Source organism: Trachemys scripta, chromosome 14 (assembly GCF_013100865.1).
Source record: "Trachemys scripta elegans isolate TJP31775 chromosome 14, CAS_Tse_1.0, whole genome shotgun sequence".
In the NCBI taxonomy this organism is placed as follows: Eukaryota; Metazoa; Chordata; order Testudines; family Emydidae; genus Trachemys; species Trachemys scripta.
In genome coordinates, this window is record NC_048311.1 from 37,969,157 (window position 1) to 38,040,074 (window position 70,918).

The 70,918-nt window shown below is 49.9% G+C and overlaps 2 protein-coding genes across 3 annotated transcripts in view; both read right to left on the reverse strand.

Moving 5' to 3' along the window:
• Window positions 1–11,814: 11,814 nt before the first annotated feature.
• LOC117886930 (butyrophilin subfamily 1 member A1-like) lies at window positions 11,815–44,067 on the reverse strand. 2 transcript variants are annotated; one of them, XM_034789088.1, is made up of 12 exons: window positions 43,909–44,066; window positions 43,403–43,644; window positions 41,375–41,491; window positions 35,817–36,164; window positions 32,118–32,399; window positions 24,908–25,024; window positions 21,865–21,897; window positions 21,738–21,770; window positions 18,928–18,948; window positions 18,149–18,169; window positions 18,019–18,045; window positions 11,815–14,272 (listed from the first exon to the last, which is right to left on the reverse strand). In XM_034789088.1, the coding sequence occupies exons 3-12, from the start codon at window positions 41,478–41,480 to the stop codon at window positions 13,713–13,715; spliced, it is 1,548 nt and encodes a 515-aa protein (XP_034644979.1). In that variant the 5' UTR covers window positions 41,481–41,491; window positions 43,403–43,644; window positions 43,909–44,066; the 3' UTR covers window positions 11,815–13,712. The 2 variants fall into 2 exon arrangements, with proteins under 2 accessions (XP_034644979.1, XP_034644980.1); XM_034789089.1 differs by lacking the exons at window positions 18,928–18,948; window positions 21,738–21,770; window positions 21,865–21,897 and having other exon boundaries at window positions 43,909–44,067.
• A 24,602-nt stretch (window positions 44,068–68,669) lies between these two features.
• Window positions 68,670–70,918, reverse strand: part of LOC117887011 (myelin-oligodendrocyte glycoprotein-like) — a 6,491-nt gene continuing 4,242 nt past the window's right edge. Inside the window, exon 3 of the mRNA XM_034789244.1 lies at window positions 68,670–69,086. Coding sequence (XP_034645135.1) covers window positions 68,731–69,086 — 356 coding nt within the window. The 3' untranslated portion in view covers window positions 68,670–68,730. The remainder of the gene's footprint in view (window positions 69,087–70,918) is intronic.

Below are 70,918 nucleotides of genomic sequence, written 5' to 3' on the forward strand. Positions count from 1 at the left end.
ATGCCTGAAAGAAACTGGAACAAAGGACAGTAACTACAAGGGTGTGAGGGATTGCTGGACCCAGACTAGGAAGGAGTCTAGTCTGTCAAAGAAGCTTATTGGAACATCTCTGAGGGTGAGATTTACCTTATTTAGTTCCCTACTTTATTAGGCTTAGACTTGCGTGTTTTTGTTTTATTTTGCTTGGTAATTTACTTTGTTCTGTCTGTTATTACTTGGAAACATTAAATCTTAATTTTTATATTTAATAAAATCACTTTTTACTTATTAATTAACCCAGAGCAAGTAATTAATACCTGGGAAAGCAAACAGCTGTGCATGTCTCTCTATCAGTGTTATAGAGGGTGAACAATTTATGAGTTTACCCTGTATAAGCTTTATACAGAGTAAAACGGATTTATTTGGGGTTTGGATCCCATTGGGAACTGGGTATCTGGGTGCTGGACACAGGAGCACTTCTTAAGGTGTTTTCAGATAGCCTGCAGTTTTGGGGGGACGTGGTTCAGACCTGGGCCTGTGTTTGTAGCAGGCTAGCTTGTCTGGCTCAACAAGGCAGGGTATTGAAGTCCCAAGCTGGCAGGGAGAATGGGCTCAGAGGTAGTCTCAGCACATCAGGTGGCAGTCTAAGGGGGTCTCTGTGATCCAACTCATCACATTCATCTTAATGAAAATGCCTATTTCTTGCTGGGAGCTCTAGCCATATGCACAGAAGGGAGGATTCTTAGTTGGTTTGGGGGGAAATATTTTTTCTTTCAAAAAAGTGTATTTAAAAAAAATAGCTGTTAAACACTCTCAAAATTTCCAAACATTTTTAAAAAGTATGTTTCGCTAAGGAGGAAAGGCCTGTCAAATTTAATCCCCCAAGGAGGTTGATTGGATTCTCCATCATTGAAAAGACCTTGGTACAAAAATTGGGAGTGTGCTAATAAAATTTGTGGAAGACACAAAACTGGGAGTTATTTCCAATATGGAGGATGACCAGAGTATCATACAAGAAGATCTGGCCAACATTGAAAGCTGGAGTAGTAGAAATTGGATGAAATTTAATAATGAAAAATGCAAGGTCATGCACTTAGGGACTAAAACAAGAATTTTTGCTATAAGATGGGAATGTATTAGTTGGAAGTGACAGAGGAGAAAGACCTGGGTTTATTGGTCGATTACAGGATAACTATGAGTGGCCAATGTGAGGCAGCTGTGAAAAAGGCCAATGCAATCCTAGGATATATCAAGTGAGGTATTTCCAATAGAGACAGAGAAGTCTTAGTCCTGTTATAGAAGTGAGACCTCGTCTGGAATACTGTGTGCAATTCTGGTCTCCCACATTTAAGAAAGATTAACTCAAACTGGAACAGGTGCAGAGAAGGGCTGATAGGATGATCAGAGAAATGGAAAACCTGTTTATGAAAGGAGACTCAAAGATCTTGGCTTGTTTAACCTAGCCAAAAGAAGGCTGAGGGGTGATATGATTGCTCTCTATAAATATATCAGAGGGATAAATACCAGGGAAAGAGAGGAGTTATTTAAGTTAAGTGCCCAGGTGGACACAAGAACAAATGGATATAAACTGTCCATCAATAAGTTTAGGCTTGAAATTAGAGGAAGGTTTCTAGCCATCAGAAGAGTGAAGTTCCGGAAGAGTCTTCCAAAGAGATCAGTGGGGGCAAAAAACCTAAATGGCTTCAAGACTGAGCTTGATAAGTGTGTGGATGGTATGATGTGATTGCCTAAAATGCCATGTATCCAATCTGCGAGTGCTAGCAGCAAGTATCTCCAATGGCTGGTGATGGGACACTAGATGAGGAGGGCTCTGAGTTACTACGGAGAATTTTTTCCCAGGTGTCTGGCTGGTGCATCTTGGTCAAGGTGTAAGCGATCGCCATATTTGGGTACAGGAAGGAATTTTTCCCTGGGTCAGATTGGCAGATTCCCTGGGAGTTTTTCCATCTACCTCTGCAGCTTGAGGCATGGATCCCTTTCAGGTTTAGACTAGTGCAGGCGTTCTCAAACTTCATTGCACTGGGACCCTCTTCTGACAACAAAAATTACTTCATGACCCCAGGACGGGGGAGTGAAGCCTGACCCAGCTCAAGCCCCACTGCCCCAGGTGTGGGGGCCAAAGCCCGACTCCCACTGCTCCGGGCAGGAGGGCCAAAGCTGAAGCTCAAGGGTCTGGGGCTTGCAATCTGAGTCCTGCTGCCCAGCACTGAAGCCCTTGGGCTTTGGATTTGCCCCTGGGCAGTGGGGCTTGGGCTTCAGCCCCAGGCCGCAGCAAGTCTAAGCCATCCCTGGTGACCCCACTCAAAGGGGGTTGTGACCCACTTGGGGTCCCGACCCACAGTTTGAGAACCACTGGACTAGTGTAACTCAGTAGTGTAGCTAGCGGGGTGCAGGGGAAGCAGCCGCTTCCTCTCAGCAAATTTGCCAAAAGCGGCACCTTTCCAAAGGTGGCCGCCGGCCGGAGGAGCGAGGGGGGGGTGCAGGCTGGCCGCTCGCAGCGCGGCCGGTAGCCATGGGGGGCAGAGGGTGAGCGGCCAAAGGAGTAGGGGTCGCAACATGCGGCTGGAGGAGCGGGGGCCGTAGGCTGGCCGCCCGCAGCACGGCCAGAGGAGCAAGGGGGGAGCACAGGCTGACCGTCCGCAGCACAGCCGGCAGCCACGGGGGGGCGGTGGGCACGCACACGCACACGGCCAGAGGAGCGAGGGGGGAGCGCAGGCTGGCCGCCCGCAGCATGGCCAGCAGCCATGGGGGGGCGGCGGGCGCGCGGCCAGAGGAGCGGGGGGGCACTGCAGCATGCAGCCTGGCCCCGCAGCAGCGGCCGGAGGAGCGAGGTGGGCGCAGGCTGGCCGCCCGCATCACGGCCGGAGGAGCAAGGGGGGGCACAGGTTGGCCGCCCACAGCGCGGCCAGCCGCCATGCGGGGGCGGCGGGCGCGCGGCCAGAGGAGCAGGGGGGCGCAGCATGGCGGCCGGAGGAGCGGGGGGAGGGGTGGTGAGGGGTGCTGCAGGAGGAGCCAGCCAAGGGAGGGGGGGCATGGAGCGGCCGGAGGAGGAGCCAAGGGGCGGTGCCTTTTTTATGTTTGCTCCCCCTCCTCTTAAAAGCTGGCTACGCCACTGGTGTAAATGGTGGATTCTCTATAAGTTGAAGTCTTTAAATCATAATTTGAGGACTTCAGTACCTCAGCAGAGGTGTGGGGGTATTATAGGAGTGAGTGGGTGCAGTTCTGTGACCTGCAATGTGCAGGAGATCAGACTAGATGATCATAATGGTCCCTTCTGGCTTTAAAGTCTATGAGTCTAAAGTGTTTAAATAAGGAGTGGAGTCTGTCTTAAAGATTTGCTGCAGCTCAACAAGAATGTATGGGCTCAATGAAGGAATTACGAGGGGAAATTCTCTAATCAGTTATGCAGAGGGGAGGGATAGCTCAGTGGTTTGAGCATTGGCCTGCTAAACCCAGGGTTATGAGTTCAATCCTTGAGGGGGCCACTTGGGGATCTGGGGCAAAATCAGTACATGGTCCTGCTAGTGAAGGCAGGGGGCTGGACTTGATGACCTTTCAAGGTCCCCTCCAGTTCTAGGAGATGGGATATCTCCATTAATTATTATTATTATTAGGTCAGACTAGATGGTCCGCATGGTCCCTTCTAGCTTTCATAGCCAATTAGTTCATCTAATTATCCATCTAGTGTTGTGCTGTGTGATGTTATGATTAACTCACATGCTATGTTACATATAAAGGACAGTTACCTGTTCCATAACTGGTGTTCTTCGAGATGTGTTCCTCAGGTGTATTCCACAGTAGGTGTGCGTGCTCGCCATGTGCACCGGTGCTGGAAGTTTTTCCTTTAGCAGTACCCGTAGAGGGGGAGCACCGCTGCGACCCCTGGAGTGGCGCCTCTATATCGTGCTATAAGGGGAGCTGCACACTCCCCCCACCCTCAGTTCCTTCTTGCCAGACAACTCCAACAGAGGGGAAGGAGGGTGGGATGTGGAATACACCTGAGCAACACAACTCGAAGAACGCCAGTTACGGAACAGGTAACTGTCCTTTCTTCTTCAAGTGATTGATCATGTGTGTTCCACATGTAGGTGACTCCAAGCTATATCTAACGGAGGTGGGTAGGAGTTTAAGGGTTACCAGGATGGAGTACCGCCCTACAAAACCCGGCGTCATCCCGTGTTTGGGAGACGATCCCGTAGTGCGAGGAAAATTTGTGGACAGAGGACCATGTAGCAGCTCTACATATGTCCTGGATAGGAATGTGAGCTACATAGGCAGCCGACGAGGCTTGAGCTCTCGTAGAATGAGCCTTCACGATAAGCGGTGGGGGAATCCCTGCCAGGTCGTAACACGTGCGTATGCACGAGGTGATCCAACAGGAAATTCGCTGGGTAGAAACTGGTTGCCCCTTCATGTATTTGGCCAATGCAACAAAGAGCTGCGGGGATTTTCGGAACAGCCTGGTCCAGTCTAAGTAAAAGGCCAGTGCCCTACGCACATCTAGCATGTGTAGGCACTGTTCCTCATTGGAGGAATGGGGCTTGGGACAGAGTATCGGTAGGAAAATGTCCTGATCCATATGGAAGGCAGAGACCACCTTCAGCAGAAACACAGGGTGTGGGCGAAGCTGGACCTTATCCTTGTGGAAGACCGTATACGGGAGTTCCGAGGTCAGGACCCTAAGCTCCGAGACATGACGGGCTGAGGTGATAGCCACCAAAAATGCCACTTTCCATGACCGGTGGGACCAGGAACACGTGGCCAAGGGTTCAAAGGGGGGGGCCCATGAGATGGCATAGCACTAGGTTCAGATCCCATAGCAGAACTGGAGGCCTGGCATACGGGAATGCCTGATCTAGGCTCTTCAACAAACGGGAGGTCATATGATGAGAAAACACCGAGTGACCTTGCACCGGAGGGTGGAAGGCCGAGATGGCCACTAAATGCACCCTGATGGAGGCAGGAGCTAACCCTTGGGTCCTAAGGGACAGGAGGTAATCGAGGATGAGCTGGAGTGATGCGGACGACATGGAGGTACCTCACTCCCCCACCCACCTAGAGAACCTAGACCACCTGGCCAGGTACGTCCGTTGTGTGGATGGCTTTCTGCTCTCTAGCAGAATTCATCTGACATCCTCTGAACACCTCCCCTCCTCCTCGTCTAACCATGGAGCAACCACGCTGTCAGGTGAAGCGCGGCCAAGGTGGGGTGGAGAAGGCATCCCCTCTCCTGGGAAAGGAGATCCGGATGAAGTGACAGCCTCCACAGGGGGGCTGCTAGAAGTTGCAGGAGGGTCCCGTACCAATGTTGGTGGGCCCAGTCCGGGGCTATGAGAATTACCCTTGACCTGTCTGCCTTTACTTTTTGCAGGACCTTGCCTATCAGGGGGAACGGTGGAAAGGCATAGAACAGTTGGCCTGACCACCGGAGGAGGAATGCATCTGAGATCACCCCCATTCTGCTCCTGCCCTGGAGCAGAACTGGGGACAGCGTTGGTTTTGGGCAGTAGCAAAGAGGTCAACCCGGGGAGCTCCCCACTCTTGGGTAGGTGGAAGGCTCTCAGGGAGATATCGTGGGCTATGCAGAACTCTCATAGGTCCAGGGCTGCCTGGCACAGGGCCAAGGAACACGTGACCCCCTGTCTGTTGATGTAATATACTGCAGCCGTATTGTCCGTGAGGACTCTGACCACCTTCCCATGAAAGTGCAGACTGAAAGCTACGCACGCCAGGCGCACTGCCCTGAGCTCCCTGACGTTTATGTGCAGGGACAATTCCGAGGTCGACCATCTGCCTTGGGTTTGGATGTTCCCTATATGGGCTCCCCAGCACAGGTCCGAGGCATCCGACACCAGGTCTAGTGAGGGAGGGAGTTCTCAGAAGGGGATCCCATGCATCATGTTGCTTGGGAGGGACCACCATTGTAGAGCGGCCACTATGCTGGGTGGTATCGAGACAACCTTGTCCAGGCCGTCCCTGGCCTGGGAATACTGGGAGGCCAATCAGAGTTGAAGGGGCCTCATTCGGAGCCTGGTATATCACACCACGGATGTGCATGCTGCCATGTGACCTAGGATTTGAAGGCACACCCTTGCCGTCGTCATGGGGAAAGTCGTGACTGAGGCTATGAGACCTTTGAGTGTCTCGAATCTGTCCCGGGGAAGAAAGGCTGTGGCCTCTAAGGAGTCCAGCAGAACCCCTATAAAGTGTATGCGCTGAACCAGTACTAATGTGGACTTGGCCTCGTTCACCACTAGGCCCAGAGCCTGTACCTGTGACCGAGAGTTGCCCTTGAGAAGCCAATCGTCCAGGTAAGGGAAAATTTGCAGCCCGTTCCTCCGGAGGTGGGCTGCCACCACTGTAATGCATTTGGTAAAAACCCTGGGGGCTGTGGAAAGGCCAAAGGGAAGGACTGTGAACTGGTAATAGTCCCATTCTACCAGGAAGCAGAGGAAGCACCTGTGACCCTTGAAAATATGGATGTGGAAATACGCGTCCTGGAGGTCCAGGGCCGCGAACCAATCCCCCAGGTCTAGGGATGGAATGATGGAGGTCAGGGATACCATACGGAACTTGTAACAGACCATAAACCTGTTGAGATTCCGCAGGTCCAGGATGGGCCTGGGCCCGCCCTTTGCCTTCGAGAAAGGAAATACTGGAAGTAAAAACCTTTGCCTTGGAATTCTACCGGTACCCTCTCCACCGCACCCAGGCTGAGGAGGTGCGTCACCTACTCGTCTAGAAGGGGGGCATGCTCTGGGTCCCCAGGGCCCTCCCGGGGTGGGAGTTGGTGGAGGGGGGGTGAAGCGAACTGCAACATGTAGTCCCTGGAAATAATGCTGAGGACACACTGGTCCAACGTTATACGGGACCATTCCACTCGGAAGGCAGACAAACGGTTGCAGAACACAAACTATTAACTGGGGGGCTTTCCTGGCAACAGGCCCGGTGGCCCCCGCAAAGAGTCAAAATCGCCTCTTCCCCTGCTTCTTGCACTTCGAGGGGCCTGGTCGCGTGGCCGAGCGGTACTGACGCTGGGACCTGCGTCTCTGCTCCCTCAGTCACTTAGGCTGAGGTTCATCTCTGCCCCTAGCAGGAGGAGCCAAGGACTGCGGCCTAGGTTTGTCCTTCGCTGGCGGGACATATAGGCCCAGGGTTTGCAGGATGGTGTGGGAGTCTTTCATCCCATGCAAGCGGACATCCGTTTGGTCCGCAAACAACACCTTCCCGTCGAAGGGGAGGTCCTGAATGAGGGACTGCGACTCTGCGGACAATCCGGACAATAAAAGCCATGATGCCCTGTGCATGGATATGACCGAGGCCATCGAATGGGCTGCTGTATCGGCCGCGTCCGGTGCCTCCTGGAGGGCTGCTTTCGCTGCTGCTGCTCCTTCCTCAACCAGAGCTCTGAACTCCTTCCTGTCCCGCTCCTGGAGAAGAGGTTCAAACTTTGGCAGGGACCCCCATAAGTTGAAGTCATACCGACTCAATGGGGCTTGGTGGTTGGCTACCCTGAGCTGAAAGCTCACTGAGGAATAAACCTTCCTGCCAAAGGTATCCAGTCTCCTGGCATCTTTGTCCTTGGGGATGGGCGCGGGCTGACCATGGTGTTCCCGTTGGTTCACTGATTCCACCACCAAGGAGTTGGGTGCCGGGTGGGAGTACAGATATTCGTGACCCTTAGCCGGCACAAAGTACTTCCTCTCCGCTTTCTTGGAGATGGGCGCTGTCATAAGGTTTTGCCCAGGGGAACATCCTCTGTGCTTGGAATCTGTGGTCTGTGATAGAAGCTTATATGCTCTCTCCCAGAGGTTTTCCTTTCACCTTTCTTTATTTAATTAAAAGCCTTCTTTTTAAGAACCTGATTGATTTTTCCTTGTTTTAAGATACAAGGGGGTTGGATCTGGACTCACCAGGAATTGGTGGGGGAAAGGAAGGGGGATGGTTAATTTCTCCTTGTTTTAAGATCCAAGGGTTTGGATCGGTGTTCACCAGGAACTTCGTGGAGAAGTCTCTCAAGGCTACCCAGGGAAGGGTTATAGTACTTGGGAGGGAGATATTTTTCGGGGGAAAACAGAGTTTCCCAAATGACTCATAAACAGCTGTTTTGAATGATTTGGGTGGTGGCAGCATACTGATCTAAGCTGGTAATTAAGCTTAGGCGTTCTCATGCAGGTCCCCACATCTGTACCCTAAAGTTCAGAGTGGGGAGGAAGCCGGGGTTTGCCATAGGGAAGTTGATATGTTGGCTACACCTTGGTGGAGAGGTAGGGCCAGACGGCCCGGTGTCGAGGAGGACAGCACATTAAAAAGAGTGTCCGATGACTCCTCCGTCTCCTTAGCCTGGAGCTGGAGATTTGAGGCCACCCATTTGAGGAGCTCTTGATGAGCCTTAAAGTCTTTCTGTAGGATGGGCGGTGGTGCCGCTATGGTCTCCTCCGGCACTGGCGAGTGGACCGGTCCGGCTCCCAAGGCGTAGGGCGGTACTGGTGGGTCGACCCCCAAGTCAGAGTCCAGGCGCAGTGCCGCCAGTTTGGTACCCGTCAACTTTTCCCTCTGTTGAGGAGGGGATGTTGAATGGGCCTGAGACACTCCGTCTACCGAGCGGGGTCTTGCCTGGGTGGGCATTTGCGGCCACGGTGCCCAGTGACACCATTGCCCTTGCCACAGTGTCCCCTGCCACTGACCAACTTGGGTGCCGAGCAGTGCAGTTTGCTCTTGAGGGGCAGTGTGGTCCGGAGACGGGCGGCTGGGTGCTGAAGCCAAGGTCGCCGTTGACCGCACGGTGCCGTAAGAGCGGCGGGAGCATCTATGGTCGTGTCGATGCCGACCCCGAGATCTGGACCTCAACAATGAGGAGCGGTACCCGTCCGAGGTGCTGCTCCTGTAGTCATCCTGGCGGCCATAGCTACGATGCTTCGGTGCTGGTGACGCTCGAGGAGAGCTCCGAGCATGGTGTTTGGTTGAGCGAGCACTCGAACCTGAGCTCTGTTACAATGGCGTCGGGATCTGCTCCGGTAGGTACGATGTGAGGAGGAGCATTGACGCTGCTTGTTTCAGTGCCTGTGCCCCTGGTGGGGTGTGGAGGACCCTCGAGATTCCCGTGCGGGCCAGTCTGAGCGGAGTGGAGGGCTGACGCGAGCTCTGGGAGGACCTTGCCAATCGGGCAGCGCACGGTCCTCTGAGTGGGGACTGTGTCATGCCAGAGAGGACTTATGTGCTCCCAACGGCGGCTTCCCTCGGGACCGGGGCCTGTCTCAGGCGGCGCTCCCGGCACTGGAAGGGAGAGGATGTCACATGCTGCTTGTGCAGCCTCCAGCATCAACGGCATTCTCACCACGGGAGAGGCACTCGCTGACGGGACCCGTCTACTCCGCTCAGCGCGAGTCGGCGGTCTGGGTTCCAAGGGGGATCTTAGGCTGCCCAACTCGGGTCCGGCCTCACCCCTGTCTTTCTCTCGGTGCTGCTGAGTCTTTCCCTGCTTCTTGGCGGTTGAGCGGTGCCGACTGGTGGAGGGAGCCTCACTCCGCACTGAGGATGCGGTGCCCGGCGCCGAGTCGGGTCGGCTCACCGGCGCCAGCACAGATTCCATTAGCAGGGCCCAGAGCCAGATATCGCTCTCACGTTTAGTCCGAGGCTTGAACGATCTACAGATCTTACAGCACTCACTTACGTGGGTCTCACCCAAGCAGCGGAGACACTGAGTGTGTGGGTCGCTTCTTGGCATAGAACTGCGACAAGAGTCGCACGACTTGAAGCCTGGGGCACGGGGATGCCCCAAGCCCAGCAACTAACTAAAGAAGCTATTCAACTATTGAAGAAGACATGTACTACTAAGGCTAACTAGAAGAGCTACAGCTAGGCTGGAGCACGAAGTTCCGACTACCTTCACTAGCGGCAAGAAGGAACTGAGGGTGGGGGAGTGCGCAGCTCCCCTTATAGCGTGATATAGAGGTGCCACTCCAGGGGTCGCTGCGGTGCTCCCCCCCCATGGGTACTGCTAAGAGAAAAAATTCCAGCACCAGTGCACGTGGCAAGCATGCACACCTACTGTGGAATACACCTGAGCAATCACTCGAAGAAGAACTAATGTATGCTAAATAGATTTCAGTTGTAGGATAATAGAAGTATAAGGTTCATAAGTATTTAGGAGTGATCAGTATGCATTAGGAATATAAGTAAAGCACAGCAGAAATGCAAGGCCTAGGCTGAGGCCTGTAATATTTCAGCTCAGCCATATGAGGCCATAGGCTTAAGAATGCCTGACATAAGTGAGTGACCAAAGAATGACCCTATGCCAGTAAGGGCACATCTTTCCAGTAGTCTTGTGACAACAGGTGATGTTGCAGAAAATGGAACGCAATATACTGTTCAAGATCATGAGATACCTTATTGTAACATTGTTTATAACACATATCCTGACTGCAGTGTACATGTTATGCATAGATGCTAATGAAAATAAGAGGAACCACAAATAACATAGGAAAAACAGGCCCCCCAATATTTATGGAGTATGGAAATACAGATAAGGAAAAGGCAGGGGGCACCTTCATACACATGCATAGACAGTTAGGTGAAGTCAAAATTACAATATAAAAGAGGGTTCCAAGCAATGTTCCCTCTAATATTTTCCACCCATGTGCAGAATAAATTTTGGTATGTGCAGCACCAATATCGAGGTAATGTGAGGCTGTGCGCCACCAGTACAAATTAAAAATCAAGAATATTAAAACAAAGGAAAATTAAGGTGTCCATCTTAAGATGTTTATTTAATATGAAATCAAATAACAAGAAAATTAACACTGCCCTTGTAGTACATTTATTTTCTCATCCTTTCTAACAACTCAAGCTAGTAAACACACCAAAATGTGGCATACTGAAAACAGCTGTATAAATAAAACAAAATCATGGCCATTAAATGAAAGACTAAAAAATATGCACCAGAGGCCCAATTTAATAACCTACTTGACAGTGTATTTATGCAAGTTTTCAGTTGCAGAAGTTTGGCCTGTATTTATTTACTTCTGAAAAACACCAAAAGTTAGATTCTGATTATATGGAGACATCAATTATTATAGAAACCACTGTGATGTTCTGTACCTCATGGGAACACCCTACACTCTCATGTTAATCCTTATAATATGATTATGGGGTATCTAATGAAAAGTTTGTCATGTTGGGTGTCTTTGTAAGGCTCATGGTATACTGAGAATTGTTGTTATGGTAATGTTATGTTATAGGTTGTAATTTCATGTATATATAATTATGAGGCTGAAAATGTGTCCTCATGTCTTAAAGCAAGACCAGGCAAAAACTCTCCAAGAGCAGAGGGGATTCACACCTCATCAGGGCATGTATGGGACAAACCCAGCCCAGCCTCACAGGAACAAAGGACACTGGCCTAGGCAATAACAAAGGATTTGTTGGACTCTGGATTGAGTCACCTCCCTTCATTTGGTCAGTTTGGGACTGCGATGAGGTAATGCTCACCTGAAGGATGGGGGACAAAGCCAAGAGGGAAGAAAGAACATGATAAAAGGGAGAGGCATTTACCATGCTCTTCCTCTCTCTCTTCCACCTCCATCTACAGACATCACCACCACGTGACTGAAGCGCTGATCAAAGGGGAGAGCCTGGCTGAAGGGCAACCAGCCAGTCTGTGGTGAAAAGCATCTAAGTTTGTAAGGGCACTGAAAGTGTTAAAATCAGCTTAGAATGCATTTTGCTTTTATTTCGTTTGACCAAATCCAACTTGTTATGCTTTGATTTACAATCACTTAAAATTTATCTTTGTAGTTAATACATCTGTTTGTTTGTTCTACCTGAAGCAGTGCATTTGGTTTGAAGCATGTCAGAGACTCCCCTTGGGATAACAAGCCTGGTACATATCAATTGCTTTGTTAAATTGACGAGCTCATATAAGCTTTCAGCATCTAGCGGGCATAACTGGACACTGCAAGACGGAGATTTCTAGGGTTGCATCTGGGATTGGAGATATTGGCTAGTGTCATTTGGTTGCACAATCCAAGGAGCAGTTTACATGCCAGAGGCTGTGCATGAACCGCCCAGGAGTGGGGGTTCTCACAGCAGAGCAGGGTAAGGCTGGCTCCCAGAGTCAAGGATTGGAGTGACCTAGTAGATCACTGGTCCAGATAACACCAGAGGGGAACATCACAACCACATTAAAACATTTACTTTGCTTACTATGTATGGGATTATAATAAAAATGTCACAGGAAAGATTAAAATGAGAACTCTAGCCTGTGTTCTTGCACATAGGTTGCCAAACTCTGGAAATTCCTGGGAGCAGATTGAATCGGGCTCTATCCAGTACCACAGAAGCAATACCAGGTTGTACTGACAGCTACAGATGATTTTTCAAAAGAGGTAGAAGAATTTCCACTTAGATCCATGACAGCGCATGAGGGGGAGAAGAACACATGTAAAATTATATATCAACATGGCTGTCCAGAGCAGATACTGGCAGATCTAGGTTCGGAATTGAATAATAAGGTAACAGTTTACATTTGGTGTTATTTTCACTATATTGCCAATTACACAACCATGGCCGTGTGACAGGGGGCATTTAACGACTACAAACTGAGCCCTTTGGAAGCCAGCACCCTGGTCACTGAGCACACCCAGGGCACCGGGAGCAGTTAGAGTAGGAAGGACTGAGCAGTTTGGGTTTGGAAGGGCAGAGGGGATCACTGGCACCTGTAGGGATGAGGTTACTAGCTCAGCGCTGAGAAGAAAGCAGCAGTATAAAAGTCTGAACCAGGGAGCAGGAAGGGGGCTCCTCGTAACTGCTGCTATGTTGTGAGGCACCATAAAAAGTCATAAAGAGACACGGTGGAAGTTCCCTGGCAGACTGCCTGCTGCTTAATTCACAAAGAGCTCTGCCAGCCCGGGGTTGCAGGAACTGATGGAGGAGCCCATTCATAGTTAGAAATTTAAAAATGAACATTGCCTGAAATCTCTTCATGATACTTCATGCTGTAAATTGGGAGTGACAACACATTTTTATCTCCTGTCAGGGAGTAAAAACCATGTGGTATGTTAACGTATTTGCCAACATATTTTCCCATATAATAACACAATAAGATTGGATAAGAAACCACAGTAATTACACATAAGTCAGTGAGAAATAGGGAAAGGAACACAGATATTTCTGAAAGAAAGTTTAGGGGAAAATTGTCTAGGAAAAATAGTTTCAACAGCCTATGCCACCTAGACACCAGCAGACTGGATAAAAACCACAAATGAATCCATCAAAAGATAATTGTAGAGTATTTATTTTCAAATAATCAAGGTAAGTTTAGGGCACATGCCATGGATGGCACAGTGTGAATAAATCTTCAAAACTGAATTATTACATTGAAAATGTTCATAACGCATCACGTTTAAAACAAAAAGTAGTCCTAGCAATGCCATGTGATGTGCCCCCTGATACTCTGCTCAGGGGTACAAAATTCTGACAAAAGTCCACCCCCATCTGCTACCCCTGGGGCAGGGGGCAGGGAGAGGTGAGGGTTAGAGGTTCCCAGGTGTCCGGTTTTCAACTGGAACCACCAGTTGAAAAGGGAAACTGGCAGCGCAAGGTCAGCACAAAAAGTCCAGTTGCTGCAGTAACTGGCCTCCCCCACTGGGGGAGGGGAGGGCGAGAAGAGCAGCGGTGCTGTGATAGGACAGATTGTGCTGCAGGTGTCGCTGTCAGGGACAGAGATTGCCTCCAGTCTGAGCTGGGACCGGGCAGATTATCAGGGGAGCCGCATTTGTACCTGAAGTGTTGACACCAGCATAGAAATAAGGGTGGAGAGTCCCGGAGAACGTGCCAGTGAAAGTGAAGAGATGGGACCTGTCAGTCACATTGTAAAACGAGACCTCGCCCGCCTCATAGTCCAGGAAAATCCCCACCCGCCTGGGCCTGACGCTCACGGGGAGGGAGGTCGAGGGGTAGGTGAGAGCCTTGTATTCCCCATCCCTCAGCCACACAGCCCAGAACCCATCCTCAGGTGTGGCTGTGACCCATCCCTTCCTACTCACAGATTCCCTACAAACCCCCAGATCCCATCTCGTCTTGTCTCCCACCTCCACCTCCCAGTAACACCTCCCGCCCGCGAACCCCTCAGCACCCAGGACAGAGGGACAAGGATCAAATCTCTTAGGGTTGTTGGGCAAATCCTGGCATGTGTCTCCACATCTCACACGTTTCTGATCCTCAGACAGGATGAGTTTGGGATTTGCCGTGTCTGGATCCAGAGTCACATCCACTGGGGAGAGAATCACAGAGTCAGGGCCAGGGGCAGGGGCTTGTCACTGGGATCAACAGTAAATTAATCTGTGTCCCCATTAATCACTGGGCGGGGGGGGGGGGGGGAGTATTGCCCTTTAAGGAGAGTCAGGGCCCTGTCTGCCCATGAGAGAAAAGTTCAGGGGATTGACAGGAAGGTGGAGAGCAGAGGGATGGAGAAGGGAAGGGCAGGTTCCAGGGGATGAGGGGAGGGGTGGGCATCAAGAAGAAGAGGACAGACCCCAGGGGGCACAGGGAAGCAAAGGAAGGGGATAGCAGGGGGAAGGGGGTGTAAGGGAATGTGGGGGGCTCCAAGGGACAGGGGAAATGAGGAGAGGGGTGGACTCCAGAGGGGCAGATCAGAGTCGAGGGGAGGGACAAGTGCCAGGGGTGGGAGGACGAGGAGTGGGGCAGGCATCAGGAGCATGGGGGAGAGAAGAGAATGGGCAGGCACTGGGGGAGAGAGTGAGGCAGGAACCTGGGGGAGAGGAGGTGGCTAGGGCAGGGGCAGTCACTGGAGGGCAGAGCCGGGAGAGGGGAGGGACTGGTGCCAGGAGACAGAGTAGGATGAGGAGAGGAACGGAGGAGGAGGGGCAGGCACCAGGGAGTAGAGGGTGGGGGGAGGAGCTGGTGCCTAGGGGGAGAGAGGGGAGATGTGGGCACCAGGAGGGCAAAGGTAGGCAGGAGAAGGGGTAGGCACTGGGGCACAGGGGAGGCAGAGTGAAGGGGGTTGCACCAGTGGACACAAGGGGTGAATGGAGGGGCAGGCACCAGGGAGGCAGAGGGGGTGAAAAAGGAGGGGTTGGCCCCAGGAGGCTAGAGGGGAGCGAGGGAAGAAGCATGAGATGGGCAAAGGAGGGGCCGGGGGAAGGCGCAGGTGACCGGGGACAAAGGCAGTGAGGGGTGAGGCAGGCACCAGAGAGGAATGGGGAGAGTGAGGGGAGGAGTGGGCATCAAGAGGGAGATGGTGGGAAGGGGCAGACCCCAGGAGGTTTGGGGGGGGTCAAGCAGAGGGGCAGATGCAAGGAGGGCAGGGGGGCAGAGTGGGGAGTGAGGGAGGTACTGGCTCCGAGGGTCACCACCGGGAGGGAGCGGGGTAGATTTAGTGCCATGTCCTACTTGGTGAAGTTGGTGTCTGGGGCAGCCAAATGAACAGGAGCCTGCAGGGGCTGGTGCCCTCTCCCGGGGGTGAGATGGGGACACAGTGCTCTGGGTGGTGGGACAGGTGCTGTATGTGGAGCAGAGGTGATGACCCTAACAGGATCCCTAACGGTGTTTGTGTAACTGTCTTGGGCTCCCCGCTCCCTCCCAGCTCTGTTTGGTAGGACACCCGGGCCAGTGGTGCTGTAACATGTGCACACAGCCGCTGGAGCTGCCCAGACTCCCAGCATGCACCAGGGCACACACACTGTCAGGCAGCAGGCTGGGAGCAAACACACACACATATAGGTACCGACCAGGGCTGGAGCACCCCCGGGAAAAAAATAGCATTCACTAGGATGCTGTTGGCATCCAGGGATCAAGTGTTTTGCGGGTGCCTCAGCAGATGAGCTGTTTCCTAGGGGCAGCCTGCACGCAGCTGCGATTAGCTATTTGGCAGGCAGGCTCAGATCAGCTGTTTCTCACCACCCTGCTCCAGGAGGGGCTGAGTGAGTCTCAGAAAGAAAAAAAAAGCCTTAGGGTTAGGCGTGGGCAGGATTGTGGGGCTATCAGCCCCTGCTCACCTGGGGCTGCCCCACACCTCTTGGGCTGATGGCCATGGCGTCCATGTGTATGGTTGCTCCCTGCCAGCCAGGCTCGACTCCGGCAACAGCAGGCATCAGGTGACCCAAGGGAGCCCAGCTAGGCTAGGGCTCGGTGTAGTGGTGGATTAGGGAGAGGAGAAGCCCCAGACCCTGGCAGGAGCTGCGCTGGTGGGAGAGGAGAAACCCCAGACCCCAGCAGGAACCGCGCTGCTGGGAGAGGAAGGAGGAGGGAGGAGAAGCCCCGGACCCCAGCAGGAGCCATGCTGGGGGTGGGGGGGGGGGAGAGGAGAAGCCCTGGACCCTGGCAGAAGATGTGGGGCTGAATTCCCCGGGTCGGGAGCCCCGGCCACTCTAGTGGCAGAAGCTGCAGGGCTGAAGCCCTGACCCCACTCTGTGCGGAGCTGCCCTGAGCCCCTCTCTCTCCCGTCCCCTACGCGGAGCTGGCTCTCATTCTCCTGCTGTGGAGAAATTCAGCCAAATCTATTCACTTTGGTATCTCCATTTCCCCATCACCACACAGCCATGAATGGATTTAGCCTAGGGGGCTAATGCTGACCCTGCCTCATTTGGCAGGTGGGATCTAGGGCACCAAGGGGTGAAGTGACTTTCCCAAGGCTAAGCAGGGAGTCTGTGGCAGAGCAGAGAACCAAACCCAGGACACCTGAGCCCAAGGCCTGTGCCTTAACCATTAAGCCACCCTTCCTACCCGAGGAGGGGGAACCTCCTCTGCCACTTTGAGTGTGTGGGTGGGAGTGGGCACTAGACAGAGCCACCAGGAGGTGGAGAGTAGAGAGAGATGGGAAATGGGACATGAGCGAAAAGCAAGAAGGGGGAAACATCAGGAAGGGGAGGGAGCAAGGACTTAGAGAAAAAACAAGAGGGAGGAGAAGGGGCAGGGAGAGGAGAAAGGGGCAGGGAGAGGGGAAAGACTCCCCACTGCTTGTGCCTCCCATCCACCTTCTTCCCACAGCCATCCATGGCCTCAGCTCCCAAACAGGCCCTAAGCCGGTGTGAAGCCCAGAGCAAACGTAATGACTTTACACTGGGGTGTTAGTAAAGACAGCTTGTAGCCGAGTGTAATGAGTTTAATACACTGTAATTCATGATAATGTAATGATGTAGTTCATTACTATTTGAATAATGATGACATTGTTAAGATGCCAATGACGGACACACATTCAATAATAGAATATGAAAGAAGTTTATAAATATGCTGAAAATTGCCAATTTTGGGGGAGGCTGAGCTCCCCCCAAACACACACACCTCGCCTTCAAGGCAGGAGGGGGCAGAAAGGAGTGAGCAGTGGGCAGGAGATGCTCAGGGGAGAGGACCTAAGGGGAAGGGGCAGAGTGGGGTAGAGTGAGGGCGGGGCCTTGGGGAAGGGGCGGAGCAAGGATGGGGCACCCACCGGCAAAACCAAAAGTCAATCCCCATGTACATACACAGCTCAGCATCGGCTGTCAGGCAGAAAAGCTGCCGTGTCGGCACAACTTGTTGTCACTGGGTCAGGGGAGTGTCACAAGCTGGTTACAAAAACCTGTCTGCCCTTGCAGTGGGGACAGGGCCTCCCTCCCCCCAAATCCAGGGAGACACTGAACAGCTCCTGTCTGGGCCTGTTACGCTAGAAGGAAATTGTGGCTAAAGCCTGGTCTGATCCTGCTGCTGGGAGGAGAGAGCTGAGCAGTTCAGTTCAATTATGGCCAGATAAGAATGTCCATCCTGCAGAGCCCAGGTACCACCTGGGAAAGGTGACACCAGGGGGCAGCATTTCATCACTAATCAGCCCTTTCCCAAAGGGGGCAGGTCCCTGCTCTGCAATAAACCTGGGTTTTGTCTGCCCCTTTCCATCCACCCAGTGATATTGCTGTTTCTAGCCTATTGAATGTCATAGGAAAATGCTCTGTGCAGTGAAAGGAGCAGAGAGCTCCCAGGAGAGGTGGGGCCTCACTATGGATAAAACATAAGTGAAATGTGCAGTACCTGCATAGAGCTGGGCGCGTCTCCACCCTGCAACCAAACACAGACAGAGGGGTGAGAACGCCCCTGAACACCGACACGCTGAGCAGGAGACAATGTCATACAGGGTGATACAGGGGGGAATGGAACTTACTGAGCTCAGCCTGGAGTTTGTCTAAAAATAAAATAAAGAGAAATGAGTCAATATCACATTACCTTGCAGAAGAGAAGCGAGTCAAAAAGACCTTAAAGCACAGAGGAGTAGCCAATCCCTCCCCTGAAGGGCTCACAGTCTAACCGGACAAGACAGGCACAGGGCAGGGAAGGGGCAGAACACACAAGCAGAGCGATGGTGCAAGTGGCACATCAGTGCCACCATTTAACAGTCACACTGTGCTGTGCAGGGGGGAGGGGACGAGCTACATGGAAAGGGATGGGGGAGGGGAGCAGGGGGTAGAGTGAGGTTGGGGTGACAGGACTGGGTGGGAGGGGGTTGGAGCTGTCAGCCAATCAGCACAGGAGAGAAGACAGGCAGAGTGACACTGTCACAAGCAGCATGGTGACATCATCAGCCACCATGTCCCTGGCTGCCATCGGCCTGACAGGGTTACACGAGGATGTGAACTACGACAGCCAGCTCACAGCCTGGGCACAGTGCTGGCTACATGCAGAGTGACCCCAAACCTGCTCACACCCCCGGCTGTGTGGGAGCAACAAACCCCCTGTGAGTTCAGTGAGTGGGGTTTGGGTCTGTTCGCTCTGTGTGCTGAGTGTGAGGGACGAGGGGCAGAGCTTGTCTGTGCACTGCACAAACCAGACTGACTTTCTGTTCACAGCGAGGGCTCTGAGAGTTGCCCAGAGGGTCTATGAAACTTCTTGTAAAGTCTGAGATTCCCCCTCCACTCCCCAGTGAAATGAACAAAGGGACCTCACCTTTCTCTGCCTGATGTGCCGCTGGAAGTGAATAACAGGAGAGATGTGTTACAAGGCAGAAGATTTAACTCAATTATTGCAAACTCATTGGAGTCATTTTTCTGCTGGTAGAAAGTAGAACACACAGGGGGGCTCTGCCTCTAGCTATTCCCATGCCCGCGTTATACTGGGGACACAAGGCCTAGTGCAGGTAAAACCCTGAGTAAATGGCCATCTCCTTTCCCTTCTGGCTGAGTGAAGGGAGGCCCCACACTGAACTCGGTGGCGTTTCTGTCTGTCTGCAATGGGATAACTTTTGAAAACCACGTCCCATCAGCTCCAGTGTTTCAGGGCATGTTCTAGGCATCAGTGGGCAGAACCCTCCTGATTTTCATGAAAACTGGAAATTTGTAAAAGCCTGATTCCCTCGAGATACAGGGTGAGGGGGAAAAAACAACAACAAAAACGAGGAGTCCTTGTGGCACCTTAGAGACTAACACATTTATTTGGGCATAAGCTTTGGTGGGCTAAAACCCACTTCATCGGATGCATGGAGTGGAAAATACAGTAGGAAGATATATATACACATAGAACATGAAAAAATGGGTGCTGCTATACCAGCTATAACGAGAGTGATCAATTAAGGTGGGCTAAAGGTTTAAGGTGAGGGTGAGGTCAGAGTTAGGCTTAACAGGCCCCTCAGTCCACTCCAGTCACCCCCTCCCCAGCTGGGCTTCTTGCCTCCTCTTCAGCCAGGCCCTGCCAGGTGGACTCCTCACCCCCATATTCCAGCCAGGCCCCTCGCCTCCCCACCCTGCTCAGAACCCTACTGATATGGGGGGAAATCGGAAAAGCCTGATTTTTGTGGAAATTAGTTTTTCCAGTTTTCTGCTTTTCTTGAAAATCAGTCGGGTTATAGCTACAGTGGGGGGGGGGGGGGAAGGGACCCATTTGACGGCTGGGGGGCTGGGGTGAGCCGAGCTGGATGCAGCCCTAGGCCTATGTAAGCAATGAAATAAGCAACCCTCTAGTTACAGAATTGCCACATAATTGTGCTCCGTGATCTCTCAGGGTGAGATTCTGTGCTCAGAACCCGGAGCCCAAGGGCACAGGAGGGCTAAGCTCACATTGCATCCCCCTGATCCTGGGTGCTCTGGGTGCCAAAGCAGCCTCCGCTGTAACTCAGGGCTTGTCTGCATGGGAAGGTTACACCAGTGTAAGGTAAGGTGGGAATTTAAACTGCTCTTGTTACACCGGTATAACGCCCCATGTCAGCGCTCTTATTCCGTAATGGGAGTGAGTTTTTCTGGTTAACTTGTGCCTTTAGTTATGGCAGCCTTTCCCTGGGTGAAGGGCAGCAGCACGGCCCAGGATCTCTGCAGCACTGCGCCCTGGGCCCCTCTCCTGACACCCACCTCTTGTTCCCAGGCTGATCTCCCACACACCCCTTCAATAGGGCTTGTGAGTGGGTCCTCAGAGGGCAGCCTGCAGCTGTTCTCTGCACTGCCTGCACTGGAGGAATCCCCCCCCAGCTGGATCCAGGCCTTCTGGAGCCCTTTTATGCTGCTCTGGTCTTTTTACTGACCGTAAAGGGGTTGAAAATCTCACCCTCCATATATTAAAATGTGCCCATCTTTTATGGGTATGAAGGTAGCATTGAGCAAGTGACCTGGGTGTAAGCAGTGCTCCAGCCCAGGGAGATCTGCCTGAGTCTGCAGGCAGCGCTGTTTGCTGCTCACGCTCAGCACAGTGGGGTTGGGAGGCTGACACTAAGGCCTGATCGATGACAATTTAATTGTCACCATTTACAATTTTCTCACTACTGATCATTTTAGCAGAAACATCCAGCTCGTGTGCTTCTCCCTCACAGCTGGATGAGGACAGGTACTGGGGAGGGCGGCAGTGCGGCAACGGCAGAGGGGCAGATACCTGTCATCAAAGGCGGCTGGGGTGAGGAACAGTGAATTCAGGCCCCTCCCTGAATCCAAATATAGTGTGACCTCTGTGCCTGCTAAAACAGGGAGGGGAGAGAGAGGGGATACATTCTCCCTCCCTTCCCTCAAGTACGAAATGCCTCATGGTCCTGGATACCAGAACACACACACACACACACACACACACAGCACATGGTCACTGAGGGTGAAATCCTGCCCCTTCTCTCATTACATGGCCGTGGAAAGGCTAGAACATGGGGGGAATCACATGTGAAGAATTGTATTAAATACTGGACAAGTCTCACAGTCCCCAGCAATGACTCTGGCCTGGCCGGGTTAGGGCTACTCAGGGCCTAGGCTCAGGGTGTTGTGTCTGTAATTTCCAAGGGGTTTTAGGACAAATGTCCCCTTCCGAGCCCGTCTATGTCAGCGCAAGCAGCCCTGAGCTCACTGCTTGGGCTCTGGTGCCGATACGGAGACATTCCCCATCACCCCTTCAAACACCAGCACCTTATTTGTAATTGTTCCATCCCATGGGTGTTTTGCACTTTCTCCAGCACACACATTTACTCTCCCCCTTTCCTCCCTCCCCATTGGAATTGTCTCTGTGCAAATACCTTCCCCCACATCGCCTGCTGAAGGGAGGGGCTCTGCTGATTTCCCACTCAGCACCGCGCCCCATTGCTCGGGCGTGTGCCCACCAGAGGTGCTGCATCCCACGCAGCTCTGTAGATGCAGCCTGAGCCATCACGTCCTATGGGCCCTCCAGGCACAGCCGGGTCCCCAGGGCTGAGGGGGGAATCTCCAACTGTGACGATCTTTACACCTGCAACATTTTTGGGTAACATTCTCGTATAACCTTTCCTTTAACCTACCCCATTGGCCCCAGACACTGACCTTTCTCGCTCTCCAGATCAGATTGCAGCATCTCTATGGGGAGAAAAGGGGAAGAGGTGATATTCCGCTGTCATATTTATGGGAATAACCCTTACATCAGTGAATGTAACTGGGCCCAGACACTGACCTTTCTTGCTCTCCAGCTCAGATCGCAGCGTCTCTAGAGGGAGAAAAGGGGGAGAGGTGAGATTTCATTCCATCATGTTTATGGTGAAATTCCTATTGTTGTTTAATGCAGCTCTTCTGTAGTCATGAAATAGAGGAACAAAGGGAGAGACACAGATAGGTCTGTCTGTGGAGGTCCCTGCACTCCCATCCCAGGCCAACTTCTAATCTTGGGGATGGTGCCTGCCTCCTGGTCCTAATGAGACATGGGAACATATCCCTGTAAGGCCAGGGTCAGTGGGAGATGCCCCAGCTAAGAATGGGGTGGAGAGGCCTTTCTTTACCTGGGTGCTCAGGTCAGCGTGAGCCAGGGAGGGGTGTGTGGTTGGGCCCCTACAGGCATCGCCTCTAAGATCAGCTCTTTCCCACCTGGAGCTCGTCCATTTGGTGTCAGCCCTGGGTACCAACACTGCTGGAAATGGAGGTTGTGTCATGTCTGCCAGTCACTGCTGAGCACAGCCTGAGCGAGAGCATCTTGTGCCCAGTGTGAGCAGCATCTCAGACCAGCCGTGCAAATCCTGAGTGTGTTTGTGTTATTACAGCATCCCAGCCACAGCTCACCAGTGCAGCTGCTGCGGAGAATTCTCTGAAAGGCCCACGGAACAAGACAGTGACAGTTAATTGTTCTGATGGTTTAGTGTTTGGAAATGAGCCCAACAGAATTCTCTCTGGGCATATAGACAAATTCTATACACCACTCAAAATGAGTTAATCCCTGTCACCTAATCAGTGCTGCCAACTCTCATGATTTTGTCATGAGTCTCATGATAATTATTGTTTTCCTTAGACCCCCAGCTCCTGGAGTCAAGTGGAGATGTGATGATTTCAGCCTCCCTTCTTAAAAAGAGAGTATGTTTCTAGCCCTTGTGGCTGTGGAGAAAGGTTCAAAATGTGACTCCAGTGCACCCTAAAGGCTCAAAAAGCAGAAGGCAAATAAAAAGAACACCACATCTATTATTTTTACATCATCCCATGATTTTAAAGCCAATCTCCTGATTGTTGGTGAGCCTGATTCATGGTTTTTGAACATTTGGGGTTGGCAATTGTGATAAATGGGCGGGGGTGGGGGTGGGGGGTTGGTCCCTTTTGTGGATACCCAGCCAGCCAGTTAGCTATAGACTCCCTCATGGTAGCTGTTCTCTACTTGCTTTACCTGTAAAGGGTTAAAAAGTTTGACTGCACGCATAGGTAAAGGGAAGTGAGTGGGCACCTGACCAAAAGAGCCAATGGGAAGGCTAGAACTTTTTAAAATTGGGAAAAAAACTTCTCTTTGTCTGTCTGTTGTTGTTCTCCGGAGAAGAGGGGGAACAGGGCAACAGTTATGCTGTGAGAAGCTGAAGGCCAGGTATGAAAATCATCAAAATGATACCTAGAATTGCTTATTTGGAACGCAGATATGTAAGTAGATCAGAAAATGTGTAGGAAGACACAATTAATTTTATTTTGTTTATTTATTATGGCTTGTGGATTCCTCTGTGCTAACCCCAGATGCTTTTGTTGCTTGTAATCTTTAAGCTGAACACCCAGAAAACTATTTTTGGTGCTTAATTTTTGGAATTGCTCTTTTAAAATCTAGCAATACCCTGAGTTTTCAGATGTATTTTCTTTCTTTTTGTTTTTAATAAAAATTACCTTTTTTAAGAACAGGATTTGGATTTTTGTGTCTTAAGAGGTTTGTGCACATGACTTTTTCGTTAGCTGGTGGCAACAGTTGATTTCTTTATTTTCCTTTCTCAGCTTTTCCCTGGTGATGGGGGAAGTGAAAGGGCTTGAGGGTACCCCACAGGAAGGAATTCCCACGTGCACCTTCCTGGGTTCCAAGTGGTTTTGCATTTGGGTGGTTGCAGCATCTAACCTTGGGAGTTTAATACAAGCCTGGAGTGGCCAGTATTAATTTTTAGAATCCTTACGGGCCCCCACCTTCTGCACTCGAAGTGCCAGAGTGGGGAATCAGCCCTGATAGCAATACTGTGGACTCAGCCCACATAAAGCCGTGAACTAAACCAGATCACACCTGGTGCTGACAGAGTGTGTAGGTGACAGTTCTAAAGGTGCAACATCCAGTTCCAACTTTCACAAGTAAACAGCACAGCTCCTCTCTGCTTCTCTGAATTACCTGCTTCTGTCCCCTCTGAGAAATCATTGTAACAGACATTTCCCCTTCCCAATTCTTCTGACACTGGTACATCTCTACATACAGTTCACAGCACTTCAGGTGAGAAAACCCTCTGGGTGGGACTTTCACAGCTGCCTTGGGCGTTTGCACATTCGGTGCCCATTACTGTAAATAAAAATTGGGCATTCAGACCCCCTAGGCAGCTATGAAAACCCCAGCTCCCTATAAACGCAGAGATCACTGAAGGACAATTTCTGCTTTTTGTGACCAAAAGGAAAAGAAAACTACAGCTCAGCACTTGTACTACAGTAGAGAGTTCATTGCTCTGTTCCTGTAGCAGGAACACAGGCTGAGCAAATCTTAGAGTAGAAAAGTAACTGCTAACCTTTCCATTTGCATAGCCACTACTTTGCACATCTGCAGCTCCTACTTACCTAGATGCTGTGTGGGGAGGGGGAGTTCATGCAGAATGAAGGGCAGAACTGGGCCCTAAGTACCCCCCACCCCTCCAACACACAAACACTTTGCATCGTGGTTTTCCTTCAAGGAGCCCAGTTATGTATGTCGGAGCTCCAAGCCCAGCTCACCGAGCCTCACCTGGGTCTTTCAAACTGAGCCAGGCCGATCCCCATGGAACAGTTCAGGATCACATTCTATTGGGATCCCTGCGTGAGATCTGAACAGGGGAACCCACTTGACATTTCTCAGTTCAAATATGAAGCCATAATTTATTCAACTCCCCCTTCACCCTCAGCCTGACTCCCATTGCCTGACACTCTCCTGACGAACACTGAATCAAATCCCCTTAATCCCGGTCTCTCTACCTTTGGTTTTGATTTTTAATGTCTCTCTATCACACACACCAAATTCCTGCCTCTTGTTAATTTACCTTTTGCTCTGTGTTGCCTCCAGAAGCAGTAACTGGCCAGGGGAATGAGAACAGCCAGGAGAACCAGGATCACCCCCAGAGCCACCCGCCAGCGATTGACTCGTGGGAAAAACAGCTCTGCAAGAGAAAGTGCCATTAACTTGGGTATAAACACGCGCAGAATGAAGGCAGGACCCTGTGACAATGGTGACTCTGTGACTAGTTAAAAGAATCTCACGGTGAGATGTGGCTCCTTTGTGCTTTATTATTCAGCTAATGAAAGTCCAACTGGTTACTGAACATGGTTAATTAATGGGATGGGGGCTGTTGTGGGTAAGGAGGGGGTAGGGTGTAGCTCTACTATGCTACACCTGTGATGTATCATTCCATATTATTTATGAAAATATGCTTATTAATATGACATAACTGAGATATACTTGATGCAAGATGGCTCATGTGAGATATCATTGGAAAGGTTCTGATTTACTGAATGTGACTATCCAATTTGTGTGCCTGTTTCATTTCTATATCTGAAGTTAGGAATATTAACTATGTATCTGTATTTCGACTATGCTACTTTGGGTGACGCCCACTGCCAACACTTCAGGTACAACAATGAAAAAGCCGGACAGTGCTGATGGCCCATCAGCAAGAGACAATGGACTGTAAAAGAGCTTAGTCTTCCCATGAACCTGTGGGTCAGCCTGTGAAGAATGGCTACAGGGGCCCTACAGAGGCATGTGACCATGTCCCCTGATACTGGAACCCAGTTTGAATTCTGTACTTTTCCACGAGAAGCGGGGGGGGTCAAACTAGGAAACAAAGGACTCCTGCCTTATGCAAATCCTATTTAAGGGGGGGGGAGTGAGGTAATCCAGGTCCTCAGTTCTCCCCTGTGATGACTGCTGGAAAGAACTAAGACTGAACGGGGGGAAAAAATGGACCCAGGCTGGAAGGGTGTCTGGCCTGTGAAGAAGATTATTAGAACCACATTTAGGGTGAGAACGTATATGTAACCAGTTTCTTTAGTGTATTAAGATTAGTTTGCGTGTTTGATTTCATTTGATTAGTAATCTGCTTTGTTCTGTTTGTTACCCCTTTTACCACATAAAATCTGCCTTTTATAGTTAATAACATTTGTTTTGTTTATTATTAAACTCAGTTTCTGTAATTTCTATCACGGGGGGGCGTGGCAAGAAGTGTGCACACCTCTCTCCACATTGAGGGAGGGGGCAAATTTCATAATATATCTTTGGGTCTGTACTCCAAGGGAGGTGGACATCTGAGTACTGGAGCAAGTCCCTTAAACTGAGACTTCCCAGAGCTGATCTGCAGCTGGATGTGGCCCAGCCTGTGTGTGTGTTGGAGGAGGTTTTAAGAGCCTGGCTCAGCAAGACAGTTTAAAGGGGGCCCGTGCTAGCAGAATAGGTAGACTCAGTTTTATTTCAGCACATCAAGTTCCACGTGCAGGGCCAGGTAGGCAGGCAGAGCTTCAGAGTCTCAATGCGTGGATGAGACGATGGTGTAGAGAGGAGGGGTTTACTTTCATTAGGAACTGGGGAAACTTTTGGGATGGGGGGAGCCTATACAGGAGAGATTGGCTCTACCTAAACCAAAGTGGAACCAGACTGCTGGCACTAAACATTAAAAAGGTTGTAGAGCAGTTTTTAAACTAGGAGATGGGGGAAAGCCGACTGCTGCAGAGAAGCATGTGGATCGGACAGAGACTTCTCTTAGGGTAGAGTCTAATGATAGAGAATCTCCAGGTTATAGTCAGGAGCAGAGGATGGAGGAGGATAATGTAAGGGCCAGATCAGATGATAAACATTCACATAAAAAAGAATCTAACTCGTCAGAAAAGGGCAGACAAATAAACAGTGAAAAGTTTTTAAAGTGCTTGTACACAAATGCTAGGAGTCTAAATAATAAGATGGGTGAACTAGAGTGCCTTGTGATAAAGGAGGATATTGATATAATAGGCATCACAGAAACCTGGTGGCCTGAGAACAATCAATGGGACACAATAATTCCGGGGTACAAAATATATCGGAAGGACAGAACAGGTCGTGCGGGGGGGGGGCACTATATGTGAAAGAAAATGTAGAATCAAATGAAGTAAAAATCTTAAGTGAATCCACATGTTCCATAGAATCTCTATGGATAGTAATTTCATGCTATAATAAGAATATAACATTAGGGATCTATTATAGACCACCTGACCAGGACAGTGATAGTGATGATGAAATGCTAAGGGAAATTAGAGAGGATATCAAAATTAAGAACCCAATAATCGTGGGGGATTTCAATTATCCCCATATTGACTGGGAACATTTAACTTCAGGATGAAATGCAGAGATAAAATTTCTTGAAACTTTAAATGACTGCTTCATGGAGCAGCTGGTACGGGAACCCACAAGGGGAGAGGCAACTCTAGATTTAGTCCTGAGTGGAGCGCAGGAGCTGGTCCAAGAGGTAACTATAACAGGACGGCTTGGAAATAGTGACCATAATACAATAACATTCAACATCCCTGTGGTGGGAAGAACATCTCAACAGCCCAACACTGTGGCATTTAATTTCAAAAATGAGGGGGTTAGTTAAACAGAAGTTAAAAAGTACAGTGACTAAAGTGAAATCTCTGCAAGCTGCATGGGCGCTTTTTAAAGACACCATAATAGAGGCCCAACTTCAATGTATACCCCAAATTAAGAAACACAGTAAAAGAACTAAAAAAGAGCCACCGTGGCTTAACAATCATGTAAAAGAAGCAGTGAGAGATAAAAAGATTTCCTTTAAAAAGTGGAAGTCAAATCCTAGTGAGTCAAATAGAAAGGAGCATAAACGCTGCCAAATTAAGTGCAAGCATGTAATAAGAAAACCCAAAGAGGAGTTTGAAGAATGGCTAACCAAAAACTCCAAAGGTAATAAAATGTTTTTTAAGTATATCAGAAGCAGGAAGCCTGCTAAACAACCAGTGGAGCCCCTTGATGATCGAGATACAAAAGGAGCACTTAAAAACGAGAAAGTCATTGCAGAGAAAATAAATGGATTCTTTGCTTCAGTCTTCACGGCTGAGGATGTTAGAGAGATTCCCAAACCTGAGCCGGCATTTGTAGGTGACAAATCTGAGGAACTGTCACAGATTGAAGTGTCACTAGAGGAGGTTTTGGAATTAATTGATAAACTTAACATTAACAAGTCACCGGGACCAGATGGCATTCACCCAAGAGTTCTGAAAGAACTCAAATGTGAAGTTGTGGAACTATTAACTATGGTTTGTAACCTGTCCTTTAAATCAGCTTCTGTACCCAATGACTGGAAGTTAGCTAATGTAATGCCAATATTTAAAAAGGGCTGTAGAGGTGATCCTGGCAATTACAGACCAGTAAGTCTAACGTCGGTACCAGGAAAATTAGTCGAAACAATAGTTAAGAATAAAATTGTCAGACACATAGAAAAACATAAACTGTTGAGCAATAGTCAACATGGTTTCTGTAAAGAGAAATCGTGTCTTACTAATCTATTAGAGTTCTTTGAAGGGGTCAACAAACATGTGGACAAGGGGGATCCAGTGGACATAGTGTACTTAGATTTCCAGAAAGCCTTTGACAAGGTCCCTCACCAAAGGCTCTTAAGTAAAGTAAGTTGTCATGGGATAAAAGGGAAGGTCCTTTCATTGATTGAGAACTTGTTAAAAGACCGGGAACAAAGGGTAGGAGTTAATGGTACATTCTCAGAATGGAGAGGGGTAACTAGTGGTGTTCCCCAAGGATCAGTCCTCGGACCAATCCTATTCAACTTATTTATAAATGATCTGGAGAAAGGGGTAAACAGTGAGGTGGCAAAGTTTGCAGATGATACTAAACTGCTCAAGATAGTTAAGACCAAAGCAGACTGTGATGAACTTCAAAAAGATCTCACAAAACTAAGTGATTGGGCAACAAAATGGCAAATGAAATTTAATGTGGATAAATGTAAAGTAATGCACATTGGAAAAAATAACCCCAACTATACGTACAATATGATGGGGGCTAATTTAGCTACAACAAGTCAGGAAAAAGATCTTGGAGTCATCGTGGATAGTTCTCTGAAAATGTCCACACAGTGTGCAGAGACGGTCAAAAAAGCAAACAGGATGTTAGGGATCATTAAAAAGGGGATAGAGAATAAGACTGAGAATATATTATTGCCCTTATATAAATCGATGGTACGCCCACATCTCGAATACTGCATACAGATGTGGTCTCCTCATCTAAAAAAAAGATATACTCGCACTAGAAAAGGTTCAGAAAAGGGCAACTAAAATGATTAGGGGTTTGGAACGGGTCCCATATGAGGAGAGATTAAAGAGGCTAAGACTCTTCAGCTTTGAAAAGAGGACACTAAGGGGGGATATGATAGAGATCTATAAAATCATGAGTGATGCGGAGAAAGTGGATAAGGAAAAGTTATTTACTTATTCCCATCATACAAGAACTAGGGGTCACCAAATGAAATTAATAGGCAGCAGGTTTAAAACAAATACAAGGAAGTTCTTCTTCACGCAGCGCACAGTCAACCTGTAGAACTCCTTACCTGAGGAGGTTGTGAAGGCTAGGACTATAACAGGGTTTAAAAGAGAACTGGATAAATTCATGGAGGTTAAGTCCATTAATGGCTATTAGCCAGGATGGGTAAGGAATGGTGTCCCTAGCCTCTGTTTGTCAGAGGATGGAGATGGATGGCAGGAGAGAGATCACTTGATCATTGCCTGTTGGTCCACTCCCTCTGGTGCACCTGGCATTGTCCACTGTCGGTAGGGTGACCAGATCACCCAAGTCAAATATCGGGACGCGGGGGGGGCGTGGCCAAAAAAACCCCACCTTCCTCCACAAGCGCTGGAGGGAGGCCCGGGAGACTCAGAGGGAGCGCGGGGCTGGGGTGAGTAAGAGTCCGGCCTGGCCCCGAGCAGCCGCTGCTGCAGCTCCCCGCAGGGGAACGAACGGGGCTGGGCTGCCAATGCCTCCGCCCCGGGGCCGTCGCGCGATAGCACCAGCTGGGCAGCAGCCCAGACGTGACTGGCCAGGGGCTGGGCTGGGCCCAGCGTGCGCGCTGCTGGGTCCCCGCAGCAGGCCCCGGCTCGGGGGGTTCGCGGGCGCCAGAGCCGCAGCCGCCAAGCACCATGGCCGCTTCCTCCCCCGCGGCAGTGGGAGCTGCAGCAGCGGCTGCTCCCGAGTCCCGCTGCCCGGGGGGGAGAACAGCCGCCGCCTGGGCCCGCGGGCCGCCCCCCTCCTCTCCCTACCACCCAACTGAGTCCTGCCTGCTCGGAGCCAGGCCGGACTCTTACTCACCCCGGCCCCGCGCTTCCCCTGAGTCTCCCGGGCCTCCCTCCAACGCATGCTTGCGGAGGGAGGAGGAATGCTGAGTCCGGGGAAAAGGCGGGGATTCGGGGAGGGAGCCAATGGGGGGAGGAGGGAGTGGAGTCGGGGCGGGGGGGGGGGGTGCGAGCACTTCCGGGCTCCAGGCTCCGGCGCATTTCCTTTTTTGTCCAGTGTCCCAACCGCACGTTGGTCGGGACGCGGGACAAACAAGGAAATATCGGGACAGTCCCGATAACATCGGGACGTCTGGTCACCCTAACTGTCGGTAGACAGGATACTGGGCTAGATGGACCTTTGGTGTGACCTGGTACGGCCGTTCTTATGGCTTCCCAAGGGGTCCAATCAATCACAACACCTATTTCCCACTGGCATAAATTCAAGCAGTCCCTAGCCTCTCTGACTGATCCCAAGGCTGCAGCCAGTGTAGACTGACGTTCAAAATTAGAGAATTGTAACCAGTTTCCTGACACCTCCTGACTCTCCTGGCTCACTGGGGCTCAAGGATCTGACTGAAAATATTTTAATGAAGGATTTTAATTAAATCAAAACTTGAGCCTGGCAAGTCAAAGTAAATAGTTCTTCCAGAATCCTCTTCTCTGGGTCCTGGAGCAATGGCTGACCTCAGGGTACTTCCTAAGTGATTAGTGTGGTGTATTGAAAACTATAAAAATCACCAGCTGTCACTTTAAATCTTGAGGGATTCCCTTGTCCTGCTTGCAGGCAGGGGTCTCTGTAGGGTGCATCCAATGTCAGTCTTATGCATTCAGCTTTCAAAGAGACAGCCTAAAGGAAAGTGGGTAGAGTTCTGCCTTTTTGCTTTAGGGAGCAGCCTGCTTTGTCTCTCTCTGTATTTAGCTGCTGTGTGTTAGAGTTCTGGATTCTCAGAAATAAAGCAGTGTGACATTGCAGCCTTACAGGAAGAGTATTTAGGTTTTGTTTCTAACTTTCTGTGTGTATGCTGTGAATATAACAATTACGTAATACTGATGGAAATTAGCAGTGCAGCACTTTGAGATCTCAAGTGAATACTGTTTGACAAATGCAATATCCTTATTATGACAGTGAGGAAATATTCATTTTGTATTAACCAAGTTATCTGGTAGATAATAATACATAAAATCTGAACTTTTTTCTAAAAATTAAGATGCTCTTAGACAAGATTTTGTTTCTGCATATAGTGAAGATGGTTAATTAATGGGAAAGGGTGTGTTGGGGGTTGGGTGGAGCTCTGCTATGCTACACCTATCCCCCATTGACATAAGTTCAAGCATTCCCTGGGCTTGTCTAACTGATATCAAAGCTGTGGCCAGTGCAAACTGACCCTCAGAAGCAGAGATTTGTGACCTGTTTCCTGACACCCCCAGTTCTCCTGAGCTCAGAGGGGCTCAGCTACTTGAGAGAGTCTGGCCCAAAATATGTTAATGAAGGATTTTAATAAAAACAAAACCTGAGTCTGGAAATTCAAAGTAAAAACTCCTCCAGATTCCTGCTCCTTGCACCCAGAGCAATGGATGACTAGAGTGCTCTTGTTAAGTGACTACCCTGGGCTTGTCTAATTGATCCTGTTTAATTGCAGTGGAGACTTTCCAGCTCAGGCTGAAGCTCAGGCTCTGGGACCTTCTCACCTCGCAGGGACCTAGAACCTGGTCTCCAGCCCAAGCCCAAACATCTACACCACAGTTTAACAGTACTTTAGCCTGAGTCAGCTGGCACGGGCCAGCTGCTGGTTTTGGAAGTTGCTCAGGACTTTCCAAGAAGTGCTCAGCACCTTGAAGGTTCAGGCCAATGAACAGGAGACACAATGACAAATACTCTCTACCCATGTCTGCAGTGTCTCACTCTATCCATGTGCGGCTGGGACGGGCACTGACCTGCTATGGAAATCGCTGACTCTCTCTCCTGGTTGAGAAGAAGGTTCCTGACACAGCAGGACACTTTCTGGTTGGATTCTTCTGTTATAACAATAGCAATCTCTGTTTGAAACAGGCCATTGGCCTCTGGGGATATGTTTTCAGTGTCTGATGGTAAGAGCTGCCCCTGGATATCTCTCCACTGAGCCTCGGGTTCTGGGTACCATCCGGCTGATCGACACACAACCCGGATCCCTCCATCCTGATGTCCCTCCACAGAGATGACAGGATCAGAGCCCAACCCTACAGAAAAAATAAATGAACTTGTGACAATCCTACATTGCTCAGTAATGATCCAAAAGTTGTATTACTCCGTTATCAAAACCTATTTCCCATTAAATTAATAATCAAATGTGAGCCTATGAGTGCGGCTGGTCAGTTAATCTGGTCAGATTCCTATTTAATACACAGCAAGTAAAGTTAATGTTAATGTCAGGGCTGTTCTATTCACAAACTTGCTCAACTTTAGCTAAAACTGACTTCAACGAGAAACTGCAGAACCGGAATTAATTTGCAAACTGGACACCATCAAATTAGGCCTGGGCCACGGGCTCCCTATTGCCTGCTCGGAGCCTAACAGCACTGAGGCTCCCAGCTCCCTGCCAGGAGCCCCACACCAGAGCCTGGCTGTCTCCTGGACTCTCTGCTTGAGCTGGGAGCCAGACTTTCTTGTCAATTTCATGGAGCAAGGCTGTAGTGTGGAAACTGACATAATTAGGTGGACGTAAGCTGTCTTACATCGACCCAACTCTGTAGGGTAGACCAGGCAACAGTCCACAGCCCTATCCACTAGGCAACCCTGCCTCTCATTTACTGCTGTTCTAGCTTATGTGCATATACTTCATTTTCTCTAGTGATGGTGGATGAGCTGCTCCATAATCCTGCAGTTTCCTGAGCAAGAACAAGGGACTGGTTCTCCCTTTGATGAACACAGACAATATCTCTCACCACACACTGTGTAGCAGGGACAAAAGGTTGAATAAGAAGAACCATTGGAAGGAGCTGAGCACTGCTTAACTGATGAGCAGGAAGGCTAAACTCTTCCACTACTTTCACTTACAAAGCTAACATATTTGTAACCCCCTTGGGGTTTAGAGAGCACGGTCCCTTTAAAACCTGTCCTGGGGCAGAGGAAGTGCTGGGTGTTCCAGGGGGAGGAGCATAGGCACCAGCTTCCTCCAGGCCTGTGGGGTGGGGTGCTTAACCTCCCACTCTGCCCCAGGCACCGCCCACACCCCACCTCTGCTCCCAAGTCCCCACCACCACCCCACCTCTTCCTGCCCAGTTCTGCTCCCTCCCCTAAGCACACCCAACCCTCACTATTCTGCCTCCCTCCCAGCACCTCCTGCACACTGTGGAACAGCTGACTGCAGTGGGCGGTAGGCGCTGGGAGGAGGGGGAGGAATATATCAGTGGGGCCACCGGCAGACGGGAGGTGCTGGGGGAAGGGGGTAGATGGCTGCCAGTGGGTGCTAAGCACCTGCTAATTTTTTTCCATGGGTGCTCAAGCCCTAGAACACCTATGGAGTCAGCACCTATGGGGAGGAGGGTGGAGAGAGGGAGAGTGACAGGGCATGTGTGTCTGTAGCTCCCAATAAGAGAAGCAGCTGAGAACCTGTCCAAAGCCCAGGAGGGACAGAGCAGCTGACTGGGGACACCCAGGACAAGAGCCAGGAGGAGCATTGTGACAGGAAGGAATGACCTGCGGACAAACCAGAGCTGAACCCAGTATCCCTGTCACCCAGAGCTGTATGGGGCCCTGAATACTGGGGCTTGTGACCTTGCATTGGGAATAAAGAGGGAGGCTGTAGCCAGGCAAGTGGGGAGGTTGTCGCTCTGTGTGGCTTTGCAGAGAGCGGCAGAAGAGGGCTCCGGAGGGGTTTGCTGGGGAAAGTTCAATGGCGCCAAAGGCGACCAGGAGCACCCAAGACTCAGCACTGCACTGGAACTCTGCCCAGGACTCCTGAACTCTGAGTAGACGCAGTGCTTGGCATCTACCCTTTTATGTTCTGGTACCACTGGGGCCTTGTGTTGGATCTCAGCCTGTTTTATCACCACCACCCCCATATTCCCCCTGTTGTTTTTTTACCTTCATCCCTCTGTAAATAAATATTTCCCCTTCCTATATTCATTGTACTATTCCGGTGTGTGTGTGTTTACCCCAGAGGATTTCGAACAGGTGTCCCTGGGGTAGGGACGACTCATGCCTGCCGACAGTGTGTGTGTGTGGGGGGGGGGGGGGGGCGCAGAGTGATGGCAGCTGGCTAACAGCAGTATTACTAGGCATGCTCAGTAAAAGCCAGGCAGCAAATCTGGGGGAGCACGTGACCCCGCATGTTCCCTGATGTATCACCTGTGCCCTGGCTTCGAAGGGAGTTACCCTGCTGTGCTCCAGTGCGCATCTGTTCCTGGCAGGAGCCGCTCTGCAGAGCAGACTCCATCTCGGCCACAGGAGCTCTATAGTTACATATTAATTCCCAACAAATACTTGTCAATGAAGAATTGCGGTTGCCCAACAGGGCCTTGTGCCTTTCCAAAATACAGAGGGTGGCTAAACTTAAATTTCTGAAACCCAAGAGATACAAAACAACAGCACATACCGCCCCAGCCCTGTAACCTTAACTCTGCCTCCTGGGATGGCAATAGGCGCTGGGAACGGTTCAGTGAGGGTGGTGCCATAATAAACAGGTATGAGGAAGGGCTATGAGAAGGTGCCATTGCTTGTTTTGTGTTTCTTGGATTTGTTTTTCAGCATCTACCTGCCTACACTCCTACTGCCTTCCCCGTGTTCGCAGTCACCGTAGTGACAGGTGGAGGGATTAATTCGAGCAGGCTGGAAGAGCTGTCACTGTGATATGAGGAGAGGGATCATGTTTGCTTCATTTCAGTGCTGAGGTCTGTAGGCTGTGACAGTAGAAGTGCACAGAGGTGTCTTATTGCCATGGGGATTGTCAGCAGTCTGGTGTTTGCTGCACCTGACCTAAACCTCATGTCACAGTTACAGAACTAGCTACACCTGTCCCCTTCTGGTCTGTCTGGTAGCACCTTCAGGCATCAGGCCACCTGCCTTCACTTGTCCTGGAGCGAATTCCTCAACTCTTCCACAAGGCACAGGGCTACTGGACCCTGTGCATCGAGCACTGTTACCCTGTGCATGCCAGACACCAGCCAAAATCAATCCCAGCTGGTGACATCAATGTGAGGATGAGCAGCTATTGTTTGGTACCAGGTGTGCACAAAAAAGTTGTAACAATCACAACATGTTAATGTCATCTGACTTTTCAGGGGTGTTTGTGTATCTCATTAACCCCTTGCTCTAATGACCTCAAATTTAGCTCACTAACCACACCCCAGAGTCCAATGCGTCACAGAAATTTCTTACCCACGAAAGCTTAAGCTCCCAGTACTTCTGTTAGTCTCAAAGGTGCCACAGGACCCTCTGTTGCTTTTTACAGAAATTTTCAAGAGAATCTGAGTATGTGTGTGGACTTTAGAACCCTCATAAAATATAGCCATAACCAGTGAACTAGAATCAATCTTAACCAGAGCAGAGCTACCCCCCACCATAATGAGAAAAATCAAGTGTCATCTCACAATGAACCCTGTGACTCCACTTATTACGCTGTTGAAGACGTCAAAGTATCAGAACAAGTCACTGACCTGCCACCTGCAGTTCCAAAAAAGCTTCTTCATAAGTGAAACTGGATCGAAAACGACACTTGTACTGCCCATCGTCAGAGGGTCGGATATCGCGTATTCTCAGGGAAACACTCCCATTGGTGATGTCGTCTTTCAAGAGCTCAGTTCTTCCTTGATATTCTAGCATCTGCTCACCGTACTGATCCTGCCCATCACGGTACAGGTGCACGACTGCAGAGAACTCGGATCGGAACCATCTCAGCTCCATGTTCTCAGCGCTCATCCTGGGGGAGAGGTGGCAGGGCAGGACGGCCTCCCCACCTAGAGAGGCAGTGACTGGATGGTCAGGTCCAGCCACTGTGAAATGTGCTGTGAAATGCACAATGAAAAATTGAAGTTAAATTGGCGAGGAACTGGGAGTGGCATTAACTCAGCAGTAAGACACACAGTAAGAGAATGCCCTGAGATAGACGTGAACACCATATACCCAGGCAGTGCCCTAGACATGACTATGAGTACAGACAGTCACAGGCTTGGGGTAACTGCACCTCTGACCCACTCTGTGGACTGCGGAAGGAACGTCCCCTTAGGTCTCAGGCCTCCAGCTGTCACCTCTCCCTGGGCAGGAACCCACATCCCTCTCCCTCCACACTGGGGTTTTAGGCTTGCAGCCCCCTTCAATTAACTGGTTTTCCCAGCACGCCTGACCAAAGACCAGCACCTGAACTTTGCTTTCACTCCCAGGGCTATGAATCGTGTGTGCCAATGGTTACCAGTAACCAAACGGCTCTTCCAAAGCAGAGAACATTGAAGGATAAAAGCCTGACAGAAAAGTTACCATAAACCAATTGAAGGTCTGAACATGTTACACTTATCCCAAAGGATTCTCATTTGGCACATGGGACTCATTGGTAGGGTCCTAAGTCTTTCAAAACCTTCTCTAAGGGTTTGTTCTTTTGGCTAAGAAGTCATGTCAGTTTGTAGTCCAAGATCCCAGGCCTCCAACCAGTTTAAATTAAGGGTTTATACCAAAAATCTTTGTTCTCTTGGGCTTCTGGGACCTGCCCTGAACTAGTTTAAGCAACTTTCCCTGGGGGTAGTACTTCTCCCAAGCTGTTATCTGTCCCAGAAGTCATTACCCCACATGGCTTGTAGATACTGGAGGAGATGGGGTAACCCTCCCCCATGGAGTGGTTTACAATCCTGAGCCCACAAAAACACATATAGCACAGGGGTTCTCAAACTTCATTCCACCACAACCTGCTTCTGACAACAAAAATTACTACACGACCCCAGGACGGGGGAACCAAATTCTGAGCCCAAGCCCCACCATCCTGGCTTGGTGGGGGGCAACGCGAAAGCCCAAGGGCTTCAGCTCCAGTCAGGGGCGCCTGTAACCTGAGCCCCACCACCCAGGGCTGAAGCCATTGGGCTTTGGCTTTAGCCCCAGGCAGTGGGGCTCGAGCTTCGGCTTTGGACCGGAGCGGTGGGGCTCAGGCTTTGGCCCTCAGGAAGTCTAATGCCAGCCCTGGCGACCCATTAAAACAGGGTCATGACCCACTTTGGGGTCCCGACCCACAGTTTGAGAACCACTGATATAGCACATATAGATACTATTTATAAAAGGGATACAAAGACACATTCATAGTTCCCAAAATACCACCTGTGGTTGCAATATCTGTCACACAGAGTACACAAGTAAATGTTATACATTGTCCATATTTTCTCTGACTAGGGCTCTGACTTCTCATGGGCACCTTGGGTATATTGGGGGGTCTGGTTCGCTGCTACACAAGGACCCTTCACGATGCTGAAGTGCAGGGGCCTCTGCAACTAGTGTAGGGATGGTGTAAGGGTCTGCAAGGTGTAAAGATATGAAAATAGCTCATCACTATGCAGGCAAAGTTAGAGGTCAGATAAGAGAGAGAGGGGAGGAGGCAGGTAAAAAAGAGCAGGGGGCAGAGAACCAGCCATTGTGGAACTGCACAGAAAGGGGGCAGAGACTCAGCATCAGGAGAGACACAGAGAGTTGGTTAAATTAGGAGGATGGAAACCACAGCAGGAGGGAACCAAAATGCCAGAGTAGCTGTGCAGGTAGCCCCGGGGGTGGAGTGGATCATTATAAGGTAGTGGTCCCCAACCTTTTTGTGGCCAATAGCACATTCATGTTTTCAGAAGAGTGTGGCGGGTGCCAATAATTTTTCAAGGCTTATTTTGAATTTGTACATTAAATAATACGAAAAACATCATATTTAATATTACATAATATATGAATCCATAAGATAAAAAAGGTATTAATTAAATTATTCGGCAATTACTCTTTCACCTTAGCATGTGAATTTGCTCTTTTTTATCTACCTGTAAGAAAAATTAAGGAGTTTTTACAAAATAAATATCATAAACAGTTTTCATCTTATTTATTTTTAAAAAAGTAAAATTATTTTTTGATTGGACAGTTTTTTGGAAAAATTTAGACTAGCTGTAGCAGAAACTGAGGCTAGTAATATTTCGGTCCTATATATAAAACATTGTTGAACTGCTGGCCCAAATATATTTATTATTCTTACTTTAACATAGATAGCCAGTTATGGTTAATTAAAAAATATTCTTTGTATTGTTACTTGTATCTGGATTTCAATAAACAAACAAACAAATATGAAAAAAGTTAAACACAAGTTAATCATACGCACTCATTAGCAGTTAATGGAAAATAAGTATCATTAATTCACGTGGTTTTTCTAATAAAGTCAGTGTGATTTTTGACACTGCATTTCTTTAGCCAATTTTTCATAGCTGGGAGAGTAAGAGGATATTCCCATTCCTAAGCAATCATCAAGATGGGTATCTGTAAGCCGAGATCTGTATTTTGATTTTATGACGTTCATTGTTGAAAATAGAACTTCACATAAATAAGTGGAACTGAAATAAGATTTTATTTTGTATGCTACATTTTTTAAGGCAGGAAACCTTTTTCGGTCAACCAGATTCCAAAAGTTTTCATCTGTTGCGCAGGATTTTAGAACAATATCATTTTGAAGGTCCAAAATCTCCAGTTCCATGTCTTGTTCTTACTTGAATGAGACTCGCAATTGATGTAGCCATTTCTGTTACCTCTATTTGGCAAGTAAAAGGATTCACAAGAAAGGCAACTACAGGCTCAATGATGGTGAACTGTTGAAATCTCTTTTCAAATTGTTTCAGAAGTGTTTGAATGTGGATAACAAATGGTGATGGATTAAAATCACTATCACATACCATTTTCTTCATACTTGGGAAATGTATGAGAGACTTCATCTTCATATGTGACATCCACAAGATCAGTTTTGCTTTGAATGATTTTACAGAGCCTATCATTTGAGCCACATGTTTGTCTTTTTCCTGGAGCTCAAGATTTAAATTGTTCAATTTGTCAGTGATGGCAAGAAAAGCCAAGTCCATTAACCAGCTGGAGTCTTCTAGTTGCTCGAAGTTCTGATTTGTGGACTTCAGAAATTCTTTGATCTCTTCAATTAGGCTTAAAAAATTTGCAAGAACTTTACCTTTGCTCAGCCATCGTACTTCTGTGTGCAAGATAAGATCGGATTGCTTATCATCAACATCTTCCAACAGGGCCTTAAAAAGTCGGTGTTGCAAAGGTTTCGCTGGAATAGAGTTAATTATTTTAAAAATGATGTTCATGACGTGTTGAAAAAAAAGAACTTTGACGCACAAAGCTTCTTGGTGGATAATGCAATGATAAGACATAAAGTTCAGAAAGGATTCATTCTTCTTGCAGAGTGCAATGAATCCATTGGCACTGCCCATCATTGCTGGTGCCCCATCAGTGGTGATCGCAGACAGCTTGTGTAGTGGCATACTAATTGATGTTGCGTATGATTTGAATAAATTATAGATGTCCTCACCCTTTGTTCACCCTTTCATAGGCAATACTTTTAGTAACTCTTCTTTTATGGTGAAGTCACTAAATACCATCCTCACCATAACTGCCAACTGCACTTTATCTGATATATCTGTCGACTCATCGAACTGCAGTGAAAACCAGTCACATATTTCCAAGTCATCCTTTAGCTGAGTTTGCATGTCGCTTGAAATTGCATGTATCCTCCTCGTAACTGTGTTGTTTTGCTGACAAAATCTCACGCTTGTTAGGAAATCCTTGAAACAGGCAATCAGCACCAGTCAAAAATGCTTCCTTCAACAATTCACCATCTTGAAAGGGTTTTTTCTTCTTTGCGAGCAGATGAGCAATTTTAAAGGAAGCAATAGTAGCACTTTTAGACTTTACCACTTGTCTAGTGAAAACAGATTGTTGGTCAGATAAAAGAAAATGAATCAACTCAAATCAAACCTTTTTCAACTCAGATTTAAGTGGATGGCTAATGTCAAAAGAGCCGTGATTAGTTTGGAAATGGTGTTCGACATTATGTTTTTTCGGCACTGCAACAGTATCACCGCACGATAAGCAAACACATTTCCCTTTGTTTTCAATAAAACAATAGGATTCTTCCCACTCTGCGTTGAAATAATACGTACGTTGTCTTTTATTTGAACCACTCATTTTGGGGGAAAATGTTAAAAAAATAATAAATCACAAAGCACGAGAAAACAGCAGTATCAGTGCAGTGGAAGAATACTCACATACAGGGCCGGCTCCAGGCACCAGCGGAGCAAGCACATGCTGGGGCGGCACATGCTAAGGGGCAGCATTCTGTCCGTTCTTTGGGCGGCAGAGTCCAAGCGGGTTTTTTTTTTTTTTCTGCTTCGGCAGTTTGGGCGGGTTTTTTTGTTTGTTTTGTTTTGCGCTTTGGCAGTTCGGGCGGTGGCAGTCCAAGCCCCTTTTCCTTTCTTTTGTTGGCAGTTCTGAGCAGCGCGGAGAGAAGATGCAGCCCCGCGCCTGCTGGGGACAGAGAACACCAGCTCCCGCAGCCTGCAGCCCCGGAGTTCTCTGTCCCCGGCAGGCGCGGGGCTGTGGCTTCTCTCCCCTGCTGGGCACTACTTTTCACACCGTGTGACTAGGCGAGTGCACATAGATACCCCGGCAGGCACCATGGTGTCCCCGGGCACCGTGTTGGGGACCACTGCTATAAGGCCTTCACCAATGGCACAGAATAAAGAAGACAGCAAATATCCTCACATCCTCACTGAGACATGAGGTTTACCTCTCAGCCTTAGTCAGATGTCCCCAATGCAGTACGAATGGCTTGTATGTTTTCAATTCATAACCAGAGAGTTGGGGATTCATGATTCTTTGGGGCTGAAGAGTCTGATCTGTGTAGTGTAAAGGAATTGGGTAGTGTTGTCCCTTTAAATAGTTTGTGAGCCCCATAGTGATGCTCACCATGTTCTATGTCTTAGAAGCTACCAGTCAGAGCAGCAGTGTGTGTGTAGCTAGGCCTGACAAGATTGCATATAGGTAACAAACATGGTTACTAGGGACCAAGCTGTGCCCTGTGGTTTCTCCACATTGCTGGTTGTAGGCAGGTTGAGCAGACGTGGTTTACAAGAAAAGACAGTGATTTGAGATGTACGGTGATGACCAGCAACAGCAGCAAACCCAGCGAGGAGACTGGAGCTCCTACCTGACTCCAGCCTGTGAACCTGTAGAGTGAGGCAGAGAGCGACGTAGCCAGGCAGAGCGGAGCTTACTGTGGAGCCGGGGTAGAACGAGGGAACCTTCCCCATCATCGTAGCTTGGTCTGGGGAACAGGAGAAATAGCAAACCAGATGGCGAGTGAGTGTGATGCAGTGACAGGACAGTACCATGGGGCAGTGCAGAGGATGTAACAAGCCTCACTGCTACCTAACATACACCAGAAGGAAAGGGATTTCCCCCACAATCCTCGTCTGCCCTGGCTCTGAGCAGGGTTAGATGTCACTGTGCCAGCAACTGTTCCATACCACGTTCACACCATGGCTGGCACCTGTGGAGCTGTCTGGTCTTATTAAGGCCTTGGCTACAATTGGCAAGTGTAGTCACACCACCAGCGCTATAAGTACTCCACCTCTCCGAGGGGAATAGCTTGCAGCGCTGCGAGCGAGCGTGCAGCGCTTCCGGCGCTGATTACACTGGCGCTTTATAGCGCTGCACTCGCTGCGCTTGGGGGGGGGGCCTTTTCACACCCCTGAGCGCAGCAAGTTGCAGCGCTGTACAGCGCCAGTGTAGCCAAGGCCTTAGATTTTAACACACTCTCGAGAGCAGGGACGGTCCCTCACTACTGGTGTGTACGGCACAATCAGGCACCCCTCTTGCTTGGGGCATTTAGATACTCCCGTAGAATGGGACATATTAAGGAAAACAAGCCAGTGCAGGCAGAGCCATTGACTGTGCTATGAATGGCCACTGATTGCTGTGGGGAAAAGTGGTTCCATCTCCCAACCACACCCGTCCTGTGTGAGGGACCTCTGGGGATCTCCCAATGAGCAAATCAGTCCCTGGCCCCGATGATTTTGCATGTGTGACCCACTCTCATTGCCTCCAGCATTGGTGCAATGTCAGGAATGAATTCTGAGCAGGGTCACCACGTCTCTGTGCCCCTGCAATCTGTAACATTGAAACCGCTCTAAGGATATGTCTCCACTGCAGCTGGGAGCGAGCTTCCCAGTGGGACAGACAGACATGTGCTGGCTCTGATGGAACTAGCACACTGAGCACAGCAAAGTAGCTTTGGTAGCCAAGGCAGCAGCTCAGGTTACCTGCCAGGATCATGGTTGGCATGTACTTGGGCAGCCAGCTCGAGCCGCTGCCCATGCTACATTGCTGTTTTTAGTGCACTATCTTGAGCAGAAAGAACGAGGAGTACTTGTGGCACCTTAGAGACTAACAAATGTATTTGACCATAAGCTTTCGTGGGCTAAACCCCACTTCATCGGGTGCATGCAGTGGAAAATACAGTAGGAAGCATGCATACATCCACTGCATGCATCTGATGAAGTGGGCTTTAGCCCACAAAAGCTTATGCTCAAATAAATTTGTTAGTCTCTAAGGTGCTACAAGTACTCCTGTTCTTTTTGCTGATACAGACTAACACGGCTACCATTCTGAAATCTATCTTGAGCATGTGTCTGTCTGTTTATGGTGGGAATTGCACCGCCCAGCTGCAGTGTAGATGTACCCTTAGAGACAAAGAGCTTTAGGCTCACGCTGCACTGAGCCATGCAACCCCTGCCAGGCTGTGCGGTGGGGTAAAATCCTCCCAGGAACTAGAAGGTGCCTGTAACTTCCCCTACAGCCACCAGGGCCAGTGTTGGCCACAGAGCGGCCAGCGTTGGACTGGAAGGGAATGTGACCAGGGCTCCAGGTCACAGACTCATGGACTTCCCTACTAACCCCCCTCCCCCCTCAGGGCTCCCACTGACAGAGCGCTGGGGGGGGAGGTGAAGCACTCCCTGCCCTGGCAGGCACCCATAGGGTGGGCGGCAGTGGTAACAGCACCTGCCCTCCCTCGGGGCAATGGCCCTGCAGACCCAGGTGGAGCTGGGAGGGATTCACTGAATGTGGACCAAGGGTTTTCTCTTCTAGTCTTTCACCCCCTGCCTCCGGAACTTCAGTTTAGTGAGTTAATAACAAAGGGGGGGAGAGAGAAACACAAATACACACACACACACACCTGTCACAAAGGGAGCCCAGCTCTGTGCCAGCCTCCCAGTCTGTGTTCAGATGAACAGAGAAATCTCTGAATTTGCAGGGACATTCCCACAGCCAGGTTGACATTCAGAGTCAGGAGGTGCCAGTTTCTCCGGAGAATCCCTTCAGTGAGGCCCATTGGTGATAACAGCCCTCAGCGCCGTGTGTCCGGAGATCTCAGACCGAGCCGTGTAGCTGGGGATTCAGAGCCCGGAGCTCCCCTCCCTGCTGAGTCACAGAAAGAAGCTTTGAACCAGAAAGTCTGGAAGGTTCCACAAAATTCTACAAAGTTCTAGAACATTCTAGGAGGTTAGTGACAAATGAGCCACATAAGGAAAATCCGAAACATTTTACTTCAAACATTTGATTTTTCCTTTTATCACTAACAACAAACACAGCCCCCGAGCCCGGCGCCCCCCAGCCTGGCACCTCAGGTAATCGCCTCGGTTACCTGCCCCTAAATCCGGCCCTGGTCCCCAGGTCACTCACCGAGGCTGCAGCCCCAGTTACATTTGTTACATTTGTAGCTGAATTGAGGGGGCCGAGCCCCCTCCCCGCCTGGGCCTTCACTGCGCTTCAAAACTGAAAGTACCAGAGTAGCGGGAAGTTGAAGTCACGGTCCGTGTCCCGGGCTGGTTGGGGCGGAGCAAATTCCTCTTACAGTAACAGCCCCCCCGCGGGGCTTGGGGCTGGGGGGGGCAGTTTGCCGGGGAGCCAGTGTAGGGGTGTCAATGCCCCCCCCCGCTGCTGTTCCTGCTCCCCAGGGATCGCTGGGGTCTCAGTAATGAGGCAGAACAATGAAGAGTCTTTGTGGCACTTTAAAGACTAAGACATGTGGTGATGAAGTGGGTTTTAGCTCATGCCCAAATAAATGTGTTAGTCTCTGAGTCTAGGTGCCACAGGGACTCCCCCTTGTGTTTGCTGATGCAGAGTAACGGGGCTTCCCCTCTGGAACCCGGCAGAATGAGGACGGTGGAGGAGGGAGGGATGCTGGGGGGAGTTGAAATCCGGAGTGACTGAGTGGGAACCGGGGCGGGAAGCAACAGCTGGTCAATGGGGGATCAGAACAGACTGACTGGGACTCATGCACTGCCCGGCTGTAGCTGGCTCGGCTCCTGCAGGCGCTCAGGGGAGGGGGGCAGACCGGGGCGGGGGCGGGCAGCAGCTCTGGGACTCGCAGACCCCCCGGGAGCAGAGCTGGGGCGAGGAGGGGCCGTTGGTGCAGAGTCACTTTCCTGCCCGGCCCGGCCCTTCCCCCGGGTCTCTCCCCTCAGCTGCAGGCTCCGGAGCTGCTGTCGGCAGAGCCCGGGGCTGGTTCCCGCCCCCGGAGAAATCCCCGTCCCCCCGGAGTGCAATGGCCAGGTCTGAGTGCCGGTGAAATCTCCGGGGGGCTCAGGGCTGGGGCTAGAGGAGGATCCTGGGGGGAAGCGGCGGGTCCCGTCACTGTTACGCTGGAACCAGCAGCCCGGAGAGGAGGGGTCCGTGGGGCTCCCTGGGCTGGATCCTGATAAATCACCTGAGTTCCCCTCCCCCCAGCCCCGCTCCTTCCAAAACAGGGGACAGGAGCAGGCGGGGGAGCAGAGCCCAGATCTGGTGCCCTGTCCCTGCTGCTCAGCAGAGATGCTCCCACCCACCGAAATCCCTTAGGTGCCTGTTTCTGCCGCTAGCCATGTGCACTGTTGCCTCCCACTAGGCACCCCCATGCCTATCTCCTGCCCAATCCCTAGCACGAACCATGACCCTGGGGAAGACAGGTGCTCCTCTGCTTATCTCGCTTGCAGGGTCTGATCCAGCAGCTCTGCTCAGAGGACAACCATCAGATCCAGTCTCAGACAAAATCTGGCCAGAGAAGGATGTGCCACTCCAATATGCAATATGAAGAGACCCAGGTTCACTTCCCCTCTGTCTGAGGGAGAGAAAGGACTTGAACTGGGGTCTCCCACACCTCTTAGGGGAAGTTCTCTAATAATTTGTTCTAGTGTGTTTCCAGGGACTGAAGTTAGGCTGACTGGTCTATAATTCCCTAGGTTGTTTTTGTTCCCCTTTTTAAATATAGGTACAATGTGCCCATCTCCAGTCCTCTGGGACCTCACCCGTCCTCCATGAGTTCTAAGAAATAATTATGAACAGTTCTGAGATTGCTTCAGGGAGTTCTTTATGTGCCCTGGGGTGAATTTCATCAGGCTCTGACAACTCCAATACACCTAACTTATCAAAATATACTTTAACCTGTTCTTTCCCTATTTTCACTGGCATTCCTTCCCCTTTGCAGTTAATATTAATTGTGTTGAGTATCTAGTCACAATTTTAGTGAAGACTGAACCAAAATAGGCATTAAACACCTCAGTGTCTGCGACCAGGACATGGGTGATCATGCCTAGGAGTCAGAGCCCAGGGTCAGAACAGGAGTCAGAGGCTTGATGCCAGACCCAAGGATTAGAGCTGATGTCAGAGGTCAGGAATCGGAGCCTAGGGCCAGAACTGGATTACTTGGAATGAGGCAAGAGAGGGGCAAATTTTGGGCCGAGTTAGGAGCAGGATGAGAACAAGGCAGGAACAAGATTGGGAACAAGCCAGTGCAGGAGCTGTCACAGCCCAGCCATGGGATAATGGTTTGAGCTGCCACTGAACCACTGTTGCTGGTGGACTTAAGAGCTGGTCTGCTGACTCTTCCAAGCAAATCAGGCAGTGTAGCCAATCAGGCAATTTACTACAGGCCAGCTGAACTGGTTCGGTTGCCCAGAGACTGGCAGGCCCTGGTTCCTGACAGTAGACCCGGCCCCGATGGCAACTCATAGGGGCCTCATGGTCCAGTTTCTTGGGGTACTTCCCATGGAGCTCTCGCAATAGATTCTGGGTATGGATGTTCCCTACTGGGTCCCAAGACCACACGTCTGGACTGTAGCTCTTCCAGTCCATCCGGTACTGGAGCCTTCCCCTAACTTGCTGAGAATTGAGGATTCAGTGGACCAAGTATTCCTCCTGTCCCTGGACTGTTATGGGTGGTGGTGGTGAATTGGAGCAAATAGGGTCTGGTTCTTTGTCTGGGGCTTTCAAAGTGAGATGTGAAAGACGGGGTGAATCTTCAAGGACTCAGACAGCTGTAACTGGAAAGGTAGTGAGTTCACCCATTCTATAATCTTGAAGAGGCCCAGATATTTGTAGTCTACTTTGATGGATGGATAGCTCTATTTAAGATTGTGGGCAGAGAGCCACATCTTGTCCCCTATGGCCAGACTAGGAAGAGCCTGACAGTCTTGGTCTGAATGGTGTTTAAAGGCATCTTTGGAGGACTGCAAATGTTTCTTGAGCTCCTGTTGCACACAGTGTAACTAGGAGGTTAAATTTGCAGGAGCTGATGCTGGGGAACACACAGGCAAGTCTGGGTGGCAGCAGGAGTGAAAGCCATGGCTTGTAAAAAATGGGCTATGTTGGGTTGAGGCTTGGCTTGCATTGTTATGTGCAAACTCAGCATAGCACAGCAGGGGGTACTGTTCATCCTGGTGATAACTCAAAAGGCAGCAAAACTACTGCTCCAAGTTTTGATTGACCCTCTCTGTTTGCACATTAGTCTGGGGGAGATAGGTGGATGAGGTGAGGAACTCGATGCCAAGGAGTCTAGAAATTCACACCAGATTTGGGAGATGCATTGGGTCCCTGATCCGATGTAATGCCCACTGTTAATCCATGGTAGCAGAAGACATTTTTCAGGAAGAGCCATGCCATCTCCTGTGCAGTAGGAACAATACCAAATGGGATGAAGTGAACCATCTTTGTTAGGAGGTCAACAACATCCAGGATTACCGAGTTTTCCCTGGGAGCTTGGCAGTTCTATGATGAAGTCCATTTATATAATAGACCAAGGCTACAGAGATCTTGAATTGGTCAAAATGGCCCTGAAGCAGTGAATCGTGGCATAGTTTCAATTCCTGAAGCCTAGGCTGTTGCTGGAACTTGAACAGAACCCTTGTGATAGAGGAGGCCATTCTATGGTCAGAATTTAGAGCTTGGTCAGGTACCCACATCAGTCAGGATCTGGTGGGTTTGGGTAGCAAACAGATCATTGGAGAGCCGGGGATGGATGGAGGATATCACTCAGACTGCTGTCTATTGTCCCATTGACAAAGTTGGAAACCTTGAGCATGGTGGTAGAGGGATTTTTGCCAGGTTCATGATAGTCATTTTTTTTTTCAGGAAAAGGCATCCACCTTCCCATTTCTTGTCTTTGGGCAATAGGTTACCACAAAATTGAAGCAATCAAAGAAGAGGGACCAGTGGATCTGGAATTGGTTAAGGCAGCTAGCAGTCCATAGGCTCTTCAGGTTCTTGTGCTCTATCAGGACTTGGACCAGGAATTGGATTCCTCCTAGAAGAAGCACCACCCTCAAAAGCTGCCTTGATAGTCAGTGACTCCTTGTCACAAATAATGTAATTTTTCTCCACTAGGGTTAGCTTCTGAGAATAGAAAATGCAGGGGCGTATTTGGTTGTGGGTGCCCACATGTTAAGATAATACTGCACCTATGGCAAAGTTTGAGGCATAGAACTCAATTGTAAAATGTTTGGTGGGATGTGGTTGAATCAGTATGGGTAATGAGGTGAATGCCTTCTTCAGTCGATCAAAGGCCAAATAAGCCTCAGTGTACAAGCGAACTGGACCCCCTTTTTCAGGAGCACCAGTATGGGTGCAACCAGGTGGAAGAATCCTTTAATAAACCTCATGTAGAAATTGGTGAACTCCAGAAATCCCTGCACTCGATGTACATCCTTGGGTGAGACCCAGTCGGATATTGCCACTACCTTACGTGGTTCCATGGTGGATCCCTCAGGCAAGTCAAAACATCCCAAGAATTCCACTGTGTCCTTATCAAACTTGCATTTCTTAAGCTTCACGTAGAGGTGGTGTTGGTGGAGTGTCTCCAAGACAGTGCATACATGATGATTGTGGAGGTCTTGACTTTTAGAGAAAATAAGGATGTTGTCCATGTAAATGACTACAAATTGGTCCAGCCTGTCTCTAAAGATATCATTTTTGAAATGGTGCAAGTTTGCTGGGGCGTTGCACAATCCAAACAGCATGACCAAATGTTCAAAGTGGCTATACCAGATATGAAAGGTGGACTTCCATTTGTTTCTTTCCCAGATCCTCACCAAGCTATAAAATTTATAGAGGTCCAACTTTGTGAAGACCTTGGCAGAGCAGAGTCTTTCAAACAGCTCATTAATTAGGAGTAAGGGGCAGGGGCGGCTCTATGTATTTTGCTGCCCCAAGCACAGGAATCAGGCAGCCTTTGGCGGCACGCCTGCGGGAGGTCCACTGGTAACGCAGATTCGGCGACATGCCTGCAGGAGGTCCGCCGGTCCTGCGCCTTTGGCGTACCCACCGCCGAATTCCTGCCAAAGCCGCGGGACCGGCAAACCTCCCACAGGCAAGCCACCAAAGGCTGCCTGACTGCTGCCCTCACGGCGACCGGCAGGCCGCCTCCCCGCGGCTTGCTGCCCCAGGCACGCGCTTGGAGCGCTGGTGCCTGGAGCCGCCCCGGTAAGGGGTACTGGTTTCAGATTATAAACTTGTTCAGACCTTGGTATTCCACAGAAGGATGGAGGGAGCTGACTTTCTTTGAAACAAAGAAGATCGGGGCCTGCACTGGGGACATGCAGGGACAAATGAACCCCTTCTGCAGGATTTCCTCAAGATAGCTCCAGAGTGCCTGTAGTTTGGGTTTGGAGAGGGAGTCAATGCACCTGTAGGGAACCTCTGCTCTAAGATGATGGTTGATGAGGCAGTCATAGCTCTGATTAGGCAGTAGGGTGTCAGTTTTATTTTTGTCAGACACTTCGGTATAGTGTTGATATTTAACAAGATCCTCTCTTCACATCTCTGAATTCTTGGACCAAGTAAACCACAAAGGGTGGGTGGTACCAGGTGGGCTCTTGGGAAACAAGTTTGTTGGCAAGATAGGTCAAAGGGTCAAAGGATACCATCCCTGACTGCCAGCATCTGCGTGGGTTGTGGACAGGAAGCCAGGGGGTGGCAAGGACAACTGATAGATGTGGTGAATGAATTATCCCAAACTGGAGGAATAACTTAGTACCCAGCACCAGGGTTAAAGCCCCTGCCTTACTCTCAGCTGTAGATCCCTTGTTGGTGCTGTCTTCTCTCAGCTCAAATATGACGGGTTTGTGAAAAAGACCCCCTGGGGATGCACATCCTCTGATGTTGGCAGGCACATCTGCAGTATACTGTGACTATGCATCCAATCTTATCTGGGATCTCCACCAGTCCATCAAAATTGTTACCTGGAATGTTGCAACTCTTCACAGGCATGGTCATCAGATCGCAGTCTCATGCGAAACGAAGATCTTGGCATATCAATCGCAGGCCTAACAGAAACAAGGCTGATAGATCACGGACATCACAAGTTGGAAGATTCTTTATTTCTGTATTCTGGCGGCCCCAACTACTTATATGGGATAGCACTACTAGTGCGAGGTGAGGCCAAGTTCTCCTTGATAATCTGGACACCTGTGTTGTTACCTCTCAGCTCTGTGTTCTTAGGAAACCAGGGTGCCGTACCCAGCCTGTCTAACTCACAAAAGATCTTCCCCCCCACGCCCAGCCTCTGCTTGAACCAAGTCTGCATCAGAAGAAAGACTTACAAAAAGCAATGAAAAGGCAGTTGGAGAGACACCTAAACCCCTGGAATAAGGATGACAGGATTAAGGAAACTCCCCTAGCCTCATTTGTGTCGAAGATGGGAGAAGGAGGCATCTCCAGTAGCATACAGAGTGGAAAACAGAGATTCCAAGGCAAGAACCACAGGGAACTCTGGGACCAGAAAAGCAGGGAAGCAATGCATGATGGGGGATCTCTGCTCCAGATGTTAATGAACCCATGCCTGCACACATCCAGCTCAGTAGTTATCAGACCAATTCTAGTAATAAATCCTTTATTGGTATCCAAAATAGTGAAGCTCCCTAATTGCATTGTGAGCTCCCTCCAAGGAACACCGCCCAAAGCCAGGAATGATCAGCTCCCATGGTCTAGCCTGAACAAAACAACTTTGGTATTTTCCCTTGTTTACACATAAACAAATCTAGTGTTCTCTCTTGAATCATTGTTGTTTCTCTACAGAAAACCCCTACCTATGCTCAAGTAAGTGTTCTGATGCCTGGATCCAAAATCTGTATCAGTTCCATTGGGACTTCATCTTCTCCTGACTGATCGTGCTGGGGGCTCTGCCTGTCTCCAGCACTCCAGACCCTCAGCTACCGATTGATTCAAGTTTAATGGAGTGGTGAGAACCCATCTCTCTGTCTCTCTCTAGGTATAGACTTCTGACCCTGATTTGTGTGATCAGTATAGTTTTATAAACTTGACATTTATAATCAAATTTAAGTTAGATTGAATATAACTGTTTTATTTGTTTGACTCCCCTATGGTTATTACCTGACAATAAATAACTTTCATGATTAAGCTGGTTGCTTCTCTGTCTCTCTCTCTCGCCCTCGTGGGTGTTTTTTGGTTTCGTCATTCGCTCTGCAGCAATGCTCCTCGTACCTAAGCTAAAAGGTTCCTGCAGAGCCCTAAAACCCAGTGGGGTTTGCTCATCAAGTGGGTTACTATCAGAACAATTGTAACGTGAAAGTGGGCATAGTGACATGCTGAACCTGGGACATTTGAGGGTGGCAGCTTGGAAGTGCTGCTTGACCCAGCCTGCTCAGGTCTACTCCATTCCGGTGCGGTGCCCATGGCATATGAGTGTGACAGCTTGGAGGTGCTGTTTGACCCAGCCTGCTGAGTCCAAGGGCCTATGAGGGTGACAGCTTGGAAGTGCTGCTTGACCCAACCTACTGAGTTCAGGGACATATAAGGGGTCAGTTTGGGAGTGCTGATTAACCCGATCCTCTCAGACGTGCTCTGTTACTGTGTGTGTTTGTTCATCTGATTCTGACACTGGAAGAACCCAGCTCTGGGGAACCTAGGTCCTGCAGGATAGCTCCATTGGGAGGGGACTTGCAGAAGGGAGAAGTAGAGCTCTGTATGAGAACACAAGTGACATAAGCAGTACATTGATAGAAGTACAGAACACCTCCCCCCAGAAGAGTAACCCTAATAAATGAGCATACCCCAAAGTAACGAGCAAAGCTGGTAACAGTGTCTTCTCATTTACTTATTGCATGTCTTAAACATCAGCACAGTTACCTCACTGTCATAATAGTCTATGCGCCGACAGGAATCTGTTGATTGAGTTAAAGATAATTTCCACCATCAATTGGAATCTCTAGTATGCACAGTTCCTCCACAGGATAATCTTGTGATCCTGGGCAACCTAAATGCAGTTACTGGCTCCCTGCAAACTGGGTTAGAACAGATCATTGTTCAATATGGTTCAGGCATATTTAATTAATACTTTTGCTGCTTGCTCACATTATGCACCACTCAGAATCTTTCCATTCTTGGGTCATGGTTCAAGCGGCGACACATACACCAGATGTCATGGATCTCTCATGATGGCGTTACTCAGAAGGAGTTGGACCACATCATCACACATAACAGGCATCTCTTCGCCTCCTGTAGAGTATATCATGTTGCGGAATGTGCAGCAAACACAGATCACCACCTACTGGTTGCCCATATGGTGTTGACACTCTGACGAGCAGATAAGGCTTCTTCAACTGTGAAGAAGTTTGACATTGATGCACTTCGTGTGCCAGGTTTAGCCAACAGGTTTTGTATCGTCATCAGCAATAGATTATTGGCTCTAACCAACCAGCCTGATGACATGGAGGTTGCCTGGTCCTTTTCACTTCTACTCTCAACCAACCCACTGAGCAGATGATTGGCTATAGGAACCCAGCACGCTGACTATGGCTATCGGAGGAGGCCTTCCAGATAATTAAATTGAAGGGCGCAGCCACCAGCGTGGTGATAAGATAATCAGCTGAAGCGAAAATGTAACACCCTAACACTCCGCGATTGTGAGGCATATTATAACCAAAAGGCAGATGATGTTGAATTTGGCTTAGCCAGGGGCGACTCAAAGACAGCATTCCATGTGATCCGCAACCTCAGCGGTCAAGAAGCAGTCACTACAAACGACATCCTGAATGACAGCCAAGGCCATCCATGTAAATAAGATGATGACATCCTCTCACTCTGGGGGGAACATTATCACAGTGCCGTGAACCAAGCTACAGCTGCTGCTTGCTCAGAGCTGGACGATCTGGCAGCCACTGCAGTTCTGGACCCAGACATTTGTACTGATGCACCAACATGGGATGCAGTGAAGCACGCCATCTGCAAACTGAAGATGGACATGTGGCCGGTGCTGATGGCATCCCCCCGGAGCTGCTAAAATGTGCTATTGACCCTCTGTGATAAATGAGGGTGGATAGATCCCTTTTATGGACACCCAGCCAGTCAGTAGCTATAGAATCCTCCTTAGCAGCTGTACCCTAATTGCCTTAACTGTAAAGGGTTAAGAGAAGCTTAACCTGAGTTGGCACCTGACCAGGGGAACCAATAGGGAGTTTGTACCCTTTCAAATTGGAAAAACTGCTGTGTGTGTGTGTGGGGGGGGGATTGTTTGTCTCTCGGGCTGGAGAGAGGGGAAGGCAGCAACAAGCTGTAAGCTTTAAGCCAGGTATGGGAAATCCTCAGCATCATACCTAGAAACTCCTCATTTGGAACCCCAGATATGTAAGTACCACAGGAAAAGTTAAGACAGATGCAATTAGGAACCATTTTGGTTTGTGGATTCGTCTGTGCTAACCCCAGGTGCTTTTGTTTTGCTTGTAACCTTTAAGCTGAACCCCAAGAAAGTTATTTTTGGTGTTTAATCCCTAAAGCCTGAGTTTTCAGATGTGTTTCTTTCTTTTTTAATAAAATTTACCTTTTTAAAAAGAATCCTTTGATTCTAAAGTCCTTAGAAAAGGGGTTGGTCTGTGCTCACATTGCTAAGGCAGTTGGTTGGTATTTTATTCTTGAGCCTCCCCAGGAAAGGGGGTATAGAGGTTTGGGGGGATATTTTGAGGGGATACGGATTCCAAGTGACCCTTCCCTGAATATTTGTGTAAATCACTTGGTGGTGGTAGCAAAATCTGTCCAAGGCAGAATATTATGCATTTCAAGAGTTTTAACCTAAGGTGGTAGAAGATAAGTTTAGGGGGTCTTTTAGAGTTCAGATTTGGGGGGGGGTATATCCCGACACCCTCCAACTCACACACGGAGGTGCTCCATCAGATTGGCATCACAGCATCTGCCATGAGTCGTTTACAACAAAGATGGAACCAACATCATCTCAGCATGACAAACAAGTTCAGGATGTATTTGAGCTGCATCCTCCCCATATTGTTGTACGGCTGTGAAACATGGACACTACGCCGCTCAGACTGGGGAAAGCTGGAGGCTTTCCACCAGGGCCGGCTTTAGACCGATTCAGCCGATTCGGCTGAATTGGGCCCCGCGCAAAGAGGGCCACACGCTGCAGCTCTCCACCCCGTCCTCAACTCACTTCCCCCTCCTCCCCTCCCCTGAATGCTCCGCCCCCTCCCCTATCAGAGATTCGCGGGAAGTCTGAAAAGAAGCAGGGGTGGGCAGGCAGCACCAGGTAAGCTGGGGTGGCGGGGGGCGCGAGAAGGGCTCCGGGGAGGCGCGGCCCAGTCCGGCCCCAGTTCCGGCCGAGCACGCTGGCCCCAGTGGCTCTGGTCCAGTTCGGCTCCAACCCAGCCCCCGCAGCACGGCTTGGGTCCGGCACAGCCCCCTCAGCTCGGGTCCGGCTCGGCTCGGGTCTGGCCCCCACGGCTCGGGTCCGGCCCGGCCCCCGCGGCTCGGGTCCNCGGCCCGGCCCCCGCGGCTCCGGCCCCGCCTGGCCCGGCCCCCGCGGTGCGGCTCCGGCCCCCGCGGCTCCGGCCCCCGCGGCTCCGGCCCCCGCGGTGCGGCTCCGGGCCGGACCCAAGCCCGGCAACTCCGGCCGGAGCGCGGCTCGATTCCTGGGGGCGGGGCTTGCAGCAAGCCCTGCCCCCAGGAATCGGGCCCCGCTCTTGCTAAAGCCGGCCCTGCTTTCCACACCAAATGCCAACATCGTATACTGGGCATAAAGTAGAATGACTTCATGTATAATGAAGATTTTTACGGTTGCTCTGGTCTACAGACTACTGGGGCCATTGTCTGCAGATGGCACCTTACACTTTTCAGACATGTCGCAAGAATGCCACAAGACCTTCCGGGAAACTCCGTTATCTGGGTGGCTTGAAATATCCTGGATAAAATTCCATCAACTGAGGGGTGGAGGCAGCCCAAAGGCAGCCCCCCATTACATTGGTTCATCAAGTCTGTTCCCATGTTGGATTCTCAGGCCATCAAGCCCTTCCAGCTGCACAGGAATGGACCAAATGGGGAACGGTCATGAGGACCAACTGTTTGGCTAAGCATTGAAGAAGAAACTGGAGGACTTATTGGTGGCCTTGAAGAGTAGTTACTTCTAAGGGAGCCATCTGGTAGGGGACCAATCCTGACAAAAGGAGTGATCCATCTGTGGACTCGACTAACTCAGGGAGTCGTTGCACTGGGAGGGGATCTTGTGCAGTTTAGACAAACTCCAGATCCATGAAATTGCCTGAGGCACCCGAGTCGACCAGCACCTCTAGGTTGATATTGGACATCACACGGTGCTGGAGCTGAAGAGGGAGTTGGAGATGTATTGGACACTGATTTCCCTCAACAGGGAATTGGCCAACAAGTGTTGGTGGGGGCTGCTGGGGAGAGGGGAAGGATGCCAGGAGGGCAGAGGGTGTGAGGAGAGGGGTGGGTTTTGTAGGCCAGAGATGGGGTGAGTGGAAGGGCAGGTGCCAGGAAGGCAGAGGGGGGTGAAAGGACTGGTGGATGCTACAAGAACAGAGGTTGCTGGGGGAGGGGCAGGTGTCGGGGGCCAGAGGCAGGGTGAGCAAAGGGATAGGTGTACAGAAGTGCAGAGGGGGGTGAGGGGTGGAGCAGGTGCTAGGGGGCAGAGGGGACGAGATGAGGGGTGGGTACCCAGAGGCAGAGGGAAGGGGAGGAGAGGGACGGGTGGTAAGAAGGCTGGGGATGGTGAGGTGAAGGGCAATTCCTGGGTTGTCTTGGGGAAGAGGGGGTGAGGTGAGGGGTGGGCACCAAGAGGTCAAAGGGGGGGTGGGGAGGGGCAGGTGCCAGGAGCATGGGGGGAGAGGGCAAGGGGATAGGCAGGCGTCAGGGGCCAGAGGCTGTGCAAGGGGAGGTGCATGTGCCAGGAGGGCAGAGCGGGGTGAGGAGACAGGCAGGCACTGGCTTTGTCTTGCACTGTCTGTGCTGGGGTTGCTGAAGCCATGGCAGCCAGACTCTCTGCATTTCTGTTCTCTTCCCTTGCTCCGCTCTGTGCGGGCTTGTGCTGGCAGCGGGAGGTGTCTGCTGCGGGTATCAGCTCTTCTCACTCACAGGAATGAAGACTGAGGAGGTGCCAGGAGTGGGAGGAGGAGAAACAAGAAGGAAAGAGAGAGTGGGAAATGAATGGGAGATTGTCAAGGAGGAGGAGTGGAAAAGCAGAGAAGGAACAGAGGAGAGGGGCTGGGAGCACAAACAGACTGAGTGAGCAGCCTCCGAGTATCCTCATTTGTTATGCTCTGTAGAGCTTGTTAGAGGCTTGCTGAGAAAAATCACCCAGCGTCCCCTGCACCGGACAGTGTTCCCCTGCACACCCCACAGTCCCGCTGGGACACAGACAGAATGGAGGCACGTCCTCCTCCTCAATACACTTTGGCCTAGTGGACAGTGCCCTGAGGTAGGAGCAAAGCAACCATAAATACTAGACTCATCTCTCGTGCTGGCAGAGTAACCGGTCACCTGGGGAAGAAGGGAGACTTTAAACGTGTGTGACTCCCTCAGTCCAGGGTGTGAACCAGCTGGATTCACTCACTGATGCAGTGGGGGAGGGGAGCCCTGGCTACTAGTAATCCTGAAGCAAACCTGCTGGAAATGGGAGTTTGAGTCCTGTAAAATACAAGCTCCTGGTTAGGTCCTACAGACGAGACTTCTCTCCCTCAAGAGATATTGGACTTCCCAGAAAGGCAAAAGACTGATCACAGGTGAGGCACACCAAATACGGACAATATATGGCAAAACGGGGCTGAAAGCAACCGAATATAAAAGCTGGTGACATAAATACCAATGTGTCCTTTGAAATAATTGCTACAGCGCTGGGTTCCTCTTCCCACCATTTCTGTGGCAATCTGGTTGTCGAGGGAGAGCCTGGTGACACCTCCTAATTAGAACCTCACATCCCACTGAGATGTTACAAAAGTGGAGGAAAAGACTCAAGGCTCTAATAGGATAGATCCATGTTTCAGCCACACTGCCTTTCAGAGAGAATGTGTCCCATCTATGTGCCTGACTAAGCTGTTTGTAATATGGGGCAACTCATGCATATGTAACCTGCTGTTTTTAGTGCATGCTGTGTGGACGGTAACAGCCTCCTGCTGCTGCCAGAGATTGTAGCTAGTTCTTTAGTTCAAGCGATGAAGAGCTGTGCTGCAGTGATGAAAGACCAGTGTTCAAACCCTCATGATGATGTAGAGGATATTCTGTTGAGTTTAAACTTTTGATAAGCTTAAACTTAACCCAGACTTGATGTTTCTGTCTGAACTTTTAACCAAAACTCTGACCTGCGAACTACTCATGACACACCCCCTTCCCTTAAGTAGCCATCTCCCCTTATTTCTTTTTGAATTTACATTTTAACCTGTTTTATCCTGTAAAATCTTGTTTAATTATGCATGACCATTATGATCTGTTAATCACTTTGTTTACTTCTGTGTATAAATATTGATGCTCACCCCTAATAAACTGGCCACACTTAATCTAAAGCCTTTTAAGCTAAGGATAGTGTGAGCCCGTTAATCAACAAATTGGTGTCTGGTCTCTGACAGATTGTGAGCCCCATACCAACTCCGCACAAACTCGGGTGCTGGAGAGGTAAGTGAGGACTTGCTTTTTTACCTAACAATTTGGGAGCTAAGTTCATGCAGATTCGGCAGGAATCTGATGAGCCACCCAGAAAGTTCTGGTCAAGGCTATTGGAGGGGGCCCGAATGTTCACTCAGATGGATCCTGAGAGAGAAGCAGACCACCCTACTCTTATTTCGTTTTTTGTGAATCAGTCAGTGCCCCCTGTAAGGGATTATTTCTTAAAGTTTCGCCCTGGTTGGGGAGGTGAGTCAGTCACTTCAGTGTTGGACGTAGCTGATTTTGCATGGAAAAAAGAAAGGAAAAGTAGTAAAAAAAAAGAGAAAAAGAAAAAATATAAGTTAATGGCTTTAGCTTTTCACGGCGGTGTTCGAGGCAGAGGCCGTGGCCGTGGCCGTGGATTTCAGGGTGCTCGGGGAAGAGGGTCCTGGCAACCCCAGCCACCAGAAAATTGTTTTCAGTGCGAACAGCCCGGTCACTTTAAACGTGAATGCCCCTGGGAACGCCCAGAGGGTCTGGTTGCATCCTCAGATACTTACACCAGGGACGAATACACCCCTGCACCACCAGCTCAGCCCGTTCCCCAGGCCTGGATCAGCTACGGGCAACAGCAGCAGCTGCAGCAAACTCAGCCTCCTCAATGACGGTACCCCGGGGGCGAAGGCAAACAATGTGATGGTCTTATTTCCTTAATGTCTTTAGCTGGCTCCTTCCTCACTTTCTCCCCTCCCAGCAAAGAGCCTCGTCTAACCCTTTCAGTCCAGGGACTGCCTGTCTCCTTCCTCATTAATACTGGAGCTACTTTCTCTCTTTTAAATCATGCCCCCTCTCCCTGGCTATCCTCTAAGGTTAAAACTGCAACTGGGATGAAGGGCAACCCACAGTCTCTGGGACTCACTTTGCCTCTAAATGTTATTTATGCTGATAAATGTTTTTCTCACTGTTTTCTTTTTTCCCCAGCTTGTCCGATCCCTTTGATGGGCCGGGATTTACTCTGTAAGCTTAAGGCTACTTTAACCTGCACTCCTGAAGGGGTAGGATTATTAATAACAGTGTTAGAAGATTCGGCCCCCACTCAGGGTAATTGGGAAACCCCCCCATCTCTCTCCCCTGACCTCACTGACTTGCCTTTAACCCTCTGGGAAATTTCTGACACTGATGTTGGCCTGCTCCTTTCAGCAGAGCCAGTAAGGATTCAAGTAAAGCCCTCCTTAACCCCCCCGTCAGTCCCTCAATACCCCCTGTCGTTGGAAGCCCGGGAGGGCATCTGCCCCATTATCAAGGGATTCATTGCACAAAAGCTAGTCCGCCCTCAGCGCACCCCCTGTAACACCCCTATACTGCCTGTCAAAAAGCCTCCTAAAAAGGACGGAGACCCTATTCGTTGGCGCTTTGTACAGAATCTACGGGTTGTTAATCAGTATGTGGTCCCTCTTCATGCAGTAGTTCCTGATCCAGCTACTATCATCAGCCAAATCCCCTGGAATGCTGAGTGGTTCACTGTTATTAACTTAAAATCAGCCTTTTTCAGCATTCCTGTGCACCCAGACTCTCAGTATCTCTTTGGTTTCACCTGGAAGGGACAAAGTTATGTCTGGCAACAACTTCCTCAAGGCTACAAAAACAGCCCCACAATTTTCAGCCAATGCCTCCGCCACAACTTGAAAGGCTTCACCAGTCCGCAGGGATCCACGTTAGTCCTATACGTAAATAATATCCTATTAGGTAATCGCGAAAAAGCTGCCCTCTGCATCGATGGTAAGGCACTTTTATTATACCTACACACCAGAGGCCACAAGATAGACCCTAACAAGATTCAGTGGGTCTCACAGAAGGTCCGATATCTGGGCTTCCTGTTAACCCCAGAGGGAAGACAAATGGACCCAGTCCGCATAAAGACTATCCAAAACTGCCCTCTGCCAAACACCAAGAAACAACTTCGAGGTTTCTTAGAATTAATTGGCTTCTGTCGCCCCTGGTTACCGTCCTGCGGGGAGTTAAGCAAACCGCTCCACCGACTCACTGCTAACCTTGCTCCTGACCCTTTGCAGTGGTCCCCGGACACAATCCAAGCCTTTCAGTTACTCAAGAACAGTGTGGCCTCCTCCATGTCTCTCCGCCCCCCCAATTATAGCAAACCCTTTCACCTTTTTGTCCACGAAAGGGGCGAAATTGCTAGTGGCGTCCTTACCCAGCTGAGCGGGCCCCACCATTTCCCGCTTGCTTTTTACTCTCAGCAGATCGACCCTGTCGCCCAGGGAACCCCATCTTGCACCCGGACTCTGGCAGCAGCTGCCCTGCTGATCACAAAGGTAAAGAGCCTGACCCTGGGTCATTTTACCACGGTTTGAACTTCTCATGCCTTGTCAGCCCTTCTGCGTAGGGGCACAACCCAAGTCTTTTCGGCCCATCGTCAGCAACAGCTAGAGGCCGAACTCTTAAAAGACACTAACCTAATTTTTGAAAGGTGTGGGCCCCTTAATCCAGCTACCTTGCTTCCTGACCTGCCAGTCCTCCAGGATCAGCACAACTGTGTGAAAGTAGTTTATAGCATCTTACAGATAAGGAACAACCTGTTTAACGTGCCACTGGACAACCCTGATTGCATCCTCTTCTCGAACGGAAGCTCCTTCTATGTTAATGGCAAGCGTTTCACCGGTTATGCAGTCACCTCTAAATGGAACACTGCCAGGCAACTGGGAAGCCCAAGCCGCCGAACTCTATGCCCTGGCCCGAGCTTGCCAGTTGGCCGCTGGTAAAACCGTTACCATTTTTACTGATAGCAAGTATGCTTTTGAAGTTGTGCATTGTCACATCCACCTCTGGAAGTTTCAAGGTTTCCAGACAGCTGCCGGTAAACCCATTCAGCACCTCCCCCTCATCCACAAGCTTTTGGACGCCCTCCAAGAACCCTCGGTCCTGGCTGTAGTTCACTGCCGGGCCCATACTAAAGATAATAGCCCCGTCACCCGTGGAAATGCCCTGGCTGACGCCTCCGCCAAGACGGCTGCCGTCTTACCCTTAGCCATGCCCACGTTGGCTATTGCAAGCCTCCTCCTTTACTCCACCGCACCCCGTACCAGTACCCGCGGCTTAACTACAGTCGTGAAAAAGCCTCGGAGCCACTCTGGTCAAAGGGACCTGGCTTATGCCAAATGGCCGAGCCTGCCTCCCTCGCTCCACATACCCCGTGGCAGTTCGCTGGCACCATAATAAGGGGGGTCACTACGGCACGCACGCCCTTGTAAACACCATCGCTCGCTTTTGGTATGCTCCAGGCATTCAACCCTACTGCCTGTCAATAGTGAAAGCATGCAGCACATGTCAGCGTAATGGACCTGCTCCGCCTCTTAACAAAATTAAGGGTGAAAAACCTCCGCCTGCTGCTCCATTTCAACATCTTCAAATTGACTTTGCAGATATGCCAAAGGCTTTTGGGAAAAAGCACCTCCTTGTTTTGGTTTGCCCTCTGACTTCCTGGGTCGAAGCTTTTCCTACTGCTAATTGTACTGCTGCCACAGTGGCGAAGATTCACCTTAGAGACATTGTACCCCGTTTTGGCATCCCTCTCGTGCTTGACTCAGATCGCGGACCTCACTTTACTGGTCATGTCCTTGGCCGTTTAGAATAAGGACTGGGCATTTCACACTCCTTTCATACACCCTACCACCCCCAGTCTAGCGGGAAAGTTAAGCGTATAAATAAAAAGCTTAAGTTTACATTGGCTAAATACTGTCAGAAAACAGGATTAAAGTGGCCTCAGGTACTTCCCTTGGTCCTGTTTCACCTTCGTACTCGCCCAACCCGTGTATTGGGATTATCCCCCTTTGAACTGCTCTATGGACACCCCCCTTTCAAAGGCGGGGCGCTACCACGTGCTGATGTTTCACTATTGGGAGGGGATCATATGACCGCGTGCCAGTTTCTCTCCCTACAGGCTCGCCTCCGTACCCTTTGGAAAGCCTCGCAGTTTTCCCAGACCGTGCCGCTGGAAAAACAGATCCACCCATTCCAACCAGGGGACTTCGTCTGGGCCAAAAAGTTCATTCGTGGCGACACCCTCCAGCCGAGGTTTACTGGACCTCACCAGGTTCTTTTAACAACCCAGACTGCAGTGTTCCTGGAAGGACGCAAATCCTGGATCCACCACTCCCACGTCAAGCCAGCCGTAGTGGACCACAGTGACGGACCAGCAGCTCTTGCCACCACTGAGAACACTGCCTCCGACCAGTGGACCAGCTTACCTCTTTCAGACATCAGACTTAAATTGACTCGAAAAAAATAAAAGGACCTTTTATTCTGACAACTGTATGTTTTTTATTATGCCTTTTTCGTTTATTTTCTGCTTATAAAGATAATGCTTTTATTAAATATTCCCACAAGGTTAAAACTCGTATTTTAGGAAATAGAAGTAATTGCTGGGTATGTACTCAATTTCCAGTAAATGCAGAACAGGGACTCCCCTTCACACCCATTCCCCTGACCACTGCTAATATGACTTGGATGCCACCGGCTAGAGTAAAAGATCCCGTCCAACACAATCTTACATGGAACAAAACAGGAGTGCCAATTAACAAATATCTCAGGGTAACCAATCAGACAGGATCACTGTGTTTTGTTAAAAAAAAGGGGTCAACTTTTGTGGGAACAAGTAAATGCAACATGTATTTTAATGGCACCGCCTTTAGTAAAAATCTTGGCTTCAAGCCTTGCGCATCCCACTTATCCCACATGTGGATCCCTCACCCCAATCCAACTTTTTCATGGGTGGGCAGGCCTTCAGAGTCAGCTTTTAAGAAGCCCTGCTCAAATCACGAGGGTGTCCAACTAATTGCTAAGGAACGTACAATTGCCTTCTACAACTGCTCAAGCAGTACTACACTGCCCTTTGAAAACACCACTACCAAATTGTGCCTCTGTAGTTCGCACAACGACCCCTCTGCGTTACCAGGAAAACAGTGGTCCAACGTGTGATGGGTTACCTCCTACTTTAAAAAATAAAATACCCGAAACGCATTGTATGAAACATATTGGGTGTGCGGGCCCAAAGCTTATTACTTTCTCTCCCCTGATTGGGCAGGGTCATGTTATTTGGCGTGGCTAACACCGCCTTCTCGCATCTCCCTCACTCCCCCTCATTTTCCCCACGTTCGTAACATCCGTAAAACCTTCAGAAATATTAATATCCGTAATGGTTTGTCGTGGCAGCGGTGGGCTGGTCTCATTAGCTTGAGGGGTGGTGTCATCCGTCTACAGGGACTACTAGAATCTTTAACCAATGAAACTGCGACCCTATTTAAAAATCAGGCCGGGAAAATGTCCCAGCTGCACCAGTTAGCTTTGCAAAACCGAATGGCTTTAGACATAATGTTAGCAGCCCAGGAAGAAACTTGCGCCCTCATAAATAAAAAATGCTGTGTTTTTGTAAATAACACCTACTCTAACACTTTTCAACGTACCAAACATCTAAGGAAAATAGCTAAAAACTACTCCTCTGGCCAGCCACCTTATAATTGGTGAAAAGCCTTATGGAATTGGCTGCCTGGATTTGGGTGGGTTAAAAAACTCTTGGTGGGTATTGTTGGGGCCATAGTAATCCTTATAATACTGTGTTGCTGTATTCAGTGTGTCCCCTCCCTCATAATCTCATGTAGGTCAGTTTATTCTTTTCCTACTTCAGCCAAGAACCTTACTCTCTTCGAGTTGGCCCAGGCTAAAATTGCCAAGCGGCCCTTGGCTCCTTAAAATGGGGTGTAGCTTTTGGTAAATAGTTATCCCAAAGCTACAAATGGAGGAATGTTGAGTCTAAACTTTTGATAAGCTTAAACTTAACCCAGACTTGATGTCTCTGTCTGAACTTTTAACCAAAGCTCTGACCTGCGAACTACTCATGACACCCCCCCTCCCCTTAAGTAGCCATCTCCCCTTATCTCTTTTTGAATTTACATTTTAACCTGTTTTATCCTGTAAAATCTTGTTTAATTATGCATGACCATTATGATCTGTTAATCACTTTGTTTACTTTTGTGTATAAATATTGATGCTCACCCCTAATAAACTGGCCACACTTAATCTAAAGCCTTTCAAGCTAAGGATAGTGTGAGCCCGTTAATCAACAAATTGGTGTCTGGTCTCTGACAGATTGTGAGCCCCATACCAACTCCGCACAAACTCGGGTGCTGGAGAGGTAAGTGAGGACTTGCTTTTTTACCTAACAATTCCAATTATACTGAAAATAACTTTTATTTTTTAAACAGTAGGAAATGACTTGCCAAAAGCTACCTTAAGAACATTGTAAACAACAAGAATTACTGTGGCAGTGGGGAGCATTGTGCATTTGCAAGATTCCTGTTTGCTAAGACAACCTAGAGCCAGTGGGGTGTGAGTGTCCTGCGGAGCTGACCCATGCTTGGAGATCAGTGGTAGCTCCTGGGCCCAATATTCACTTAGTTAAATGTGTCCAGAGCATCAATGTAGTGACAGTTGATTGTCCGGGCAGATGCCAGGCACAAGGGCAGAGCCTGTGATCGATGACTCGATTACACTCTCACACAAGGATCCAATTTTGTACAAAAACTTTCTTCTCAGAGGAAGGAAAATGACACTTACCAATTTCTAGATCTTGTTTCCCTAAAACAAACAGAAATACATATAAAAGTTTATTATGAAATTTCCTTCCCTTATGTGTTGTTTCTCTTTATCATCAAAGTTAAAGTCAGGTGATTATTCCTATTCAATTTCCTCTTTTCTGTTGCTTCCCCAAAAATGAAAGTGCTGCTGTGGATACAACTTTTTACATGGCCTGCTCTTTGAACTGATGCTGAGTAAGTTCCCAGCCCTACAAGGAAAAACTGAAAAGTGAAATAAATGTATTTAAATATAGGTAGTAAAATGTGTTCATCATGGAGGGGGAAAAACAAAACAAACACTGTGATGGGGTATACAGGCCCCGCACTGGAGATGAAGGGGTTAAGGCAGCACTATTGGCAGTGGAAGCCACACCCCCTCACCCCTGCTGGGCATGCACCAACTGCTGCTGCAGTATAAAAGGGAGCAGCCCAACTCAGTCAGGTGCTGATCACTGAGAAGGAAGGATGCACCTCGCTTGCTCCAGCGTAGGGACAGCCGGAATCCTGGACCACAGGAGCCAGAGGTGCTGAGCCCCAGACTGAGCCCCAAGTGTCAGCGGATGCCCCAGGGAGGCTGCAGTCACTGGGAGCAGCGCAGCCTGCGGAGCCCAGAGACATTGTGATCTGGGTGTCTTCAGTGACAGGAATCATGGTAGGAAGTAGCCAGGGGGACTAGCCATTGTCCCCACAGGAGTCGGTGTGTTTTGGTTGGACCCAGGGCCGGCTTTAGGAAGTGTGGGGCCCGATTCGACGGGGCCCTGGCAGGGATGACTCACCCGGCGGCGCTCCGGGTCTTCCGCGGCACTGAAGGACCCGCTGCCGAAGACCCAGTAGGGAACTGCCCAGTGAGTACATGCCCCGACTCCCACCCATGTCCTGCCCCCGACTGCCTCCCTCAGAAAACACTACCCATCAGCCCCCCCCACTCCTTGTCCCCTGACCACTCCTTCCCAAGACCCCCCCACCCTAACTGCCCCCCAGGACCCTGTCCCCTACCCAACTCGCCCTGCTCCCTATCCCCTGACTGCCCCGACCCCATCCACCACCACCACCCCGACAGACCCCTGGAACTCCCACCTACCCAACCCCCCCTGTTCCCTGTCCCCTGACTGCCCCGCCAGAACCTCTGCCTGATCCAACCCCCCCACCCGCTCCCTGTCCCCGGGACTCCCTGCCCCTGTCTTATCCAACAGCTGCCCCCCCCGGCCCTGGTCTCTGACCATGCCACTTACCCTCGCCGGAGCCGCACCAGGATCGGGACCAGGGACTGGGCCCGAGCCAGGGCTGGGGCCGCACCACCTGGCCAGAGTCGGAGCCAGGGCTGCGGCTGCGCCACCTGGCCGGGGTCGGAGCTGGGCCGGAGCCGCGCCGGAGCCACGGGGCCGAGCCAGGGCGCTGGGCTGGGGCTGGAGGGAGCCACTCAGCCAGGGCCGGAGGGAGCTGCGCCACGCCTCCCTGGAGCCCTCCTCGCGCCCCCCCAGCTTACCTGCCACTGCTTATTTCCAGGTTTCTCGTGCGAACATCTGATTCGCGGGAAGTAGGGGAGGGGGTGGAGCGTTCAGGGGAGGAGAGCTGGGGGCGGGGTGGACAGCTTCTGGAGCTTGGGAACCGGCTCCACCTCACTGCTGGGCACGGGGCCCTCTTAGGCGTGGGGCCCGATTCAAGGGAATCGGGCGAATTGGCCTAAAGCCGGCCCTGGTTGGAACCCCTCACCCCCGCTGATTCATAAATCGATTCCAGCCACTAGGTCATGCAGCCCTGAGACTAAGGGCAGTCATAGTGACATGCCTGTGGGCCCGAATGCTCTTTGCCCATGGTGAATGGGTATATAGGCCCCGTGACACACACAAACAATAGAAACATGAGGTGCTAGAGGACACTGTCTGGGGAGTTATGATGATAGTTTGATTATTTGTTGAGGTTTTTAATGATAAAAGTGTAGCTAGCTAAAGTAGAACCATATCTACTTTCATGGAGACCAAATTTAAGGCCAGAAGGGACCATTAGATCAGAGTAATGATCTCAAGTCTGTTCGTCTGATTCTGAGGCTGGAAGAACCCAGCCCTGGGGAACCTAGGTCCTGCTTGCCAAGCAGAATCTTATGCCTAGTAAGGGCCAGGTGAAAGGCAGTGGCTTCAGCAGATGTTACTGAGCATGCTCAGTTTTTGTGAGACAGCTGAGTGTACCCTAAGTAGCAAATTCCTACAGAGAGCAGTTTCCTACACTACACTAGTTTCTCCCTGAGAATCCCTTCAGTGAGGCCCATTGGTGCCAACAGCCCATCTGAAGGGACCTCAGCACCGTGTGTCCGGAGATCTCAGACAGAGCCGTGCAGCTGGGGATTCAGAGCCTGGAACTCCCCTCCCTGCTGAGTCACAGAAAGAAGCTTTGAACCAGAAAGTCTGGAAGGTTCCACAAAATTCTACAAAGTTCTAGAACATTCTAGGAGGTTAGTGACAAATGAGCCACATAAGGAAATCCTGAAACATTTTACTTCAAACATTCGATTTTTCCTTTTATCGCTAACAACAAAAACAGCCCCACGAGCCCCACGCCCCTCCAGCCTGGCACCTCAGGTAATCGCCTCAGTTACGTGCCCCTAAATCCGGCCCTGGTCCCCATGTCACTCACCGAGGCTGCAGCACCAATTCCGCACATGGGGTCACGAAGCTGGAGGGTTTGAGACTCAATGTGTCATCGTTATTTTTGTTACATTTGTAGCTGAATTGACAGGGCCAAGCCCCACGCCTGGGCCTTCCACATGCTTCAAAACTGAAAGTACAGCAGTAAGAGGAAGTGAACATAATGGTACGTGTCCATGCCTGGTTGGGGCGGAGCAAATTCCTCTTAAAGTACCAGCCCCACCCCCCCACCCCCCGTCCAGGGCCCGGAGCTGGCGGAGGTGTGCCTGGTAGGGGCAGTTTCCCGGGTGAGCCAGTGTAGGGGTGTCAATGCCCCCCAGCTGGTGTTCCTGCTCCCCAGGGATCGCTGGGTTCTGCCCAGCACCATCCACCACAGCAGCAGCAGTAAAAAGCACCAGCCAGTTCTCACCCACCCCCCCGACCCCCACTGCCCTGCCCTGGGTGGAGGAAGAATGAGGAAGGTGGGGGGGATGCTGTAGGGGGAGGGATCTGAAATCCGGAGTGACTGAGTGGGGACGGGTGGGAAGCAACAGCTGATCAATGGGGAGGGGAGGAGAGATCAGAACAGACCGAATGTGACTCGGGAACTGCCCGGCTGTAGCTGGCTCCGCTCTTGCAGGCGCTCAGATGAGCAGAACCGGGGGCGTCAGGGAGGGCAGCAGCTCTGGGACTCGCAGACCACCGCCCCCCCTCCCCAGGAGCAGAGCTGGGACAAGGAGGGGCCATTGGTGCAGAGTCACTTTCCTGCCTGGCCCCGGCCCTTCCCCCGGGTCTCTCCCTGCAGTTTTGGATAATTTTTGGTGGTGCCCAGAATGGGTCCAAGACCCCCCCCTCCTCCTGCCTAAGGCTCTGGGAGGGACTTTGGGTCCAGGCTCTGGGATGGGGCAGGGGGTTAGGGTGCAGGAGGGGTCAGTGGGTCGGCGCTTAAATCGGGCAGCGCCAGCTCCTGAAAGCGACCCGCATACCCCTCTGGCAGCGGCTCGGTGCTCGGGCAACGTGGCGCCCCCCCAAGGCCGCAGGGATGTGCCGGCCGCTTCCCAGAGAGGCACAGAGCAGGCAGGCAGGAAGCCACGTTAGGCTGTGTCTACCCTGCCACTTTCAACTCTAAAACTTTAGTCGTTCAGGGGAGTGAAAAAACACACCCCTGAGCGACAAAAGTTTTAGCACTGAAAAGCACCAGTATAGGCAGTGCTTTATCACCAGGAGCCGCACTCCCAGTGATAAAGGAACCACCCCCATTCCGGGTGGTTATTTTTTATCGCCAGGAGAGCTCTGTAACATGGGCAGTCCCACTGTGCTGCCGGTGGTGGTGGCAGCGGCAGCTGTGGGCCACCCCCAGGCCCTTTAAAGTCACCCTGGGGCAGCAGGAGGGGCTGGGAGGCATGCAGAGATGGCAGGTGGGGCCGGAGGAGACATTGGTGGAGCCAGGCCCACGGGCCCTGAATATTCATGAGCCCGGGCACCACGGGCCCATATAACTCGCCGCCCCTGCTCCCCTCAGCTGCAGGCTCAGGAGCTGGTGTCAGCAGAGCCTGGGGCTGGTTCCAGCCACCGGAGAAAGTCCCCCCACCCCCGACCTCAGAGGGAGTTTTAATGGCCAAATCTGAATGTCAGTAACGTCTCTGGGGGGCTCAGGGTTGGTGCTGAAGGCAGCTCCTGGGGGGAGGCAGCAGGGTCCCGTCACTGCTGTAATCAGCAGGAAGCCGGAGAGNAATATATGTTCCATTCTATATGCATCCGAAGAAGTGGGCTGTAGTCCACGAAAGCTTATGCTCTAATAAATTTGTTAGTCTCTAAGGTGCCACAAGTACTCCTGTTCTTCTTTTTGCGGATACAGACTAACACGGCTGTTACTCTGAAACCAGCAATTTTCAAGACAACCTGAGTATGCGTCCAGGTTTTAGAGAACTTAGAAAAAACAGATATTAAACAGCAAACTAGAATCAACCTTATCCAGAGCAGAGACCCTGACCCACTATAATGAAAAAAATTGTGTAATCTCACAATGAACCCTCCTGACTCCACTTATTACCCTGTTGAAGACATTAAAACATCAGAACAAGTCACTGACCTGCCACCTGCACTTCCAATATAGCATCTTCATAAGAGACACCGGACTGAAAAAAACATTTGTATTGTCCATCATCGGAGGGTCGGATATTGCGTATTCTCAGGGAAACAATCCCATTGGTGATGTCATCTTTCAAGAGCTCAGTTCTTCCTCGATATTCCGGCATCTGCTGTCCATACTGATCCCGCCCACCACGGTACAGGTGCACGACTGCAGAGAACTGGGATCGGAACCATCTCAGCTCCATGTTCTCAGCGCTCATCCTGGGGGAGAGGTGGCAGGGCAGGACGGCCTCCCCACCTACGAAGGCAGCGATTGGACGGTCAGGTCCAGTCACTGTGAATTGTGCTGTGAAATATACAATGAAAAAAGGAAATTAAATTGGCGAGGGGCTGGGGTTTGGCATTAATTCAGCAGTAAGACATACAGTAAGAGAGCGCCCTGCGTCAGAAGTGAAAGACCATTTAACGTCAAAAGCTTGACGGAGCATAAATCAATAAAAGGTCTGAACACATATTCCACTTATCCGAAAAAATTCTCATGTAGCACATGGGACTCTCTGGAAGGTTCCAAAGTCTTTCAAACCTTTTTCTTAGGGTCTATCCTCTTGGTTAACAGGTCCTGTCACTTTGCAGCCGAAGACCTCGGGCTTCTGGTCAGTTCAAATCCAGCTTTTATACCGAAAATCTTTGTTCTCTTGGGCTTCTGGGACCTGGTCTAACCCAGTTTATGCAATTCTTCCTAGGAGTGGTACTTCTCTGGAGCTGTTACCTGTCCCACAAGTAATTACCCCCCATGGTTTGCAAATTCTGAAGGAGATGGGGTAACCCTCCTGTGATGTTGCAGTCTATATGGTTTTATAAAAATATGCTAATGAGTGAATATAATGAAGCTGGAATATGCTTCATGCAAAAGGTCTCTTGTAAGGTATCATTACAAAGCTTATAATCTACTGGGTGTGATCATCCTATTTGTATAAATGTACCACTCTTGTATCTGAAACTAGAAATATGAAATATAACTCTGAGGGCCTATTGTAATTATGCAAAGTGTGGGCCATTAATGGTGGTTTGGAATCTTGATGACTCCCATTAACCAGGACCATTGTCTGCAGATGGCTGTGTTTTACCTGTAAGTCTTCCTGTACACATGTGTACTGGCAAATGGGCAATGAAGTCTTGCAGTGACATGTGATCATGTCACCTGAACTGGAATCCATCTTTAACCTAGTGTCTTTCCATTGAGAAGGCAGGGGTGGGAACCCAGAGAGGGACAAAAGATTCCTGCCTTATGCAAAAGATATATAAAGGTGTGGAACAGAAAAAAGGGGGAGAGGAGCCATCATGAAGAATCCCCTAGCTACCACCTGAGCTGGAACAAGAGCTGTACCAGGGGAAAGAATCGTGCCCAGGCCTGGAAGGTGTCCAGTCTGAGGAAAAAACTGACTGAAGCATCTCTGAGGGTGAGATTATCTGTATTCAGTTTGATTATACATAGATTTGCGCATTTTATTTTATTTTGCTTGGTGACTTTCTTTGTTCTGTCTGATACTACTTGGAACCATTTAAATCCTACTTTCTGTATTTAATAAAATCACTTTTTACTTATTAATTGACCCAGAGTATGTATTAATACCTGGGGGAGCAAACAACTGTGCATCTCTCTCTATCAGTGTTATAGAGGGTGAACAATTTATAAGTTTACCCTGCATAAGCTTTATACAGGGTAAAATGGATTTATTTTGGTTTAGACCCCATTGGGAGTTGGGCATCTGGGTGTTAAAGACAAGCACATTTCTTCTAGCTGCTTTCAGGTAAACCTGCAACTTTGGGGCAAGTAGTTCAGACCCTGGGTCTTTGTTGGAGCAGACGGGAGTGTCTGGCTCAGCAAGACAGGGTGCTGGAGTCCTGAGCTGGCAGGGAAAGCAGGGCTAGAAGTAGTCTTGGCACATCGGGTGGCAGCTCCCAAGGGGGTTTCTGTCATCCAACCCGTCACACCTCCCCCATGGCATAGATTACAATCTCAAACCCACAAAGATACATATAACATGTATAGATACCATTGATAAAGGGGGTACAAAAATAAACAGAACATTCATAAAGTGAATTTGATAGTCCGCAAAATGCCGCACATGGCTGCAACATCTGTCACACAGAGTTCACATGTGAGTGTTATACACT

Excerpts from the sequence above, each read along its gene's own strand:
- LOC117886930 (XM_034789088.1), bottom strand. The coding sequence starts at position 41,480 with ATGATGGGGAAGGTTCCCTCGTTCTACCCCGGCTCCACAGTAAGCTCC. Across the intron at positions 18,949-21,737 it reads TGATCTGGAGAGCGAGAAAG|CGGCACATCAGGCAGAGAAA; the intron begins GTCAGTGTCTGG and ends ATTCACTTCCAG. Across the intron at positions 14,273-18,018 it reads ACGCGCCCAGCTCTATGCAG|TGGATGTGACTCTGGATCCA; the intron begins GTACTGCACATT and ends TTCTCTCCCCAG.